The sequence below is a fragment of the Eleginops maclovinus genome, chromosome 20, assembly GCF_036324505.1.
Source record: "Eleginops maclovinus isolate JMC-PN-2008 ecotype Puerto Natales chromosome 20, JC_Emac_rtc_rv5, whole genome shotgun sequence".
In the NCBI taxonomy this organism is placed as follows: Eukaryota; Metazoa; Chordata; class Actinopteri; order Perciformes; family Eleginopidae; genus Eleginops; species Eleginops maclovinus.
The window spans coordinates 30,489,239-30,559,238 of record NC_086368.1 but is presented as its reverse complement, the minus strand read 5'-3'; the positions used below and the strand labels follow the sequence as shown (position 1 = coordinate 30,559,238).

At 44.6% G+C, this 70,000-nt stretch overlaps 4 protein-coding genes across 7 annotated transcripts; 2 read left to right on the top strand and 2 right to left on the bottom strand.

Annotated features, from left to right (window-relative positions):
- Positions 1 to 3,956: 3,956 nt before the first annotated feature.
- On the bottom strand, positions 3,957 to 21,483 carry sdc4 (syndecan 4). Of its 2 annotated transcripts, none has more exons than XM_063910150.1 (5): positions 21,244 to 21,483; positions 8,599 to 8,827; positions 7,864 to 7,907; positions 7,533 to 7,728; positions 3,957 to 6,891 (listed from the first exon to the last, which is right to left on the bottom strand). In XM_063910150.1, the coding sequence occupies exons 1-5, from the start codon at positions 21,295 to 21,297 to the stop codon at positions 6,740 to 6,742; spliced, it is 675 nt and encodes a 224-aa protein (XP_063766220.1). In that variant the 5' UTR covers positions 21,298 to 21,483; the 3' UTR covers positions 3,957 to 6,739. The 2 variants fall into 2 exon arrangements, with proteins under 2 accessions (XP_063766220.1, XP_063766219.1); XM_063910149.1 differs by having other exon boundaries at positions 8,599 to 8,830; positions 21,244 to 21,459.
- Positions 21,484 to 33,743: 12,260 nt separating this feature from the next.
- LOC134882176 (E3 ubiquitin-protein ligase TRIM39-like) lies at positions 33,744 to 35,876 on the top strand. Its single transcript, XM_063909767.1, is given in 6 exon segments — positions 33,744 to 33,892; positions 33,993 to 34,141; positions 34,144 to 34,233; positions 34,235 to 34,946; positions 34,949 to 35,146; positions 35,149 to 35,876. Coding segments are annotated over 5 exon segments (1,383 nt in total). The 5' UTR covers positions 33,744 to 33,892; positions 33,993 to 34,009; the 3' UTR covers positions 35,400 to 35,876.
- A 9,981-nt stretch (positions 35,877 to 45,857) lies between these two features.
- On the bottom strand, positions 45,858 to 57,078 carry LOC134883563 (E3 ubiquitin-protein ligase TRIM39-like). Of its 3 annotated transcripts, XM_063911980.1 has the most exons (3): positions 56,954 to 57,059; positions 54,979 to 55,148; positions 45,858 to 47,793 (listed from the first exon to the last, which is right to left on the bottom strand). In XM_063911980.1, the coding sequence occupies exons 2-3, from the start codon at positions 55,082 to 55,084 to the stop codon at positions 46,394 to 46,396; spliced, it is 1,506 nt and encodes a 501-aa protein (XP_063768050.1). In that variant the 5' UTR covers positions 55,085 to 55,148; positions 56,954 to 57,059; the 3' UTR covers positions 45,858 to 46,393. The 3 variants fall into 3 exon arrangements, with proteins under 3 accessions (XP_063768050.1, XP_063768052.1, XP_063768053.1); XM_063911982.1 differs by lacking the exon at positions 54,979 to 55,148 and having other exon boundaries at positions 56,954 to 57,078; XM_063911983.1 differs by lacking the exons at positions 54,979 to 55,148; positions 56,954 to 57,059 and adding an exon at positions 49,011 to 49,153.
- A 3,739-nt stretch (positions 57,079 to 60,817) lies between these two features.
- gdf5 (growth differentiation factor 5) lies at positions 60,818 to 67,910 on the top strand. Its single transcript, XM_063911441.1, has 2 exons — positions 60,818 to 61,766; positions 66,380 to 67,910. The coding sequence occupies exons 1-2, from the start codon at positions 61,154 to 61,156 to the stop codon at positions 67,357 to 67,359; spliced, it is 1,593 nt and encodes a 530-aa protein (XP_063767511.1). The 5' UTR covers positions 60,818 to 61,153; the 3' UTR covers positions 67,360 to 67,910.
- The last annotated feature ends 2,090 nt before the right edge of the window (positions 67,911 to 70,000 follow it).

Here is a 70,000-nt window from a genome sequence, read left to right as displayed (position 1 = left end):
CACACACACACACACACACACACACACACACACACACACACACACACACACACACACACACACACACACACACACACACACACACACACACACATACACACACACACACTTCCTGTCAACCCCATCACCTCTGACCTCTGTGACAGATTTAAGACCCCTGACTTCCTCCACGTCTGCTGGAGCTTTGTGAAGAGGTGCCTCCTCTGAGTGGAGACTACCAAACCAGTGAATCCATTCACAGATATTAAAGATAATATTTGAATGAAGTTTGTTAGGGAACTGTTGGTCATGGAAACACCACTCAGTGGAAAACAGACACAGATTCAAATGCGGACCCAGATATGACTCCGTGACGACCGCAGCAGCTTCCTCTTCACCTGTATTTCTGCTGAAGCACCTGCTTCCTGAATGTGAGTAGACAGCCTGTTCACATTCAAATAATCAGGAGATTTAAATAAAACTCAGACGCAGATATACAGTTAGGTCCATAAATATTTGGACAGAGTTCTGGTTCTGTACATTACCACAATGCATTTGAAATGACTCAGTTCAGAGTTGAAGTGCAGACTTTCAGCTTCAATTCAGAGGGTTGAACAAAAAGATCAAAGACCAAAGCATCCCTTAAACACAACCCCTTCACTTCAGGGCTCAAAAGCAATTGGACAAATGAAATAACTGAAGATAAAATGTTCATTTCTAATACTTGGTTGAAAGGCCTGTTGAACATCAGCAGACGCTGGGTTTCCTCCTCCTTAACGCTCTGCCAGGCCTTCACTGCAGCGGTTTCAGTTGCGTGTGTTTGTGGGCCTTTCTGTCTGAAGCTCAGTCTTTATGTGAGCTCTAACGGGTTGATATCAGGTGACTGACTTGGCCCTTCAAGAATATTCCACTTCTCAGCTTTCATAAAGTCCTGGGTTGCTTTGGCTGTATGTGTTGGGTCATTGTCCATCTGTATTATGAAACGCCGCCCAATCAATTTGGCTGGATTTGAGCAGACAGTATGTCTCTGAACACCTGCTTCTGTCCTGTGTCACATCATCGATAGACACTAGTGACCCGGTGCCACTGCATGCCCAAGCCATCACACTGCCTGTGGTATGCTTTGGATCATGAGCTGTACCACGCCTTCTCCATACTTCTTTCTTGCCATCATTCTGGTAGAGGTGGATCTTGGTTTCATCTGTCCAAAGAATGTTCTTCCAGAGCTGTGCTCGTTTTTGAGAGGTTTTTAGCAAAGTCCAATCTAGCCTTTCTATTCTTGAGGCTTATGAGTGGCTTGCACCGTGCAGTGAACCCCCGGTTTACTTTCATGCAGTCCTCTCTTTCTGGAAGACTTGGACATTGATACGCCTTCCTCCTGGAGAGTGTTCTTCACCTGGTTGGCTGTGAAGGTGTTTCTCTTCACCATGGAAATGATTCTGCCATCATTTCAGTAAAAAAAGACAAACAAAGCTTATGTCAGTGTCCAAATACATATGGACCTAACTGTACACACCTGAACATCAGTGAGAGAGGACTCTTTAAAGTAGAGACTCTACATACTGATATACACCTGAACATCAGCAGGAGAGGACTCTTTAAAGTAGAGACACTACATACTGATATACACCTGAACATCAGTGAGAGAGGACTCTTTAAAGTAGAGACACTACATACTGATACACACCTGAACATCAGCAGGAGAGGACTCTTTAAAGTAGAGACTCTACATACTGATATACACCTGAACATCAGCAGGAGAGGACTCTTTAAAGTAGAGACTCTACATACTGATATACACCTGAACATCAGTGAGAGAGGACTCTTTAAAGTAGAGACACTACATACTGATATACACCTGAACATCAGCAGGAGAGGACTCTTTAAAGTAGAGACACTACATACTGATATACACCTGAACATCAGCAGGAGAGGACTCTTTAAAGTAGAGACACTACATACTGATATACACCTGAACATCAGTGAGAGAGGACTCTTTAAAGTAGAGACACTACATACTGATACACACCTGAACATCAGCAGGAGAGGACTCTTTAAAGTAGAGACTCTACATACTGATATACACCTGAACATCAGCAGGAGAGGACTCTTTAAAGTAGAGACTCTACATACTGATATACACCTGAACATCAGCAGGAGAGGACTCTTTAAAGTAGAGACACTACATACTGATATACACCTGAACATCAGCAGGAGAGGACTCTTTAAAGTAGAGACTCTACATACTGATATACACCTGAACATCAGCAGGAGAGGACTCTTTAAAGTAGAGACTCTATGTTGGTATTTCCTTAATATGTTTGTATAATATAATTTGTTTGTTTTTCTCCTCTCCATGTGGTTGTTGTTGTTGTTGTTGTTGTTGTTGTTGTTGTTGTGTTTGCTTCAGCTCCGGGGAGGTGGAGTCTCGGCAGCAGCAGAGATGGAGACAGATAAGCTGAGATGTAGTGATGGAGGATCCTGCCTGGTGAAACACGTCGGGGGAAAGTCCCGTAAAAGCTCCAAGACAAACACTGGACAGAGTGTGAAGGTGTGTGTATGTGTGTGTGTGTGTGTGTGTGTGTGTGTGTGTGTGTGTGTGTGTTTGTGTGTGTGTGTGTGTGTGTGTTAGCGCCTGTGTTTCCTGTCAGGTAGTGTGTTGACTGTATGTGCTGTAACACACACAATACCAACACACACAGGACCAGGCTGGGGCTGCTGGGAGAGGGGGGGTCACAAGACACACACACACACACACACACACACACACACACACACACACACACACACACACACACACACACACACACACACACACACACACACACACACACACACACACACACACACACACACACACACACTATAAAAGCATAACAGTACCCACTCAGCATCCGGCAGTAAATATTGTGAAGGAGAATCATGAAATAAGTAACCAAAGTTTGAAATGTCTCTGTTGCACTTCAACCCTCGTCTGTTTGCTCCACAGAGCCTGTGTGTGTGTGTGTGTGTGTGTGTGTGTGTGTGTGGGGGGTGAGGTATGAATATGTTTGCGCTGGAATGTGTGTGCTGTATTCGTCAGGTTTTTACCGTCACCTGTGAGTGTTATTCCCCGCAGTACAGAGTCCGACATGCTACAGCACGTCTGATTGCTCATTGTGAATATCAACACACACACACACACACACACACACACACACACACACACACACACACACACACACACACACACACACACACACGTTGGTGCTTCTGTGTAATTGCTCTTAGCGTCTCCAGCTGTATGATCCTCTGCTTCCCAAACAAACTGCTTGAGTTTATCAGGAAGAAACTAACTATTGAGATTTCCAGTCTGTGATTCTTCATCCGGTAAATGTGTGTTTGAAGCGTCACGTTAATGCTTGGAGCTGCTGCTGTATTGAGGGTCCACTTATTGCTAGTTTCTCGTGCTGTTTCATCTCTAAATGTATTTATCAAAATCAGAGCATTTTAAGATAGAAATTCACAGGAAAATGAATTATAATTATTCCATTTTCATTAACAGAGGTAACCATTACATGCATAATGAACCCTTATGATATTTTGTATTTGTTATTGACAGAATCTGACATGTGCTTATTAAAAAAACATCAATACAGCGTTTAAAATGTTAACGTGCCTTAGTTTCCAATAATAAATGAGAACCTGCTTTACCCAAAGATTCATAAACATTACGTACAATACAAATACAATAACACTAAGAGTCAATTATTTCTAATTATTTGATTTGATGTATAATATAAAACACAAATGATAAAAATCCAGTCATTTATTTGTATTTTTCGAAGAGGTAATAATCCTGTATAATTAATGACCAACTCATTTTCTCCAATAACCACACCATGCATTTCATTATTGATTACATTTCCCGTTCTCTCTGGTCGTGGGGGAAGACTCTCACTCCGGACACGCAGGAAACAATGAACACAGAGACAGGATTTTGTTAATGTGCATAAAAATAGCTTTATTTCCAATAATAAATCAGAACCTGCAGAAGCCAATGATTCATTAGCTTCTGCACTCCACGGTGATTCACATGTGGTGTTTGTGACATTAAGCAGCAGAACAAACGCTCCCAGGAAACAGACCGGGGCACCGTTACCAACAAAGGTTATTTATTGACTGCGATCACAGACACAGGGAGGCTGACTCTTTCTGTGACCAAGCGTAATAAAGTTCCTCCACAAGAAGCAGTGTTGATTAATCTTGTTTCTCGGGAGGCGAAAGCCTTGAAAACGAGTCGAAATGTTTCTCATACTGCGTGGAAACAACCTTGATTTGCAACTACATGTTTCAGCAGGCTCCGTTATGGCTGCAACACATCTCCCAAACAAAAAGCTAGTAACGGCGCCGGGTCTGACGGGCACAACGAGATGAACACCATCCACACATCCTTCTACAAACAAAACATAAATACAACAAAAGTCTAAAAAGATCAAAGATAGAAACTCTTACAAAATAAAAAGTCTCAAAACTATTTGCCTCTGAAAATCTCAAACTAGTGTAAATATAAACCTTTTCAAATCACATACACATCAGCATAAAAAAGGGGGAAACTCCCCGACCTGAAGGAAGGCAATAAAATAATTTGACAGTTAAATTAATACAAAAAAGGAACACGTTGATCTACTGGAGGTCAATGAGAGGAGTTAGTATTGAAAACATTTTCAGTAAATCACATGGCGGGAAACAAAACAGGAAAACAATTTGGCATTTAAATATTTGGTAGATATTCTTGTTGCCAGGAACTTTTTTTTTTGTGATTTTTATCTGTTTTTCATCTATATACAAGTCCGTGGTAGATCAGGCTGTGTGCTGCTGTCTTCAGCTAAAGAAATGTGAGCGTATGAACCGGTTCACGGCTTCAGTGAACGCTCGTAGAACCCGATAATTAAAATATAGAAAACTAACAAACTGTCAGCGTAGCTTATTGAGATAGCATCAAAACCCATGGTGTAAAAACAAAGTACCAAAACTACCAGTTTCTCCGAGCATAACACGTCTTTTCACTGGACAACAGCTAACGGTATATTACCGTTTTTAAAAGTTATGTATAAACGGCATGTAGCTAGAGGAATGTTTGCCATTTTGGCCGATTAGTGTAGCTTAGCACAAAGGCTAGAAACGGAGGGAAACCGCTGAACAAAACAGTAACAAAAATCCATCCAATAGCTATCTTTAAAAGGTCCCTGAATAACATGATTTATCAGAAACAGAGGGTTAAAGGATACTCTGCATTTTAAGCAGCTCGTATCTTAGCTGGAAGCTTCCAGATACAGTTTAGAACTTTAACCTTTTGTATAAACGCTGATTTGTGTTTTACGCATTTAACAAGATAGTGTTTAAGAATGATTACAGCCAGGTCACTACATTTGTAAACCTGCCATGTGAAGTCTATTTCTGCTTCATAATAAACTGATTATCCAGGTGATATAATTCGCCCTAAGGGGATTGGATTTAACGGTGTATTGTCAGCGTGCCGTAACTTTAACTCTGAGATATTTGAACGCAACCATGCTAGCAGTTTCCCTCCGTTTAAGCAACTCATACAGCGACGGCCCGTAATGAAACGTTTACTTTGAACTTCACTGTGAACGAAGGTCAGCAGCTTCAGTCGACACATGACTGAGCTGTGTGTGTGTGTGTGTGTGTGTGTGTGGAATGTAGGTGTGTCACCCTGTAGGAGCATGTCCAGTCGAGTTCACCATAATGACAGAAAAACAAACCCGGCGGTTATTATTTTAAATGGTAAAAAGGCTTTTAAAAAGTACAGAGTTTGTTTTGCTTACTCATGAGGACCAAGGGTTGGGCAACAAGTTGTGGTCCTCTCAAACACTGCAAAACATTTATAAGTGTGATTGTTTTTTGCTCATTCCTTCTCCCGGATTAGTCTAGCTTTTCTTATCAGGCGCGACGTACCAGACTGAGGAAATACTCAACATGCCTGAAGGTTGAAATCATTTTAAAAGTCTATCTTTAGGTTGTTTTAATGAGCTAAAAGCGTACACAACAGGAAGTTGGTTAGTAAGTTGTGCAAAAATATTTTGTGACCCTGGTTTGACTGTCTCTCCTCTCGCTGTAATCGGAGGTTAAAAATAACAAACTGCGCAGTGATGCATGTCTTCTAAAAAACAAACGAGTTTGAACGTCAGCTCAGTTCTTTCCCATCATGACGGGATCTTTAATAGAAAAAAAAGACATTTCTGAAATCTCTCTGCATTACAAGGAGGTCTTTAAAAAACTCAACAAGGTTCAAATAAAAATCCTTTGCTACAGTAACATGTGAGAAGCTGCAGTCCAGGGAGAGTCACCCAGAGAGGGGGGGAAATAAATAACCGGCTGTTAGTTTGTACCATACGGAGAATCATTGCACAGTGTTAGTGTTTTAACGGGAGGGGGGGGGGGACCTTTATCCTCCTGAGTTCTGTGGTCTGATTTCTCCTCTGACAAATCATGAAATGATCACCGTGTGCCGCGGCTGAAATCGTCCACTCCTGTCGCTCCTTTCCTCCGGGACGAAAGGGCCAACAAAGCCTCTGATTGGTTAAGAGAGCAGCACCAATATTAGCAAACATCAGGGAGGAGGAGTCAGTCAATCGATTGAGTTGTCGGGGCTTCCCTCCTGAGTCGAGCAGATGAGGAGGAAGTGGGGGGGGTATGATGATGAGGCACAGTGTGTGTGTGTGTGTGTGTGTGTGTGTGTGTGTGTGGAGGTCAGAGTTTATGCGTAGATCTCTGTGGTCGGGGCTTTCTTGTAGATGGGCTTCTTCCCCAATTCATAGCTGCCCTCGTCCTTCTTCTTCATGCGGTAGATGAGGAGGAGGATGAAGAGGACGGCGAGCATCAGGCCCACGGCGCCGCCCGCGATCAGAGCTGCAGGAGAAGAAGAGCGACATTAGAGGACGAGGAAGAGGAAGAGGAAGAACAAGGATGCGACCTCATAAGTCAAAATCGGAAGTAGGATTGGAGTCAAAAATCACTGATTTGATTCATTTAAATGTTTAACCCGAGAATACCAATCATTGCATCCTACGATCTCTTTCTATTTAACTATTCCCTTTCTGATTATAGCCTCCCTTTAGTGCACACTGGACTCCAAATATGTATAAATATAAAAAAGGTCACCTGGAATCAGCATTACACAAATAATACATACATTATTTTAGAAGTGCGTCAGTTAATGTAGTGGATCAGCTTTGGGTTTAAGTCTGGGGTTTTGAGCGGTCCCCCTTTATTATTATTATAGCTGTTTGAATCCTACCAGCTGAGGGAACGTCTCATGTTTTGGTTTGAGTTCTGGATTCCCGTCTTCTAAATATAGAACAGGAAATCGGCGACAGACAAACACATTTCTCAAGGTGAAGATTTCTGCTTCTCTTAGCCTCAACAACAGAAATACAAGACATTCACTGCAGAGCTCCAGCTGTTAGTGGGACCGCTTCCATGCTGTGGGTCTTTCACCACGGCTCCTTCCTTCTTAAAAACATCCCCATAAAGACCCGTGAGGGACTGACCTGCGAGGACCTCCGTCTTGTTGAAGATGCTGTCGTCGCTGGCGTGGGCCATCAGGACGTTGGACGGGAAATCAACGGCGGGCTCGGACTTGAGCTCGTTACCCGGCCGCGGGATCTCGTTGCTGTTCCGCACGATGTCCACCTCGTTAACGGTGGGCCGCACCACCTCTGGGATCTTGTTGTCGTTCACATCAGGCTGAAAGACGGGAGAGAAAGGATTTTAGAAACCCTCTCAGGAGCAATGATGTCATAAGGAAGCTGCATAAGACAGAATAACTATTGTACTCTTTCACATTCTCAGCCTGAATACAAATCTGCAGATATGTCTCACCTTTTCTGAAGGCTTGGAATCTCCTGCAGGTGTTGCTGTTGTTGCTGAGGAAAGAAGATTCATACCTTTAATTAATATGAATGAATTAAAGTCACACTTAACTAGAGACCCGGCGTTTCAGTTGTAATTATAATTGACTTTTATTTCGTCTTCAGTCGTTTGTTTTTTGAGCTCTGTTGGAGTCGAGTACTTTTACTAATCACAAAGCGATGAGCTGCTCTGGGTTTCGATTTAGTTAAAGAAAATAGCACAAGTATTAATTAGAGAGATTATTTTGTTGTTACAGAAGCGGCCGAGTGTTCAGACATCACAAACATTATATCAAATATAAAATAACCTGGATGAATGAAAGAGCTGAGGTACTGCCGTTAGCAGCAGGGATACATGCCAACACGACAGGAGCACACTGAAGAACACGCTAACGGTACTTCATTTATTTTATCTGAGTTCTTGTTTCCAGTGAGTGAAAAGTGATCTTCATTAAGGTTTGATTTAATCTATAAACCCAAAGAGACCCGTTTAAAACATCAGTCGTACCTTTTGTATTTATACACGTAAGAACAGCAACATGTTCAAGTGACACGTCCCAGTGGAGAGAGAGTCTCTGCAGGGGGTTTTCACATCTAGTCGTTACCCTCCCCCGCCTATGTGTTTCTCTGTGTGACCCTCAGTGTGTGAAAGTCCTCGATAGCCAAAGTTTGATGGATATGAAAGAAGAAGAAAGGCTGGACTGACCTCCATCACCAGAGCCGGAGAACTCGTCCTCGTCGTCATCGTAGTAATCATCATCATCATCATCATCATCGCCCTCGCCGCCGTTCAGGTTGTGCCGATCGTCTTCGCTGTCGTCGCCCGTGAAGTCGAAGTCGGAGCCGTTGGGCGAGTCTCCCGACGACTCCACGTGCGTGGACATGGCGGCCGTCTGTGTCGTCTTCATGGGCATCCAGGTCTCCGTCTCCCTCACCTGCTGGGACACCAGAGACAGAGGCTCAGAGGACAGTCACAGCACAATAACCAGTGGCTCTAAACCCAGTCCAAACGGTCCTCTAAATCTGTGTTGACACGCTTACAGACAACAGGGACGCATGTTGGGGTGAATACACTTTAGTAGCTGCATAAACCCACGCACCATCGTTAGAAACACTATTATCCACCACAAAAACAGCTTCCTCTTTATTACAGATATTTCCTTTAATCTTCCACCTGGACAGAGCTTTAGCTGTTATTCACCCCACACACACCCACACACACCCACACACACCCTCTTTAATTAGTTGACCTTCTTCAAAATGTTTCTATGTTTCCCCGGCGACTTCAGGAGTTCCCCCCGCTGTTCAGGTCTGCACGGTTAGTGATCACTGCTCCATTATGTCCTCATTTAAACCCCATACACTGTGTGTGTGTGTGTGTGTGTTAATCCTAAGCCTTAAAATGGCTCTTCATTTCCTCGCTGCATTCATCCCGCAGCAGCGTGCTGCAGCAGGCCTGCTGAGTCACTTTATATTCTGGTGGTAATATGGATCTGTGCGAGTCAGATTCAATCCGTCTGCCAGCGTGAGTCACTTCCACTCCACACGTATGTGTCACTGAGGAAGGCTTTACTACTCCTGAAGCTCACGCAGCTCCAAGACAGACTTTCTATTTCCTTAAGGGCTAAACACACATTCTGCTTATAAATCCTTCTCTCTCACATGTTTGGAGTGCGTTAGACTCACTCAGAAAAAGGCTGTTCTTGCACCAATAAGGATCCAGCACACAGTAACTAACATTCCCTTTAAGGTTGATGTGAAAAAACTACAACTAAGCTGAGGTTTTTACTCCACATATTAAACCCAAATAAATAAGAATCCTCAGCTTTGATTGTTGGAGTACACTTCACATGTCTGCAGTCTGTTATGTCTTTGCTGTTTGCTTTCCAATGAAAGAAAATGTTCAGATCTGTTGATGAAATGTTTGCCTTAAAAACTAAAATAACTATTTGTGCTTTGACCTCCACACGGGGTTAGTCTGATAAGTGAAGAACAGCAGGTCTAATACAGAGAAAAGCCAATATGTTCGTCCCTGTCAGTGTCCTTGAGGGTCAATAAACCCCCCCCCCCCCACTGGCTGTCCTCAACCTTTAAACCCACCCACACATTCATTCATGCCCAAACTCCATGTGTCCCAGTGAGCTCTGAAACCACAGGCCGACCTGTCCCAACACGCCGGGGTTTAATCAGCGCAGGAAGAAGAGGATCAGAAAGCTGACGTTCCTCTCCGGTCTGGGGAGGATATTCTGCTGTATGACATTCTCCCAGGAAGCAGAGCCAGGAGGACGGGATTCAGGCCAAGTCTCCGTCTGCCCGGACAAAAATAAGCTCACTGTGTTCCCAGATCCAGGAATGTGTTCGGGAACAACACGGAGGAACAGGAAGAAACTGCGTCATGAAACTCGGGGGCCAGAGCAGCCTGAAGACTGACGAGAGACGGAGGCTGTTATTTTACTATCTACGGTGCTTCATGCGTGCCCCCCCCCCCCTCTGTGTTCAGAGTGTCAGGAACAAACACCCCCGTCTCTTTCAGTCCTGATCCATCTCTATAAAAATCTGTAAATCAGCTGATCAGATTTTGGCCTCTTTGTGATGTCACTATGTTTGGGTTGTGCAATCGTTAGCCAATCACCAATCACCTGGATCTCCACCTAGAGCACCGTTGTGGTTTTTTAAAAACAAGATCAGCTGTCAGGGGGGCGTGGCCAGCAGCAGCTTATTAGCATTTGAAGCTACAGACACAGAATCAGCTCTTTAGGAGCAGGGCTGAAACAGAGGGGGTTAAGGGACAATGATCTGTGTTTCAGCCAATCAGGGACCGGCTCTGGACACATCTGAGACCTGGAATATAGTGATGAAGAAGAGGATAATAGGAGACCTGCATATTTACATTAACCACGCTCACATATCTGTATATGTACATTCAACGGATGGAATTTAACTCGCGTCCTTTCATTTACCTTTTATTCTCACTATGCGTATATCCCGTGTGTACTGCCTGTGTTTCTCTTATTGCCATGACAAATTACTTTCCCTACGCTGATCAATAAAGCTGCCTCTTATCTTAATGACTAATGCTCCAATCTGAGTTTCTAGAATTGATCAACCAGATTACGGTACAGCAAAATCCCCGAGACGCTTAATTTAGATTGATAAGAATGTGGATCTCCTGAACGCTCATGGTTAGCATCTCTGCTAACCTCAAGTCCCTCAGGGTTTGAGAGTTGTGGTCATTACAGCAGCATATTATCCAGGAGGGAAGTCTCTTGCTCCACCGCATTATTCAACAGCCCCAACAAATCAACATGTTGTCCTCCAATCACACATCCTGCTAATGGGAAGCAGCTGATGTGGGTTACAGCCAGACCAAATGGATTTAAAATGGAGGATTGGGAGCTAATATTTCCGTTAGTGGTCGTGACGCACTCCATTAAAAATCCAGTATTGAGCCGCGGCAACGATGGACTTCACCTCGCTGTCCCTAAAAGCATGAAGGAACCAGTGGGTACAAGCGTTGGCATTTCACCAGAACTCCTTTCCCTTTGTTTTAAAAGAAGGAACGCCTCTTAATTACAGAGCACACACTAAGAGGACTGCAGCCCCACAAACAAGCCTCATTCAACAGTTTAACTCTCACAGGGCATGAAAGCAAGAGGGTGCGGTATATTTGCAGTCGCTCTATGTGCTAACGGAAATCACTACGCATTGTTGCCCGAGATCTTTCTTTCTTTCCGTGGGTCTTCTAACAAAAAGACCTTCATATTCAGGTCTGCAGCTCTTTGAATAATCTTCCATTCATCGCATTTCTGTTTGGTTTATACGGTAACATGGTAACAAGTGGTTGACCAATCACAACAGACCAATCAGAGCAGACTGGGCTCTGGTTCCAGACAGAGGGGGAATGAAAGCTTCCTAAAGTCCAATAAAACTCTTAGTTATAAAGAGCGTTGATTTACAGTATGGGAGATCTTGCATCATGTTGTTTTCATTGATCCGTACCAAACATATTATGGTATGTCGGTCTAACTCTGCAGCGTCACAAGAAATCAATTCAATCAAACATAGTATTCCTACACACTGAAACCTGCGGTTCCAAGTCCTTCAGGATTTTTGGATAATATGTGCAGCCCTGGTTTTATTTCCCCGTCTCGCGGCACACTTAACCCCCGAGTCTAGCCTCTTGTGCCACCCTGTGCTTGGTTTTCCACCATGGAGGTCCCAAACTCTCCAGAACACCCCCCCCCCCCCCCCCCATTCCGTGAAAGGAAGTCCGTCAAGACAGCCTCGGCCTCCATCCTTTCCCATTGACTCCAAACAATGCCGGTGGACTCCTCGAGAGCATATCAATGACCGAGGTAACCGGGGATAAGCCCCCCCTTCATTAAACCGGGGCAACAATCCCTCCATCTGCCGGCACACCGAGAGGCATCTGCTCCATTCACACGGCAGCGTGGAGGAGGTACGGGGGGGGGGACAGAAAAGAAACACCAGCTCGCAGGAATGTGCTTCCCTATTCTTTGTGGCGTCCGGCGTCTCTTGACCTTTTTTAAGAAAAGACAATTATTGTTGTTTTCAAGCCTCCCCCCCTCCCCCCCTCCCCCCATCTTCAACTGAGATATTTGCCCTGAAACTAGAAGAATAAAGTTTGGGAAACAACCTGAATCAAAAGTCTTTCCTTATCCAACTTCCAACCCCCCCTTAATTTCCCCATCCGGTTTTCCAGCTTCTCCCCCCCCCCCCGCTGATGGGGATACTTGAACCAGCAGGATTTGCACCATTTCTTGGTGTGTTTTAACCCCTGGAACACACACAGACAAACACACTTTATATGATATAGACCTCCCCCCCCCCCCCCCCCCCATTGGAGTCTTCATAGTTTCCAGAGGGCCTCGTAATAAGGAGCGATGCATTGTGGGCTCATTACATCCATGAGGTCTGAAAACGACCCGTTGACTTTTCCCCTCATTATAGGCTCTCTGACACACACACACACACACACACACAAGATTCCTTCTACCTACGCCCGGTCTATCTATAGCAGCATTTCCACCTGGCAACACCGTGTGAGACTCTACGCCGATGACACACGCCTTTAGCTCCACGACGTACAGATGAAGAAGTATTCATCTGGGGATTACTTTCCATAACAATCATTTATCCATGTGGTAGAAAAGACGCTTGTTGGTTGAACCTACATCATAAAGTACAGGATGAGAAACAGTGTCTCTGCAACACAGCTCGTAGTGGACGTACGCTGTCCCTTCACTTCCTGCATGAACAATCCAATCATCATCATCCATCACTTTCTGTCCAATGACTCGTCGCTCCGCTGATAATAAGCACACAACGTCTACGTGAGGAACTTGTCGAGTCAATCAGGGCCGTGTGATCTTTATCAGCAGGACAAACACGCCTCTGTGAGTAATTCTGTTGCATTCAGCTTTGACTATGACTTGCACCACTGGCTTTGTGTTTGGCTTTCGTTCCTGCCCGTTGGAGATAAGGACGGACACACACACACACACACACACACTTCCATTTTGATGAGCTCCTCCTTGGGGAGTGTCGCCGGGTCTTATCGTATCGCCCTTTAATGTTCACTTCCTCCCACCGATGAGGCCATGTCGATCGGACTGATGGACGAATAAGCCGAAACTCAACCTCTCACAGATGCCTCTTCCCTTTTCCAGTGTCTCTTTGATGTCGCTCCCTCAGGCAGGCATATCGCTCACATCTGAAGACATTACAGCCCAATATACTAAATGTGAGCTACTGAGGAGTTACTATCAGCCGGGAGATCGGCTGCAGGCTGTAGGAGGCAGGAAGTAATAAGAGAAAGGCAGGAAAACAGGAAATATCCCTCTGAGACAAATCAACTCAGTGTTTAATAAAAGTCTGGAAGGAAGAACGGATGCACGTCGAGCCAGTAATCTGTTCATTCATACTGGGACCAGTCACAAAGACTCCGATTCATCTTAAGGGGACGTGGTTAACTTACCCTCTGTAACTCTGGTTCATAATATGTTTAAATGTGGCTTAATTTAGATCATCAAAAAGGGCTTTTGTCATGAACCAGTCTCAGCTCAACAGAAATGAAATGTCCTCCACACGTTGACTCACAGGATGATGAAGAGATTTCGTGCCGGTGGTTAATCTTCAGCTTCCTTTAGCAAATATTAACGCCTGAGCTCCACAGCATCTCACACTATGAATCACAGACTACACTGAAACGAAAGGATTATTTCTGGTTCTGATTAACCTGCTGTGGATCGACACATGTATGCATTGGACATGTTTTTGTGTAGCCTAAATCCAAACTAAACAATCTAGAACCATAATTTCAGTCATTTTTCGAGCAAAAATTCAAAAGAAAAGCTAAGCCAGTGAGCGACCATCTACTGAAACCTGAAAAGCGCATGGCTGGTTTTATGCCATGTATTTGAACAGAGCCAGGGACGCATTTCCCCTTAGTCAAGTCTTTATGCTAAGCTAGGCTAACCACAGATGAGAGAGACACTCTTCATATCTTATGAAACCTTGCAACATGTCCTTTAAGTCTTAAAAAAGTGAGGACTTATACCTATAGAGGACTTCAGATTCTTTGGGACAGTACTTCAGAGTCGGTACCGGGGAATGTGTTTCTCTGAAACCATGTCTACACATTCCTCCGCTCTCCACAGTGGAGCCACAGCAGTCAGAGCCAAACCACCAACCACTGCAGAGACGCTGCGTGGTGGGTCCCCCCCGCTCTCTTAACTATGGTGGGTTTAATGGAGGGATCGGGGTGCATCAAGAGCCTCGTTTGGTAAATCCACACATCAGCAACTTTCTCTACCTCGTTAAAAGTGGGTTTAGTCCAGTGGTTCTCAAAGTGGGGTCTGCACAATAACGAGTGAAAACAATGCTGCTGTATCGTTCAACTACACCTTCACCAATGAAAGAGGCACCATCTGCCCATTGCTTCCACCCAGAGACTTTGAGTCCCGCTTCATGCTTAAGAAAATCCTGATTAAAACAGAACTGATACTTCCCCCTGGTTCCCCCCCCACACACACACACACACACACACACACACACACCAGAAAGGATGTGTGAATAAGGGGAAGCCCTCACACCACCCAAAAAGTACTGTGTGATGTGGTGTGTGTGGCCGACAAACACCAAGTTAATGGGTTTGCGGTGAGAAAAATCCCCAGAGAACCGAAAGAGTTGAACACAATACGCATTTACCAGAGAAGACCTGCAAAACCCCCACAATCAGCGTCTTATTGACAATAAATGCTCCATTACCAGTAACAATTCCATGTAACTGTATACACATACGTACGGTTTTTAGACTTCACGGTGAAACAACAGAAAAGACACAACTCAAAATAAACATGTAGAAAATGCCAAACTGTATTTGGCCTAAATCACTGCAGCTCAAATACTGTATATCTAACAGCATGAAACTAAAAGCAGGCCATGGGGGGAATCAGCCTCCAGGTCCACAATACCTCCACTGTTTCCTTCCGTAAACATGTCCTGAAAGTGTTTGAAACCAGCCGTAAGCGAGTCACACGATACCCTTGGCGTGGCGAATAAACCTCACACAGTCGGAGATATTTAGTCAACATTATTGGCTGTTCAGATTTCCCCAGCCCGAGGGTGGAGCGATTTTTGATTATTAGATGTGATGCACCCTCCCTCCAATTTTCAAGTCAGATACATCTGTTGTGCTCGGGGGGGAATAAACTGCTAAGTGCATGAGCGCTGGGTGTTGGACAGTGCCGCTTCAGGCCTGGAACCACCACCTGTCAGAGGATGACGGGGTAACATGGGACGGCGACGGCAGCGCGACATCAAACAGCCTCCCTGCAGGCGCTCTGGTGCATTTCCCAGAGGAAACGCAGCCAGGCTCAGATTGCATGTTCTGCCGTGGCCTCTATATATTTTTACTCCTCCACCACCAAACCACAAAGGCTTTTCTTTTCAAGAATGGGGGAGGCGGCTGAGACAGAAACTGCCACGCTGAGATGCACGTTTCCCAGGCTGTGGATGTAGATAAGAAGGTGGTGTTCACCTGTAGATCTGAAACAACTAGTCAATCTATTGGACTGAACATATGTTGTAGTGATGAAGATTAAATGACTAATGTTGGGTTGTACTCAACAAAAAAACAGTGTGTGTAAATCAGAGTTAAATTACTTTGTTTAACTGATTTAATTAGAAACTAATCGATTGTTTAATTTCAAAATGGTTCCAGCTTCAAATGAGAACATTATTTTATAAATTATACCGGCTAACGTTGGGCTATAAAGGAACTACAGCACGGTCACATGACTTCACCACCGCTAAGCTAAAGGAGGCTAATGTTGGGCTATAGAGGAACTACAGCACGGTCACATGACTTCACGTCACCACCGCTAAGCTAAAGGAGGCTAATGTTGGGCTATAAAGGAAATACAGCACGGTCACATGACTTCACGTCACCACCGCTAAGCTAAAGGAGGCTAATGTTGGGCTATAAAGGAACTACAGCACGGTCACATGACTTCACGTCTCCACCGCTAAGCTAAAGGAGGCTAATGTTGGGCTATAAAGGAACTACAGCACGGTCACATGACTTCACGTCTCCACCGCTAAAGGCGGTTAATGTTGGGCTATAAAGGAACTACAGCACGGTCACATGACTTCACGTCTCCACCGATAAAGGCGGTTAATGTTGGGCGTCTCACTTTGACACTCGTTAGCTACCTCCGTTTTTAAAATTCACCCAAATCTCTTCAGCTTGTGGTAACCACAGACCTTGTTTCAGGCTAAAAACCCATTTAGAAAACCATTAGCTTCAATCCATAGATCCTCATCTTGATAAGACTGATAAAAAATGTGGGTTATTTGCAGTCATTTCAGGATATTTTAAACTACAAGGTGGATCCAGAACAAAAAGAGTGCAAAAAAACAAGTTGGATGAAAGTGAGGTGTGGGGGGGGGGGGTTTATGGTCGACGTCTGCCCTAAATGTATTCATAAAGTTCCCGTTACAAGTGCCAGAGTATGTAGTGGTTGAAAGGGGAGGGTGGAATCAGGTTCTCCATCGAAGGCAGCAAGGACTGAAAAGCCTCCCCTCTCCGGGCCAACATTCCTCCACCCAAAGAGATTTTATAGACCAGCAGACAGCAATGCAGGAACCATTATTACATCCTGGTGATACTATTTATCATGCTCCCTCCTTCCCTGCACTCTTTCACCCGGCAGGCTTTCAGTGCAGCCGATCATGCAAAGGAGACAAAAAAAAACGTCTCTCATTCTCGTGCAAATGATTCGAGGCCTAAATGCAAAGCCAGTGACATTCCAACAGGAAAACAAATGGACTCGGCCCCAAAGGCAACAAGCTGAGGTTTGGAGGAGCAACATGGATTAACTCGGGGGGGCAAAGAGGATTTTTCTTAACCCTGATTAATCACCAAAGATGCCACTACAAGCACATTTGGTAAATGAGGGGGATTTGGAGCCTGGTAATGTGCTTCAAAGCAAGGCCTTTGTGCCTCCTTTATTTCAGACACAACCTTCCCTTATCTTTAACCTTCACCCAAAACTTGCTTATGAAGGGCTTGTGTTATTCCCGTACATGGGCAGAAAATGCTGAGGTCATTGGAAAAAAGAATGCATGAAGAACAGGATTTGTTTGGCCCGGTTTATCCTGGACTAACTGATAAGGCCTCAGCGTGACCACAGCTCTGAACCTCATACATTGGTTCTACCTCGGGCTGCACCAGGCTTTGCTAAATGAAGCAATAACTTCCCAGGATTAGAAAAGACCCTCTTGATATACCTCCATTGGTATAAAAATTCCTATCATGCCTGTAGCTCTTAGAAGAACGTGCATTCAGAGCGTGTTCTTTTGTCAGGTAGCAGAACATTGTTATCGATTAGCTGGGAACGCCAAACCCACATACCAATAATGACCTCAGTGGGAAGGGGAGAAGAAAGGGCTGGGAGGAGGGAGGGAAGGATTGTCATAGCTCAGAGCCTAAGTATCCATCAAAGGAAAGCCGCCGACCCAGGAATGACAATAGATCAGAGAAGCAGAAAGTGGAAACAGACAGGACGACTAAAAAAGGCAAAATCTAGAAAGTAAAAAGCCGTCATAGAAACACATCTCGGTGGGAAAGCTGTAGGTGTATACGCACTAGTGTCCCCGATGAAAAGGCCCCGGGGCCCTATTGAGAACCCTCCAAGTGTGCAAAATCCCCAAGAAGGCCGGTCAAGGTCACCAAAGGTCACATTCCAGAGAGGAAATCAAAAAACAAGAAGAAGTGGGGGGTGGCGACGAGACGAGGCAGAGTGAGGCAGCAGAAGCTCCAAGGCTCTGAGGAATGTGGCAGCTTGTGAAAGACGAGGAGGATCCGACCAACTGTGAGCGATCCGCTGGGAAGGGCCTGAAGTTCCTCAATCCGGGAGTATTGTGCCCAAAGATTGTGGCTCAACATGTGGGACACTTCAAGGTGTTGCAGTACGTCACAGTCCTGATGGATGAAGAACTGAAGCACATGACTTCACCTCACCACCGCTAAGCTAAAGGAGGCTAATGTTGGGCTATAGAGGAACTACAGCACGGTCACATGACTTCACGCCACCACCGCTAAGCTAAAGGAGGCTAATTTTGGGTGTGATGGTGTTTAGTCAGTTTTTAAATTCACCAGTGGGGTATTTACTGACCTATTTTATGTCGTAGAATTAACATCTCTTCTTAGTTTACCACAGACCTCACATCAGGATAACATGTTCCTCAAAACAGTCAAACCAGAAGAGCTAGATCTAATGCTTATCAATTTCCAGACTTTCAACTCATTCCTGCAGCCCTCTATTTCAGGCATGTACTCCAGTCTGGAAGGACTGGTAAAGTCAGTGTTTTGTTGGCCTTTCACACCATTTGTACTGACCAACTGGGCTAACATGGGGGGGCAGGGTGCATGAGTTTGTGTGTGGGTGGCATCCAGAGAGCCTGCCTTCGTTAGCACTCCAATAGAGACAAGCAAAATCACAAGTATCCAAAGTGGCATCTACTGTTATACAGAAATATGCTGAATGCCCAAAATAAGAACAGAATCACAGTGTTTTTTACTTTCCTGCAAACCCCATTAACAGTTTACTTTTTCAATGATCAAAACAAAATACATAATGCTGAAAAAGGCTAAATAAATCTCCAAGGGGTCGATTATTTTAATTATTAAGGCATTTCGGAGACGCCCTTCACTGAATTAATGCACTTTAATTCAGGCCTAAATATAACATGATCCCAGGTGTCTGCTTAACATATTGACCACTTCCTGTTTCCATCCACCCTGCATGAACACACAACCATCCGCCACACGGTCACGGTGTTGCATGCATTGGGGAAGATCAACCTGACTAATCCATACAATAACCATCCCATCAACACAACTCCAGACACACTACCATCACATCTCCGTCCAAACGACTCAGTGATAAAACCGGGCTGACGTGTGAATAATACAAAGGACAACAAAGGGAAAACAGAAGTGACGTCGTACCAAACATCCAACACAAATGAATCGAAAACGGGGAATTACAGAGCAGTAATTACAGGACTCTGGGAAATAACGCGTGTAATGTCAGCCACCGCCAGTTCAGCGACGCTCCTCCGCTCACATTCCTTCAGGATTAAGTCAGCCTTTAGTTTTCCACACCACAGCAAGACACTGTTTACCTTATCTGCAGAATCTGAGGAGGGGTCGTTTGCACCAGAGAAACGTGTCATAGCAACAGCATGCAGAAACATCTTCCAGATAGGGATCACTGGACGGAACCTTTAGGCTTCATACTGGGAACGTTGGTACATTTAACATGAAAAACACCTAAACCAGTCAGATATTTACCAGTGTTGGTACATACGATACGGTATTGTGTCATACTTTGGTCTGACGTCGAGCAAGCCACACACACACACACACACAGAAATGTATGCAAACCTTCTTTGACTAATTAATCAAAGAGTCATTTATGTCAGATATCAGCGCTGATCATCAGAGGCAGGAAGAGTGACTCTCCAGCTACCCCCCATCTGGGCCCCATACTGGATAATAGCAGTGTGTGTGTGTGTGTGTGTGTGTGTGTGTGTGTGTGTGTGTGTGTGTGTGTGTGTGCATCCCACACACTCACTGGACTCTAACCTCAACCAGTGAAGCTAACTGGCTAACAACATTGAACATAATCCAACAAACCATCCCAGTACGACTCTGGAAACCAGTTTAAACCGTTAAGAAGAGAAGTTTAAATACTTTACTGAAGTACCACTCAACGCAGTACTTCTACTGTCACTGTGTGGTTTGAGTACTTTCACTCAAGTAAAGAATCTGAATACTTTTTCAGGAGAAAAGTAAAAGTAGAAGTACTCAGATCTTGTACTTGAGTAAAGTAGAAGTACTCAGATCTTGTACTTGAGTAAAGTAGAAGTACTCAGATCTTGTACTTGAGTAAAGTAGAAGTACTCAGATCTTGTACTTGAGTAAAGTAGAAGTACTCAGATCTTGTACTTGAGTAAATTAGAAGTACTCAGCTCTTGTACTTGAGTAAAGTAGAAGTACTCAGGTCTTGTTCTTGAGTAAAGTAGAAGTACTCAGATCTTTTACTTGAGTAAAGTAGAAGTACTCAGGTCTTGTTCTTGAGTAAAGTAGAAGTACTCAGATCTTGTACTTGAGTAAAGTAGAAGTACTCAGGTCTTGTACTTGAGTAAAGTAGAAGTACTCAGGTCTTGTACTGAGTAAAGTAGAAGTACTCAGGTCTTGTACTTGAGTAAAGTAGAAGTACCAGAGTGTAGGAATACTCTGTCACAGTGAAAGTATTCTAAATGTTCCTCCAGTGAAAGTAGAAAGTACTCTCCTCTAAATGTACTTAAAGTAGCGACAGTAAAAGTAGTCATTGTCTGATTGGTCCATTTCAGAATAATATCTCTGATCTGTTTTATAATGATTGATCATTAAAGTGTTCTCAGAGCTGGTAAAGGTGCAGCTAGTTTGAATGCTTTGTATACTGCAGGGTAGCTGCTGGATTTACTGCAGGTGAACTACAGTCTGATTTAAGGGATTATATTTACCATCATTAATCCTAATCTGTAAAGTAACTAAAGGTAATACATAAATCAAATAGATGTAGGGGAGTAGAAGTAACCACTCACCTCTGAATTGTAATGGAGTAGAAGTACACAGTAGAAAACATTGTAAAACTCAACTAAAGTAGCAGCACCTCTTATTACAGTACTTGAGTAAAAGCACTTCACACCTGTACTCGTTAATCCTCACACGGTAACCTAGTCACGTCTTCAGAAAGCTTTCAGTGAAACTACTTACCGACTCTGAGAACACGGAGGCGGATAAAAGCAGCACGAGGCAGAGGTTCAGCATGGCTCTCCGGAGTTCAGGTAGCTTTAAAGTTGTAGAAGTTGTGTTAATCAGCAGCAGTGTTTCCCTCGGGTTCTCAGAATATAGTCCAGCGGAAGCTCCTTTATAATCTCCTTCTTCACGCGGTGTTTCTGAGCCTTCACCGTGTGCTCGCGCTTATATGTTTGGGAGAAGCGAACCCGTCTCAGGCCCCGCCCTCTGCGCGCGTCACGAGGCCCGGATGTGGCCAAGAAAATAACAACAACCCGGTGGGCTTTTCAGAATAAAAGCCTGTCGTTTTATTTTGTATTTATGTGCTGTTTCAGCCCCACTTCCCCCTTCCTATCTTCCTTTCAGAGTTTGTTAATCATGAAGTTTGTATTTAGAGTTCTTATATCCATCATACAACGGGGAACATGTTCCCTACCACACAGCAGGAGAATAGTGGAGACTAAGTAAAGAGAGTAATCTCACTTATAAAATAACAAAGTATGCACATGTTATTAAAAGCAAAACACACAACTCATTAAAAAAAACAGAAAAGTACACCATATATATATACAGGATATATATATATATATATATATATCCTGTATATATATATATATATATATACAGGATATATATATATATATATATATATATATAATGTATTGTATATATATAATACATTATATATATACAATACATTATATATATATATAATGTATTATATATATATATATATATATATATATATATATAATACATTATATATATATATATATATAATGTATTATATATATATAATGTATAATACATGATATATATATATAATACATGATATATATATATATATATATATATATATATATCATGTATTATACATTATATATATATAATACATTATATATATCATGTATTATACATTATATCGCAGTAGTCTTTGAGGTTTTGTAAACCTTTGAATTACAACACTTGAGTAAAGCTGGACCTTTTAGATTTTGCACATGAATGTTATGAACTAAAGACTGTATTATATAATACTGTAGTTTAATTGTATGTACTTGTTAATATTGATGTGTATTTATGTGCCTGCTGTCCTCATGGATCACTCTCAGCTGTGGGTGGTTTTATAAGGTGCCAGTTTATCTCTTAAATTAAAGAGGGTAGTTTTCACACCAGAGGATCAGCTTAATGCAGTCAACGTGTTTAACGTTTCCACTGTTGTCCAGATATAATGAATCCTCCTCAGAAGTTATCAGAGATGAAACCGTCAGGACTGTGGAGATGTGAGATGAGACGCAGTTCTGTAGAAGGGGAACTGCATGCCTGCGCGAGGTTCTTAGAAATTCTACTTCTTGACGTCATCTTCCGGTAAAAGTTCCTCTCTCACTCTCTCTCGCCCTTTCGCTCTCTCTCTCGCCCTTTCACTCTCTCTCTCTCTCTCTCCCTCTCTCCTCTCTCCTCTCTCTCTCTCCTCTCTCTCCTCTCTCTCCCTCTCTCCCTCTCTCTCTCTCTCTCTCTCTCTCTCCCTCTCTCTCTCTCCCTCTCTCCTCTCTCCTCTCTCTCTCTCTCTCCCTCTCTCTCGCCCTTTCGCTCTCTCTCTCTCCCTCTCTCTCTCGCTCTCCGGTTCTTCCTCTCTTTTTACTCCCCCCCCTCATTTTCTCTCTATCAGGTTTACCAAGTTCCCGTTTCCATTTGGTTTCACTCTCCACAGATTGAGAGAAACATGAGTCACCGCGTTCCTGTTTTCGTTTCCCTCCCCAGGTCACTTCAACACGTTGCATCAGGGCTGGGTTCACTCCTCTGGAACATCTGGACTGAATGAACGTAGTAATACTCATTCTGTGGAACGGGGTACTTCTACTCAAGTACAAGACCTGAGTACTTCTACTTTACTCAAGTACAAGACCTGAGTACTTCTACTTTACTCAAGTACAATACCTGAGTACTTCTACTTTTACTCAAATACAAGATCAGAGTACTTCTACTTTACTCAAGTACAATACCTGAGTACTTCTACTTTACTCAAGTACAAGACCTGAGTACTTCTACTTTACTCAAGTACAAGACCTGAGTACTTCTACTTTACTCAAGTACAATACCTGAGTACTTCTACTTTACTCAAGTACAAGACCTGAGTACTTCTACTTTACTCAAGTACAATACCTGAGTACTTCTACTTTACTCAAGTACAAGACCTGAGTACTTCTACTTTACTCAAGTACAAGACCTGAGTACTTCTACTTTACTCAAGTACAATACCTGAGTACTTCTACTTTACTCAAGTACAAGACCTGAGTACTTCTACTTTACTCAAGTACAATACCTGAGTACTTCTACTTTACTCAAGTACAAGACCTGAGTACTTCTACTTTACTCAAGTACAAGACCTGAGTACTTCTACTTTACTCAAGTACAATACCTGAGTACTTCTACTTTACTCAAGTACAAGACCTGAGTACTTCTACTTTACTCAAGTACAAGACCTGAGTACTTCTACTTTACTCAAGTACAAGACCTGAGTACTTCTACTTTACTCAAGTACAAGACCTGAGTACTTCTACTTTACTCAAGTACAAGACCTGAGTACTTCTACTTTACTCAAGTACAAGACCTGAGTACTTCTACTTTACTCAAGTACAAGACCTGAGTACTTCTACTTTACTCAAGTACAATACCTGAGTACTTCTACTTTACTCAAGTACAAGACCTGAGTACTTCTACTTTACTCAAGTACAATACCTGAGTACTTCTACTTTACTCAAGTACAAGACCTGAGTACTTCTACTTTACTCAAGTACAAGACCTGAGTACTTCTACTTTACTCAAGTACAATACCTGAGTACTTCTACTTTACTCAAGTACAAGACCTGAGTACTTCTACTTTACTCAAGTACAATACCTGAGTACTTCTACTTTACTCAAGTACAAGACCTGAGTACTTCTACTTACTCAAGTACAAGACCTGAGTACTTCTACTTTACTCAAGTACAATACCTGAGTACTTCTACTTTACTCAAGTACAAGACCTGAGTACTTCTACTTTACTCAAGTACAAGACCTGAGTACTTCTACTTTACTCAAGTACAAGACCTGAGTACTTCTACTTTACTCAAGTACAAGACCTGAGTACTTCTACTTTACTCAAGTACAAGACCTGAGTACTTCTACTTTACTCAAGTACAAGACCTGAGTACTTCTACTTTACTCAAGTACAAGACCTGAGTACTTCTACTTTACTCAAGTACAAGACCTGAGTACTTCTACTTTACTCAAGTACATATCTGAGTACTTCTCCCCACCGTGCTATTGTGTAATACTTTATTTAAAACGTTTGTTTGTTTTTCCAGGAAAAGGGAATTTTAGGGTTAATAATAATTGCATTATTGGAAGCAGAAGAAGGTTCCCTTCGACCGTTCTGGTTTTCCTTTTTGAAATGCTTTATTATTTTACAGTTGTATTTAAAACAGTACCGATATCAAATCACCTCACTTTATACGGAAAGAGGAATGAAAAAATTCAAATAATTTACAGTAATTATTAATAAACCAATTCCAAAAAGCGTCAACAGGTTTTTATTTATATTATAATAAATGTTTTGTATTTGAAAGTCGTTTTTTAATAAGAGGCTGGGAAAGTAACATGTTCCTCTCCCATCACAGGCTACGAGAATAAACTGCGTTGAGTGAACTAAGAAACTCATAAAGAACCAGCTATCTCTATATAGTACTGAAGAGGATTAGAGCCCGCTGAGATCTGATCAAAGTTCTGAGATTAGGGTCAGAATTATGAGGAGGGAACACCGGGATTTTAGCCTCTGCAGACCGTTCACATGCACTGAAACCAGCAGACCTACAGGAGAGGGAAAACCCCAGGAAGCAGAACAGAGCCTCTTCCTACGTATGACATTTACATTAAGCTGCCACTGACCCACACACACACACACACACACACACACACACACACACACACACACACACACACACACACACACACACACACACACACTCATATAGATAAAACACAAGGCAAATACGGAAAACCCCAGATAAAGCCGTTGCGTGTTTGGTCTAAAATCTGAGAATGCATGAAAGGAATTTGAGTGTGTGATGAAACAAACACTCAGAGGTTGTACTTCATATCACGATGTAAATACAAATACAATAAAAATCCAAGCATAGTGCCAGAAGTACTTATTGAGGACTAATGTCAGAAGCTGTGTTTTATTATAGGATTATAATTATTGATGCATTTAAAGTGGAGCACCTTTAAGAACCACTTTATAACACACCCACATTTTAGGATTATATCACACGTTAATAATCTAAATGATTATTAGAGATGAATAATTAGTAACTGAAGCTCTAAAGTAAGTCTATAGAGTGAAAAATACAATATATTCCTCTTTAAGGAGAAGTAAACAGTTAAATATGAAGGAAAACAAACGTGTACAAGTACAGTAAGTTGTACTTTCCAGTGCTGGTATTGTTTGAAATGTGTGTGTGTGTGTGTGTGTGTGTGTGTGTGTGTGTGTGTGTGTGTGTGTGTGTGTGTGTGTGTGTGTGTGTGTGTGTGTGTGTGTGTGTGTGTGTTTATTTGTGAAATCAACAAGGACATGTAGCGCACCTTGTAGAGCACGTTGGATGAGGTCATTTCATAACGTGTTTTTATTGAAAGAGGAAGCAGGAGTTTCCACCCTCTCTTTGATCTCCTCACCTGATTGGTCTCTTTCACACAAACAGCAGCACAGGACTTCCCCAGTCACACAGTTTGATGAAAACATGAACAGAGGATAGCACGGTGTGGGTGTCTGTTGGTTCCTGTTACAGGGAAAAGAAGCAGGTCGTTGCAAAGGTTGTGTGTGGGCGATGTCTCAAAGCTTTATGCATGCACACACGTGGCCTGCTGATGTGTTTGCATACATCATACACCATATCCGCTGGCGTTCCTGGGATGCACATTTTCAATCCCAAACCGCTGTCCACATGGTTTCAGCCTCTCCCCAATCAACTCTTGGGTGACACTTCCAGCAGCTTCACACCTCCGATAATCACCACTGGACAGGTCAGGGATCAGCTCTCGAAGATCAATGTGAGAAGGCCAGGGGGCCAGACAACACCAACCCCGGGTGCTCAAGGTGTGCCCCGGACAGTCAGCAGGAGCTTTCAGCACCTCTTCAGTCTCTCTCTGAAGCTGATGAAGGGGCCTGAGATCTGGTAGACTTCCTGCATTGCCCCGGTGCCCAAGAAAACACGCCCCAGCACTCCAGGAGACTACAGTCCTGTAGCTCTGACCTCTCATGCCATGAAGGTCTTTGAGAGACTGATCCTGCAGCATCTCAAACCCCTTGTGTGTGACTCCCTGGACCCTCTACAACTTGCCTACAAGGCCAACATCGGTGTAGAGGAGGGCCTCTCTACATGCGGCACAGAGCCAACTCACACCTGGAGAAGCCGCACAGCTCACTAAGAACCCTGTTCTTCCACTTCTCCAGCGCCTTCAACACCATCCAGCCACACCTGCCCTCTGAGAAGCTGTCCCTGATGCAGGTGGATCACAGCCTGGTGGGCTGGATCACTGACTACCTCACCAGCAGACCTCAGTATGTCAGACTGCAGGGCAGCGTGTCTGATGTGAGCAACACTGGAGCTCCCCAAGGAACTGTGCTGTCACCCTTCCTGTTCACCCTCTACACCTCTGATCTGTTCTCCGATGACTTCTCCATCGTCAGCTGCATCACAGATGACAGTGAGGAGGAGTACAGGGCCCTGGTGGAGAACTCAGTAGGCTGGTGTGACAACAACCACCTCCAGCTCACCATCAGCAGGACTAAGGAGCTGGAGGTGGACTTCAGGCGGAGCACGAAGAGGTCTCTAACCCCCATCACCCTCAGGGGGGAGGAGGTGGAGGTGGTGAACACCTACAAGTTCCTGGGAGTGCACCTGAACAATAAACTGGACTGGAGAGACAACACTGATGCTCTCTGCAGGAAGACCCAGAGCAAGCTGGTCTTCCTGAGGGGGCTCAGGTCCTTCAACATGTGCACGAGGCTGCTGTAGACGCTCTACCGGTCTGTGGGGGCCAGTGTGCTCTTCTCTGTACTGGGGGGGGAACACCAACCAAAGGGATGCTGACAGGCTGAACATGCTGGTGAGGAAGGCTAGCTCTGTAGTTGGAGTTAAACTGGACAATCTGGAGGAGGTGGCTGAGGGGAGGACGAGGAGGACACTGCACAGTATCCTGGATAACCCCCCCCCTCCATGCAGAGCTAGTGAAGATGAGGAGTACGTTCAGCCACAGACTCATCCCACCTTGGCACAGCACTAACAGCTGGGGAACTCCTTTGAGCCTGTAGCCCTCAGACTGCACTCCAAGGGGTTCACCATGAGACCCCCTGACAGTAACCGGACTGCACACCAAGGGGTTCACCATGAGACCCCCTGACAGTAACCGGACTGCACACCAAGGGGTTCACCATGAGACCCCCTGACAGTAACCGGACTGCACACCAAGGGGTTCACCATGAGACCCACTGACAGTAACCGGACTGCACACCAAGGGGTTCACCATGAGACCCCCTGACAGTAACCGGGCTGCACACCAAGGGGTTCACCATGAGACCCCCTGACAGTAACCAGACTGCACACCAAGGGGTTCACCATGAGACCCCCTGACAGTAACCGGGCTGCACACCAAGGGGTTCACCATGAGACCCCCTGACAGTAACCGGACTGCACACCAAGGGGTTCACCATGAGACCCCCTGACAGTAACCGGGCTGCACACCAAGGGGTTCACCATGAGACCCCCTGACAGTAACCGGACTGCACACCAAGGGGTTCACCATGAGACCCCCTGACAGTAACCAGACTGCACACCAAGGGGTTCACCATGAGACCCCCTGACAGTAACCGGGCTGCACACCAAGGGGTTCACCATGAGACCCCCTGACAGTAACCGGACTGCACACCAAGGGGTTCACCATGAGACCCCCTGACAGTAACCGGACTGCACACCAAGCTGCTCTCTCTTTCTGCACACACACATTTGGATATATTTTATTTTTTATCATTTTTAATTTGAATGTGTGTTTCATATCCTGTGGGAACCTGTCCTGTTCTTCCTCTTCTCTGTTGCTGCTTAAACACTTCAATTTCCCCACAGGGATTAATAAAGGTACATCTGATCTTATCTTATCTTGTTTCATTGTTTGCCAGAAGTTTGAAGTGGTGGGTTTTGAGGGCTTGTCTGATGTGACTGCAGGGCGATCCAGAGCAGAGTCCGGAGCTTTAGTCCTGGTGGTCTTAAAGGTGTTCACATCTCCGGACCTGAGGCAAAGGGTGTGGATGTGATGGTGGAGGAGGTCAGAGAGATAGGGGGGCCAGGTTGTTTAGGACTGTGAAGAGGGTGAGTAGTATTTAGAAACCTATTCTGTATTGGACTGGAATATTGTGTGTGGTTTCCTTGGGATTGTTGGGTTGCTATTGTATGTTTTGATTCACTAATCATCATAGTCAAAGCTAAAGGGGAACAAATAGTGATCTAATAATACCAGTTACAATAAAGGGAATTACCACTCAACCATGACAGGGAAAGACCCTTTTCTATGTGTGTTTGGGCAGGTATGTACACACACTGATATCTGAAGTGACATTTGGAAAGGACTTATGATACCAGAAGAGATTAGATAAGAGAAGTGACATTCAGCAACTTCACCCCATGTGAGGAAGTCCCAAAGGCCAAGAGCCAAAAACCCCAAGGTGTGTGTGTGTGTGTGTGTGTGTGTGTGTGTGTGTGTGTGTGTGTGTGTGTGTGTGTGTGTGTGTGTGTGTGTGTGTGTGTATAGTCAAAATAATATTGTCATCTAGTGGTGACCTCTGGAGTCCATATAAATAGTAGAACAACATCTCCCATAGAGCCACAGCCAATAAGGACACCTTGAGGTCAAAGACACTCAGCTCTCGGGGTTCTACATTTTACCCTCCATCGACAACCTGTAGACAGACAAACACATCCCTCAGAACTTATACAGTATTTACTGGTACCTGCCTCTTTTACAGTGTTACCCGTTACCCTTTAAACAATACTCCATGGTACACTTCCATTCAATATAGCTGGTACCCTTTAATACGATATTACTCTGTACCCTCTTATATACGATATTACCCTGTACCCTTTTATACGATATTACTCTGTACCCTTTAATACAATATTACCCTGTACCCTTTAATACGATATTACCCTGTACCCTCTTATATACGATATTACCCTGTACCCTTTTATACGATATTACCCTGTACCCTTTATACGATATTACCCTGTACCCTCTTATATACGATATTACCCTGTACCCTTTATACGATATTACCCTGTACCCTTTATACGATATTACCCTGTACCCTTTATACGATATTACCCTGTACCCTTTATACGATATTACCCTGTACCCTTTATACGATATTACCCTGTACCCTTTATACGATATTACCCTGTACCCTTTATACGATATTACCTCTGTACCCTCTTTATACGATATTACCCTGTACCCTTTTATACGATATTACCCTGTACCCTTTTATACGATATTACCCTGTACCCTTTATACGATATTACCCTGTACCCTTTATACGATATTACCCTGTACCCTTTATACGATATTACCCTGTACCCTTTATACGATATTACCCTGTACCCTTTATACGATATTACCCTGTACCCTTTATACGATATTACCCTGTACCCTTTATACGATATTACCCTGTACCCTTTATACGATATTACCCTGTACCCTCTTTATACGATATTACCCTGTACCCTTTTATACGATATTACTCTGTACCCTTTATATACGATATTACCTGTACCCTTTAATACGATATTACCCTGTACCCTCTTTATACGATATTACCCTGTACCCTTTATACGATATTACCCTGTACCCTTTATACGATATTACCCTGTACCCTTTATACGATATTACCCTGTACCCTTTTATACGATATTACCCTGTACCCTTTATACGATATTACCCTGTACCCTTTATACGATATTACCCTGTACCCTTTTATACGATATTACCCTGTACCCTTTTATACGATATTACCCTGTACCCTCTTATATACGATATTACCCTGTACCCTTTATACGATATTACCCTGTACCCTTTATACGATATTACCCTGTACCCTTTTATACGATATTACCCTGTACCCTTTATACGATATTACCCTGTACCCTTTATATACGATATTACCCTGTACCCTTTATACGATATTACCCTGTACCCTTTATACGATATTACCCTGTACCCTTTTATACGATATTACCCTGTACCCTTTATACGATATTACCCTGTACCCTTTATACGATATTACCCTGTACCCTTTATACGATATTACCCTGTACCCTTTTATACGATATTACCCTGTACCTTTATACGATATTACCCTGTACCCTTTTATACGATATTACTCCTGTACCCTTTATACGATATTACCCTGTACCCTTTATACGATATTACCCTGTACCCTTTATACGATATTACCCTGTACCCTTTATACGATATTACCCTGTACCCTTTAATACGATATTACCCTGTACCCTTTAATACGATATTACCCTGTACCCTTTATACGATATTACCCTGTACCCTTTTATACGATATTACCCTGTACCCTTTATACGATATTACCCTGTACCCTTTATACGATATTACCCTGTACCCTTTTATACGATATTACCCTGTACCCTTTATACGATATTACCCTGTACCCTTTATACGATATTACCCTGTACCCTTTATACGATATTACCCTGTACCCTTTATACGATATTACCCTGTACCCTTTATTACGATATTACCCTGTACCCTTTATACGATATTACCCTGTACCCTTTTATACGATATTACCCTGTACCCTTGTAATACGATATTACTCTGTACCCTTTATACGATATTACCCTGTTACCCCTCTTATACGATATTACCCTGTACCCTTTTATACGATATTACCTGTACCCTTTAATACGATATTACCCTGTACCCTTTATACGATATTACCCTGTACCCTTTATACGTTATTACCTGTACCCTTTATACGATATTACCTGTACCTCTTATATACGATATTACTCTGTACCCTTTATACGATATTACCCTGTACCCTTTATACGATATTTACCCTGTACCCTTTATATACGATATTACTCTGTACCCTCTTATACGATATTACCTCTGTACCCTTTATATACGATATTTACCTGTACCCTTTAATACGATATTACCCTGTACCCTCTTATATACGATATTACCTGTACCCTCTTTATACGATATTACCTGTACCCTCTTATATCGATATTACCCTGTACCCTTTTATAACGATATTACTCTGTACCCTTTTATATACGATATTACCCTGTACCCTTTATACGATATTACTCTGTACCCTCTTTATATACGATATTACTCTGTACCTTTATACGATATTACCCTGTACCCTTTTATATACGATATTACCCTGTACCCTTTTAATACGATATTACCCTGTACCCTCTTATATACGATATTACCCTGTACCCTTTTATATACGATATTACTCTGTACCTTTTATATACGATATTACCCTGTACCCTCTTATATACGTATTACCCTGTACCCTCTTATATACGATAATACCTGTACCCTTTATACGATATTACTCTGTACCCTTTAATACGATATTACCCTGTACCCTCTTATATACGATATTACCCTGTACCCTCTTATATACGATATTCCCTGTACCCTTTTATACGATATTACTCTGTACCCTTTAATACTGATATTACCCTGTACCCTTATATACGATATTACTCTGTACCCTTTTATATGATATTACCCTGTACCCTCTTTTATACGATTTACCCTGTACCCTCTTGTATACGATTATTACCCTGTACCCTTTAATACGATATTACCCTGTACCCTTTTATATACGATATTACTCTGTACCCTTTATACGATATTACTCTGTACCCTCTATATACGATATTACTCTGTACCCTTTAATACGATATTACCCTGTACCCTTTTATATACGATATTACCCTGTACCCTCTTTATACGATATTACCCTGTACCCTTTAATACGATATTACCCTGTACCCTTTATATACGATATTACCTCTACCCTTTTATATACGATATTACCCTGTCCCTCTTATATACGATATTACCCTGTACCCTTTAATACGATATTACTCTGTTCCCTTTAATACGATATTACCCTGTACCCTCTTATATACGATATTACCCTGTACCCTCTTATATACGATATTACCCTGTACCCTTTAATACGATATTACTCTGTACCCTTTAATACGATATTACCCTGTACCCTTATATACGATACTACCCTGTACCCTCTTATATACGATATTACTCTGTACCCTTTTATATGATATTACCCTGTACCCTCTTTTATACGATATTACCCTGTACCCTCTTTTATACGATATTACCCTGTACCCTTTATACGATATTACCCTGTACCCTTTAATACGATACTACCCTGTACCCTCTTATATACGATATTACTCTGTACCCTTTTATATGATATTACCCTGTACCCTCTTTTATACGATATTACCCTGTACCCTCTTTATACGATATTACCCTGTACCCTTTAATACGATATTACCCTGTACCCTTTATACGATATTACTCTGTACCCTTTTATATACGATATTACTCTGTACCCTTTATACGATATTACCCTGTACCCTTTAATACGATATTACCCTGTACCCTTTTATACGATATTACCCTGTACCCTTTATACGATATTACCCTGTACCCTCTTTATACGATATTACCCTGTACCCTTTATACGATATTACCCTGTACCCTTTATACGATATTACCCTGTACCCTCTTTTATACGATATTACCCTGTACCCTTTATACGATATTACCCTGTACCCTCTTTTATACGATATTACCCTGTACCCTTTAATACGATATTACCCTGTACCCTTTTATACGATATTACCCTGTACCCTTTATACGATATTACCCTGTACCCTCTTTTATACGATATTACCCTGTACCCTTTAATACGATATTACCCTGTACCCTTTTATACGATATTACCCTGTACCCTTTATACGATATTACCCTGTACCCTTTTATATGATATTACTCTACTACTAAGTCCATAGGTCAAAGATAGGGTATCCTTTCAGATAATATTTACATCACGCTCTACCCACAATATTAAATTGTACCTCTTACACACATTAATCCGTGTGATGCTGCACAGTTTATACTCCTCTGCAACGATATTGCAGGTTTCCTTAAGTCTTTAAATCAGCACTTTGGAATGAGACTACCTGGGAGAGGAAGCAGCGTTCAGCAGAGGAGGTCTGACAGAGCTCCTGCCTCACCTGACTCACCTGACTCACCTGACTCAAAGTGAAAGTGAAACCAGGAACAGTTAGGTGTTGTTCCTCCCTGTAGAGAGACAGACGGACTGAAAGACAGACGATCAGATTCACCTTCAGACCAAACTAACACCTTCCTCTGAGTTCAGCTACAGGAGAGAAAAGAGGGAGCTACAACACTGCTGCTTCAACCTGCTGACCCCCCCACCCTGAAGGTGAGTCTGACTCTAAACACCACTCCAAGTGAATTTCAGTGAAGTCAGGAGAGGAGGGGGGAGCCATGACTGACTGTACTTCCTGTCTGCTGTGTTTCAGCTCCACTCAGAGACAACATGGCTTCCAGGTTAGAGGAAGACCTCTGCTGTCCGGTCTGTCAGGAAGTCTTTAGAGATCCTGTCATCCTGTCCTGCTGCCACAGCTTCTGTAGAGCCTGTCTGCAGAACTGGTGGAGAGAGAAACGAAGTAACGAGAGTGTCCAGTTTGTATGACAGAATCTTCAAGAGGAGAACCCCCCTGTAACCTGGTGCTGAAGAACCTGTGTGAGGCCTTTCTTACTGGAGAAAGGTCAGAGGTCTTCAGAGTCTCTCTGCAGTCTGCACTCTGAGAGACTCAGACTCTTCTGTCTGGACCATCAGCAGCCAGTGTGTCTCGTCTGCAGAGATTCAAGAACACACACCAACCACAGAATCAGACCCGTGGATGAAGCTGCTCAGGATCTCAAAGAGGAGCTCCAGAAGTCTCTGCAGCCCTTACAGGAGAAACTGAAGCTCTTTGAAGAAGTTAAAGTGAAGTTTGATCAGCCAGCAGGACACATGGAGGCCCAGGCCCGACGCACAGAGCTGCAGATTAAGGAGCAGTTTAAGAAGCTTCACCAGTTTCTGGAAGAGGAAGAGGAGGCCAGGATGGCTGCACTGAGGGAGGAAGAGGAGCAGAAGAGGAGGATGATGGAGGAGAAGACGGAGGCTGTGAGCAGAGAGATAGCAGCTCTTTCACACACAGTCAGAGCCACAGAGGAGGAGCTGAGAGCTGAAGACTTCTCCTTCCTGCACAACTACAAGGCTGCAGTGGAGAGGCTGCAGCGCCCCCTGCTGGAGGATCCACAGCTGCCCTCAGGGTCTCTGATAGACCAGACCAAACACCTGGGCAACCTCAGCTTCAACATCTGGAGCAAGATGAAGGACAGGGTGTCCTACTCTCCTGTCATCCTGGACCCAAATACTGCTCATCCAAACCTCATCCTGTCTGAAGATCTGACCAGAGTGAGAGCAGGAGGAGAGAGACAGAACTTCCTGATAATCCAGAGAGGTTTGATCATTACCGCTCTGTCCTGGGCTCTGAGGGCTTTACCTCAGGGACTCACAGCTGGGATGTCCAGGTTACAGACAGTACAGTCTGGGTACTGGGTGTGTTAGCAGAGTCTGGTCAGAGGAAGGGAGTTATACCGTCTGGATTATGGAGAATAGGTTTCTATAAGGTAAATACTCAGCAGGTTCTCCATCAGATCCGCGCACTCCTCTCCTCCTGCAGAAGAAGCTCCAGAGGGTCAGAGTGAATCTGGACTGGAACAGAGGAAAGCTGTCGTTCTCTGATCCTGACACTAACACACACATACACACCTTCACACACACTTTCACTGAGAGGATGTTTCCATACATTATCAGTCTGGAGGAAGTGAAGGTATCACCAGTGGAGGTGTGTGTGACAGTGGGTCAGAGCAGCTAGAGATGATTTTAGCTTTTGAGGTTGTTTACTTATTGTTTTTCTTATGTTCTTGTTGTTTAGTTTGCATTTTGGTGTTTAGTTTGCAATGTTCCTTGTCTGGAGTTTCTTTTGAATGTAATGTGTTATGAACCTACAGCAGGATTTCTTTTCTGAAGCTTCATCGCCCTCTGCTGATCAGACTGTGTTTTACTGAGCAGGATTAAACTGTTGTAAACATTGAGGGACGATTTGATCTAATCATATTTTAGTTTAATTACCTCATGACATAATTCACTCAATCACATTATTGTTCTTGTCATGAATATAGTTTTATGAATAATTACATTTACGGCATTTATAACATACTAACGTGTAAATATGTTTTGACCTTTCAACTAATTGTTAAACCAAGAGGATGAATTTCAATGTCACCATAATTTCTGTAAAAGAACCAAATAAAGATGTTGGATAATTTATTAAAACAGTTTCACACAATCATGCTAACTGGGATTCCTGTGGATTAACAGGAGGTTCAGCAACCGCTTCCTATCATCCCTCTGCACTTGAAGTTAATTGAAACCTCATTCACTTTATGCTTCAGTTCTGGGGCGCTTCGGTTATAGAGTAATTGCTATTGTTTTGCATGCTGTTGTCAGCGTTATCTCGCCAAAGAAACTGCTTTTAGGATTTTATAGGCGGGAAACTAACTATTTAGATTACGATACATGACATCCAAAAACTTGTGTTTGAGGTATTACGTTGATGGTACTACGGTGGAGAGAGTCAGCAGCTTCAGGTTCCACATCGCTGAGGACCGGACATGGACTCTTCACACAAAAACCATCACCAAAACAGCTGCTCCTCTTCCTCTGCAGGCTGCAGGAGGTTCAACATGGTCTCCAGGATACCCTTCAACTTCTACAGGTGCACCATAGAGAGCATCCTGACCCCCTACAGGTGCACCATAGAGAGCACCCTGACCCCCTACAGGTGCACCATAGAGAGCACCCTGACCCCCTAAAGGTGCACCATAGAGAGCATCCTGACCTTCACTCACACTGTCCTACCATAGGAGATTAAATAAAAGTCATATTTAAATTACAAGAGCTTCCAATTAGGCAATAGCTAGCTAATTAGCTTACATTCACTAGCTAGCTTGTTAGATGGGTAGCTAATGTAGGCTAGCTAACCAGGTAGATAGACAGAGCGAAAACGATTGCTGGTGATATAGCTAAAGTTCGCTAGTTAAAAAGCAAACCACCTCTAGCTATATAGCTAACGTTGGCTAGCTTAAAAGGCTCACTGACCAGTTAATAGGGAATGGGAATGTGATGTCATCAACAGCAAGTCAGCCATCTTTGGAGGACACCAGCTCCTGTGACCTTCACCTGTACAGCGGGGTATAGCGTAACTGTTTCACTTTAAGCGTTTTAAACATGGTGGGTCACCTCTGTGGTGTCACTGGCTTCAGCAGACACACGAAAAAGGGACCATGGGATTAGATTCGTTCTTTAAACTGGGAGACGTAGAAAAACAAAGAGACGCGGAATGTGTTGGATGTCAGCCATGCCTTCAGTCCATCTTCAGGGGATTGTCAGGAGAGGACAGAGGACCTCATCCCAGCAGGAGAGCCAAGTTGTAATGACCCGTTGCTGCATGTAGAGGGCGCTCTGCCCTTACTGCATGTGGATCTGACAGAATATACAAGTCCTGCCCTCAGAGGAGAAGCTGCTCAGTCTGTTAGATACAGTCCTCCCAGCAGTGAGTCAAAGTGAGAGTGATGGAATGAAGAAGCAGACATGATCTCCTGGCCTTTAGTGAGCCTGTGTTGATGTATGAAAACTATGTGGTTTATAAATGGTTCTTAATGATTAACCAAGTGTTTACAACCTAATTAATAACCCAATTTTAAAGCCTTTATGAATCCTTTATAAGGGCGGTCTCATTGTAAAGTGGTACCCTTGCACTGCTCGGTACTGTCCGCACTGCGGCTGTTTGATGATGAACTCATGTCCTCTTCTGTTTGCTTTAATGCTTCGTAGTTTTGCAGCGCCCCCATCGTCAGTAAATGGAAGTACTACACGTTTCTGATATGCCAAAATCCAAATCCAAATCTGCCTGCAGTTATTTCACAACATGTGTCATGTACACCTCGAAGAGATGACTGAGGTGTGGACCTCCATGGTGGGTACGGCCATGCCTACGTCCTTTCATCTCTCCCTTATCCCTACACCCTCCACCTGTCTCCATTTGTATTTAAGTCGTTCATATTTTTCGTCAGACTGAACAGGATCATGCCGGAGAGCGATCCCGCAGCCCAGCACGTCCTCCCAGACCTGCAGAGGTCCCCCCTGCATATCGTTCATTTCAGTAAACACCAGGCTGTCCTGGTCCTTGCTACTGAATATGATGTTGGTATTATTCAGGTACCATTGATTCATCTCAGTTATAAAAGGATCCTATAAGTTTTTACGGTCGGAATAATTGAGTTCATGAGGTTATTTTCTGTAGATGATCTGGTTTCATATTTTATTGTACAGGCATTTCCCTCTTTATCAGAGAGGGAAGAAGTCCTCAGATCTTTCACTAAGGGAACCTATTCTGCTCAAGTTCAGGTTGATTATTAATTCAGATATTGTTTGATTTAGAATATTTAGAGGTTTCTAAAACCAGAAACTGAAAATTAGTGTCTTTGCCGTATGACAAGTCAAATCAAATCAAAGCTTGTTAATACAGCCCAATATCACAAAACAGTCTCAGTGGGCTGTACAGAATATCTAACATACGTGACATCATAAAAACCATGATACAGCGTGGAGTAATACAATCTAACCATAAAACAAAGGTGTTCTGGAGCCAGCTCTAACTCTTCAACACACTGCCTCCATATAGAAACAGGAAGTTGGTTCCAGAGACCAGACCATAAGTTAAGCTAATGCAGGAGCACTTTATGTGGTGGCTTCACAGACAGGAAGTGTACCTGCAGGAGTTTGCTTCTTCCTGGTTGAATGCACTTTGGATAAAAGGGTCAGCTAAATGTGATGTAATAACATGTAATAAAGAAATACATATCTGAGTGCTTTCCCCACCGAGCAACAGGTCTGCAGCTGCGCCCTGAATGTAAAGACACATGCGACCAGATGTAACTCTACCCTGATGTCAGCCAGAACAGATCCATCATCATTTGCTTCCCGCTGAGCGCTGGCTGTCCCGCCGGCTAAAGGTCAGAGCTGAGAGCCTGTTTAGTGGCTCCGAGCTGCGAATGAAAGCCGGCCTTCACACGGCTGGGAGGAAATGAGCGTGAAATGAACGTCACATTGAAATCAAAGGCCAGGAAGATAAATGAGAGAGGGGGTTGGAAATTACCTGGTGGCGGAGGAGGGGGGGAGTAATTATTAGTGATTGAGCAGCTTCCCCCTCGTGTTTCATTAGGCGTCCACACAGTCTGCTCTCTGTGGCAGCCGGTTTATTTGACCATCTGAAATCTTAACAGTTAATACCTGTATATTTCCAGCATAATATTGGCTCTGGCAGAGATTGCCAGAAAATGAAACCCCGGGAAAATAAACGGCAGCGCTCGCATGCCAGGTAACACAAGGGGGGGTTAGGGAGGAGGTAGAGGTCACACAGGTGAAGGGTGGAAAACACAGCAAGGGAACAGGGAGAGGTGAAAGGTGAGGATTAAAGACGCAATATTACATTTAATTCTGCTATAAATGTGAAGGGTATCAACACTTATAACACTGATTGAACTACAGCAGTGGCTCAGTCAGTAGGGGCTTGGACTGGGAATCGTAGGGTTGCCGGTTCAAGTCCCCAAACAGACATGAAATATGGAAAGTGGACTGCTACTTGGAGAGGTCCCAGTTCACCTCCTAGGCCTTGCTGTGGTGGCCTTGAGCAAGGCACCGGACACCTCCAATCCCCCCTCCCCATTGCTCCCCGGGCGCTGCACAATAGCTGCCCACTGCTCCCAGTACTAGGATGGGTTAAATGCAGAGGACCAATTTCACTGTGTGTGCTCTGCTGTGTGCATGTGTGTAACACTAAAGAGGGTTTCATCCTCCCATTCTATCTATCATGGTCACACCGCTAAGCTAAAGGCGGCTAATATTGGGCTATAAAGGAACTACAGCACAGTCACATGACTTCACGTCACCACCGCTAAGCTAAAGGAGGCTAATATTGGGCTATAAAGGAACTACAGCACCGTCACATGACTTCACATCACCACCGCTAAGCTAAAGGAGGCTAATGTTGGGCTATAGAGGAACTACAGCACGGTCACATGACTTCACATCACCACCGCTAAGCTAAAGGAGGCTAATGTTGGGCTATAGAGGAACTACAGCACGGTCACATGACTTCACATCACCACCGCTAAGCTAAAGGAGGCTAATGTTGGGCTATAAAGGAACTACAGCACGGTCACATGACTTCACGTCTCCACCGCTAAGCTAAAGGAGGCTAATGTTGGGCTATAAAGAAACTACAGCACGGTCACATGACTTCACGTCTCCACCGCTAAGCTAAAGGCGGCTAATGTTGGGCTATAAAGGAACTACAGCACGGTCACATGACTTCACGTCTCCACCGCTAAGCTAAAGGCGGCTAATGTTGGGCTATAAAGAAACTACAGCACGGTCACATGACTTCACGTCTCCACCGCTAAGCTAAAGGCGGCTAATGTTGGGCTATAAAGAAACTACAGCACGGTCACATGACTTCACGTCTCCACCGCTAAGCTAAAGGCGGCTAATGTTGGGCTATAAAGGAACTACAGCACGGTCACATGACTTCACGTCTCCACCGCTAAGCTAAAGGAGGCTAATGTTGGGCTATAAAGAAACTACAGCTCGGTCACATGACTTCACGTCTCCACCGCTAAGCTAAAGGAGGCTAATGTTGGGCTATAAAGAAACTACAGCACGGTCACATGACTTCACGTCTCCACCGCTAAGCTAAAGGCGGCTAATGTTGGGCTATAAAGGAACTACAGCACGGTCACATGACTTCACGTCTCCACCGCTAACTTAATAGATTCTGCTTTTTTTTTAATACTTGTTGGATTTGGTTTTCCTCTTATTTCCATGCTAAGCTAAACTAAGCTAATATAGGTAGCTTTCATATTTACTGTACAATCAGAATGCTATTTATCTCCTCCTCCAACTCCCTGCATGAAAGCAAATGTGTATATTCCGAAACTCCGAACTGTTCCTTTAAACGACAACCTGAGCGCTGTTTACTCAGGCAGTCTTCGTGTGCTCCACCAGAGTCTCTCTCCGCTGTGAAAACACAGAAACACCTGCACACGCGCTGCCATTTTTCATCATCATGTTACCGAGCTCCGCCCGCCTGCAGCCGCTTCCACATCCACACGTTTCCACCGTGCGTCAAAGGAAAGGTGATAGGCTACAATCACCACCACCACCATAATCATCATAACACACACACACACACACACACACACACACACACACACACACACACACACACACACACACACACACACACACACACACACACACACACACACACACACAGTTTATCAGGAGCCAGAGTGGGTTTTTCTTTTCCCTCGGGCTGGCAGGGAGGAGGAGAGCAAAAAGTCAACATTTCCAGGGTGAAGCTAAATGACGGAGCAGCAGCCGCTCCGACCACAGGCACGTTAAGCAAACACCTGTGGCTCAGGTGGAAAAGAGAGGCCTCTCGGGCGCAGAGAAGGAGCTCTTTCTCTCACGATCAAGCCTCTCAGCACATGGCCACTTGACACAGCTTGAGAGGGAAAGCTGTAATTTGCTGCAGAGAGTCGGGACAGAGTTGAACCCTCTGATGTCGAATCATGAAGAAAAACCAAGAGCAACAATCAACAGAAACACAACGAGCTGTGGCAGGACCAGCATAGTATTGCTGTATTCAAACACTTCGCAAAATACGACATTTTAAACACACATTTCACTTAAACCTAACCAATAAAAACAAATGAATAAAAAGACAACATTTCATTCTGAAAAAACAAACAAAACAATATATATAAATAAGTATTTCAAAAAAACCCATTAATTAAATTTCACAGATTAAAAAAAAAGAAACACAGATAACAAACACAACATTACACATGCAATGTTTGCCCCACAAAAACATATCAAAAAGGAAATTTCACAAAAAATGTCTAAACTGTGTTTTGTGAAAAAACACCACATTTTTAAACATTTTCCCAAAACATTTATTAAAAAAAGTAAACATTACAAAATCTCACAAAACTAAATCAATCAGAATCAAAATGACAAAATAACGACCCTCACAACAAAATGAAAAGGATTTATTTTATATCTTATTTATTCTGTATTTGCATCATTTAATGTGAATGACTGTTGAGCCTCAAAGGTTTGTAAATCAGTCACAACAACCAGAGGATGTGAGAAACCTCCACAGGAATTTATACATCCCTGATTCTGTTTGCTAATAAAAACGGTGGTTTTCTAAAGCAACAGCTTTAATGTGATCACATCTATAAAGGCCCGTAGCTCTGGATATTTCTTCTGGAGTTCCAATCACATCCAACAACCAACGTTCCCTTTGCTTCTGAACTTAGAAACGTCTTTTAAGATCTCTGGGAACACGGAGTCAGTTGAATGTTTTGGTCAAATAAACTCTGTCTGACACACCGGATCACAGACAGGAAACAACGTAAACACAATAACCTTCATCACAACAACAAAGGGATGACGTGAGTGCGGTCGTTCTGACTGCACGTTTGTTTCTCCCTCGGTGTTTTTACCCCAGACCCTTTATATTTTTTTCCAGCGCTGCCTGAGAAAAGCCACCCTTGTTCCACGCTGGCTGCGAGGGTCACCATGAAGGCTTTACAGTTCATGTAGTGTGTCCAAACTGTCACAGTTTCCATGTTCAGGCCACAGTCTCAGCAGCGAAGGCCTCCTCCTCCTCCTGCTCCTCCTCCTCCTCCACTCTACGGAGTGTTTTGTGCGAGCGATGGAGAAACTAATAAACAGACTCTCGCAGTGATCCGTGTCACATTGTTGGGCCCACCTGCAACCTGTAAACTCCTCAACGTGGACTGCATGTTCCCAATTGGTTCCACGAGGAGGCCCTGGTTTGGATTATCCTAAAGGGGGCACTGGAAGAGCATCTGGTGGGACGGGTTGAAAACAGCCGCGCGCCTGCGGTTCAGTTTCAAGACCGTTTCTTTACTCTTTATGAAATACTTTCGTTTAAAATTGTTCTATTTTCGATCTTCTCTTACGTCTTATGGCCTAAAGTTCTTGATGTTTGCAGCAACACACACCAAAACAAATTCCTTGTGTGAGTAAACATCCCTGACGATAAACTCCCTTCTGATTATGATTACCGAGGCCCGTGAAAAAACCACAAGCTGCGGAGCAAAACTCGGGTCAGAGAGCCGGGCAGAGCAGGGCTCATGAAGGATTGAAGAGCTCAAACCCCACCAGTGCTGCAGCGAAGAGCAAAAAGTCCTTTCCAGAAAGTGGGGGGGCTCAGTTCATGTTGAATACCTGCAGAATAGAGAGGAATCACGCAACATGGAAGAAGCCATGATGGGAGAAGTATTCAGGTCCTTTACAGAAGTAAAAGGACTCAATTAGTCATGTGACCGTGCTGTAGTTCCTTTATAGCCCAACATTAGCCTCCTTTAGCTTAGCGGTGGAGACGTGAAGTCATGTGACCGTGCTGTAGTTCCTTTATAGCCCAACATTAGCCTCCTTTAGCTTAGCGGTGGAGACGTGAAGTCATGTGACCGTGCTGTAGTTCCTTTATAGCCCAACATTAGCCTCCTTTAGCTTAGCGGTGGAGACGTGAAGTCATGTGACCGTGCTGTAGTTCCTTTATAGCCCAACATTAGCCTCCTTTAGCTTAGCGGTGGTGACGTGAAGTCATGTGACCGTGCTGTAGTTCCTTTATAGCCCAACATTAGCCGCCTTTAGCTTAGCGGTGGTGATGTGAAGTCATGTGATCGTGCTGTAGTTCCTTTATAGCCCAACATTAGCCGCCTTTAGCTTAGCGGTGGAGACGTGAAGTCATGTGACCGTGCTGTAGTTCCTTTATAGCCCAACATTAGCCTCCTTTAGCTTAGCGGTGGAGACGTGAAGTCATGTGACCGTGCTGTAGTTCCTTTATAGCCCAACATTAGCCGCCTTTAGCTTAGCGGTGGAGACGTGAAGTCATGTGACCGTGCTGTAGTTCCTTTATAGCCCAACATTAGCCGCCTTTAGCTTAGCGGTGGAGACGTGAAGTCATGTGACCGTGCTGTAGTTCCTTTATAGCCCAACATTAGCCGCCTTTAGCTTAGCGGTGGTGACGTGAAGTCATGTGACCGTGCTGTAGTTCCTTTATAGCCCAACATTAGCCGCCTTTAGCTTAGCGGTGGAGACGTGAAGTCATGTGACCGTGCTGTAGTTCCTTTATAGCGATTCTTTTGTACAATAATCCAAAATCACATGGAGGAATCCCATTGGACCAGGGAGATGCTGCCATCAGGGTCAGCCTACAAAAATACGACCAATCAATCAACGAACCTGCCAGTGGAGGATGTCTGTACACAAGCAAATATCAGAAACATATAAATGTATTTAAACAACTCATTATATGAACTCTCATTATAGTGGAGCCATTATATTAGCGGACAATGTGAATAATATTTCCAATTATAGAATACAGGACCAGAATCGGCCCACCAACACATCTGTCCAGCCTGACCGTGAATATTCTATATTTCCTTCCTGCCGTCCAAACACGCTCTCTTTCCCTTCACTGAGATGTTTTCATAAACACAGCAGCAGATTTCCACAGCGACAACAGGACGCGTCTCCAAGCACCGGCTCACCGTTATGGAAGCAGGGTGACTGGGAACAAATTGACTCTTTATTTTATTGGTCTAACCTCACGGCAGACGCTGTCTCGCTGTGCGGTTTTAGCAGCATCACTCACCCCTGTCCGTCTAAATACCAGCAGCCTCCACACACACCTCCCTCCTAGTTATTACTGTCAATGCACACAGAGAGAGTTAACCCTGTAATGCAAGAACTGGAGAAGACTTTCTACTTTAAAGAGTCCTCTCCTGCTGATGTTCAGGTGTATATCAGTATGTAGTGTCTCTACTTTAAAGAGTCCTCTCCTGCTGATGTTCAGGTGTATATCAGTATGTAGAGTCTCTACTTTAAAGAGTCCTCTCCTGCTGATGTTCAGGTGTATATCAGTATGTAGAGTCTCTACTTTAAAGAGTCCTCTGCTGCTGATGTTCAGGTGTATATCAGTATGTAGAGTCTCTACTTTAAAGAGTCCTCTCCTGCTGATGTTCAGGTGTATATCAGTATGTAGCGTCTCTACTTTAAAGAGTCCTCTCCTGCTGATGTTCAGGTGTATATCAGTATGTAGAGTCTCTACTTTAAAGAGTCCTCTCCTGCTGATGTTCAGGTGTATATCAGTATGTAGTGTCTCTACTTTAAAGAGTCCTCTCCTGCTGATGTTCAGGTGTATATCAGTATGTAGAGTCTCTACTTTAAAGAGTCCCCTCTCTGCTGATGTTCAGGTGTATATCAGTATGTAGAGTCTCTACTTAAAGAGTCCTCTCCTGCTGATGTTCAGCTGTATATCAGTATGTAGAGTCTCTACTTTAAAGAGTCCTCTCCTGCTGATGTTCAGGTGTATATCAGTATGTAGAGTCTCTACTTTAAAGAGTCCTCTCCTGCTGATGTTCAGGTGTATATCAGTATGTAGAGTCTCTACTTTAAAGAGTCCTCTCCTGCTGATGTTCAGGTGTATATCAGTATGTAGTGTCTCTACTTTAAAGAGTCCTCTCCTGCTGATGTTCAGGTGTATATCAGTATGTAGTGTCTCTACTTTAAAGAGTCCTCTCCTGCTGATGTTCAGGTGTATATCAGTATGTAGAGTCTCTACTTTAAAGAGTCCTCTCCTGCTGATGTTCAGGTGTATATCAGTATGTAGCGTCTCTACTTTAAAGAGTCCTCTCCTGCTGATGTTCAGGTGTGTATCAGTATGTAGAGTCTCTACTTTAAAGAGTCCTCTCCTGCTGATGTTCAGGTGTGTATCAGTATGTGCCCCTCAGATACTTTTACCTCCAGCAGCATCTCCATGCCTCTTCTCCCTTCTGGAAGGATTCCTGGAAATACCACAACCAGCGCTCCCAGGATCCCCCCAATCTCTCACCTCAGTCCCTGAAAACCCTGAGTTGACTCTGCTCTGCTTCCTGTGTCTGTTAAAGCCCAGAACGACTTCCATTTTTCTTTCTGTGGTTGCATATTTGGATTCAGTTGAGTCAGGAGCCGTAAGGCAGGCTATCACCTGGATAGGTAGGTAGAAAGAGCAGAGAAAGATTTGGTTGCTAAATCAACAATATTATATAAAGTCTGAACCCAAACACACACGGCCACCCTTCATAGGAAAGGACAACATTAAGAGCAGAATCATCTTTACTATACACACTATACACACTATACACACACTATACACACACTATACACACACTATACACACACTATACACACATTACACATTATACACACACTATACACACATTATACACACACTATACACACATTACACATTATACACACACTATACACACTATACACACATTACACATTATACACACACTATACACACTATACACACATTACACATTATACACACACTATACACACTATACACACATTACACATTATACACACACTATCCATATCATGTAGTTTTAGATTGAAGGAATTGTCTACATTAATGTGAAACATTGATTTAATGTACTAGAACTTTAACTAACCCTAAACCTGGTTAGGCTCTGAAGGAGCAGCAGGATTGAACCCACAATGCATCAGTGACAATAGAGACGAGAGCGGAGGGAATAAAAGGCTTTACTGCAAAAACCAGGACTTGAAGTTGGAGTTGTGGTCGTGATAAACGGAAAGGGGCAGAACGAACTGCACTCTGAGAGATAAAGCTCATAGATATAATGATCCTGTTCATCTCTAGCTGCTCTGACCCACTGTCACACACACCTCCACTGGTGATACCTTCACTTCACCCGCAGTGTTAATGTATGGAAACATCCTCTCAGTGAAAGTGTGTGTGAAGGTGTGTATGTGTGTGTTAGTGTCAGGATCAGAGAACGACAGCTTTCCTCTGTTCCAGTCCAGATTCACTCTGACCCTCTGGAGCTTCTTCTGCAGGAGAGGAGTGGGTGGATCTGATGGAGAACATGCTGAGTATTTACCTTCATAGAAACTTATTCCCCATAATCCAGAGAGTTTATCTCCCTTCCTCTGGACAGACTCTGCTAACACACCCAGTAACCAGCCTGTACTGTCTGTAACCTGGACATCCCAGCTGTGAGTCCCTGAGGTAAAGCCCTCAGAGCCCAGGACAGAGTAGTAATGATCAAACCTCTCTGGATTATCAGGAAGTTCCTGTCTCTCTCCTCCTCTCACTCTGGTCAGATCTTCAGAGAGGATGAGGTTTGGATGAGCAGTGTTTGGGTCCAGGATGAGAGGAGAGTAGGACACCATGTCCTTCATCTTGCTCCAGATGTTGAAGCTGAGGTTGCCCAGGTGTTTGGCCTGCTCTATCAGAGTCCCTGAGGGCAGCTGTGGAGCCTCCAGCAGGGGGCGCTGCAGCCTCTCCACTGCAGCCTTGTAGTTGTGCAGGAAGGAGACGTCTTCAGCTCTCAGCTCCTCCTCTGTGGCTCTGACTGTGAGTGAAAGAGCAGCTATCTCTCTGCTCACAGCCTCCATCTTCTCCTCCATCATACTCCTCTTCTGCTCCTCTTCCTCCCTCAGTGCAGCCAACCTGGCCTCCTCTTCCTCTTCCAGAAACTGGTGAAGCTTCTTAAACTGCTCCTTAATCTGCAGCTCTGTGCGTCGGGCCTGGGCCTCCATGTGTCCTGCTGTCTGATCAAACTTCACTTTAACTTCTTCAAAGAGCTTCAGTTTCTCCTGTAAGGGCTGCAGAGACTTCTGGAGCTCCTCTTTGAGATCCTGAGCAGCTTCATCCACGGGTCTGAATCTGTGGTTGGTGTGTGTTCTTGAATCTCTGCAGACGAGACACACTGGCTGCTGATGGTCCAGACAGAAGAGTCTGAATCTCTCAGAGTGCAGACTGCAGAGAGCCTCTGAAGACCTCTGACCTCTCTCCTGTAAGAAGGTCTCACACAGGTTCCTTAAAGCCAGGTTTGGAGGAAGTAATCCCTTTGAATGTCTTCTCCTACAAACTGGACACTCCTTTACTTCTTTCCCATCCCACCAGTTCTTCAGACAGGCTCTACAGAAGCTGTGGCAGCAGGACAGGATGACAGGATCTCTAAAGACTTCCTGACAGACCGGACAGCAGAGGTCTTGCTCTAACCTGGAAGCCATGTTGTCTCTGAGTGGAGCTGAAACACAGCAGACAGGAAGTACAGTCAGTCATGGCTCCCCCCTCCTCTCCTGACTTCACTGAAATTCTCTTTGAGTGGTGTTTTTTCTAACAAATATTTCACTGCATTTAATTTTTACCAGCAAAATACAAATTCAGATAAGAATGCATAAAACCCTTTTCCAAAATATGGACGTATAATGGAATTTATCAGCATTCTGGAAGTTTGGAGGAAACTATTTCTGATAATGTGCTCAGAACATCTTCCCAGAGTTCTTTGATACTCGGGCAGTGCATTAAAGAAGGAGTTATATCAGTATGCATATTCCATTAGTAGTGTAAGAGTCTAAATGTGGTGTTTGAACCCTGGCTTTGCTCCCGTTCATCTTCCCTTACCTCTGTATTCAAATCAATAGACCAAGTCTCTTATTCTCTGAGGATTTCATCTGAGTGATGCACTGTAATATTTTCCAGCATAGATAAAGGTGGCCATAGCAGAAAGAGTACTCATACTTTAGACCTGCCCTCTTTTATAACCCATGAACCATCCGTCGTAGACTCTAGTGGAAGTCTCGTAGCGCTCAGCAGAGACTTGTGGACTGGTGCTTAGGGAGTGCAAAGGGCCCGTTAAAGCGGTAAATTGACCCGCTGTGAGACGAATCAAGGTGTTCTGATCAATCTGATTCAACACTGCCTTCAGCCTTGATCTAAATCACATTCTTGTTCACACCATTGACAACTCCACAGTGCCCCCCTCCCCCCTACTTCCACCTCCGCAATATTAACCCTCTCCGCCCGCCACTCACACCCAACAGCACCACCATTCTCTCCCACGCCCTCGTTACATCCCGTATTGATTATTGCAACTCCCTCCTCTCTGGTCTTCCTCACAAATCTCTGCGTAAGCTCCAACTCGTCCAAAACTCAGCCTCCCGTATCATCACCAGAACTCCTTCCATGGATCATATCACTCCGGTTCTTCAACAACTCCATCGTTAAATACCGCTTTAACATGTTGCTCCTCATTATCTCTCTGAGCTCCTCCACACCTACACTCCCTCTCATGTTCTCTGATCCTCTTCTGCCTTCTAACTCACTGTACCTTCTGCCTGCTTGACCACCATGGGGTCAAGAGCCTTCAGCCACTCTGCCCCCCCCCCTCTCTGGAACTCTCTCCCACAAGACATCGGCAATATGGACTCACTCTCAACCTTCAAATCCTGCCTGAAAACCCACCTTTTTAAACTGGCCTGTTCTGTCCCATTATGCTCTGTAAGGTGTCCTTGAGAGCTTTGAAAGGAGCCATAAATAAAATCAATTATTAGGCCTACTTAATCAAGTACTCAAGTACAAGACCTGAGTACTTCTACTTTACTCAAGTACAAGACCTGAGTACTTCTACTTTACTCAAGTACAAGACCTGAGTACTTCTACTTTACTCAAGTACAAGACCTGAGTACTTCTACTTTACTCAAGTACAAGACCTGAGTACTTCTACTTTACTCAAGTACAAGACCTGAGTACTTCTACTTTACTCAAGTACAAGACCTGAGTACTTCTACTTTACTCAAGTACAAGACCTGAGTACTTCTACTTTACTCAAGTACAAGACCTGAGTACTTCTACTTTACTCAGGTACAAGACCTGAGTACTTCTACTTTACTCAAGTACAAGACCTGAGTACTTCTACTTTACTCAAGTACAAGACCTGAGTACTTCTACTTTACTCAAGTACAAGACCTGAGTACTTCTACTTTACTCAAGTACAAGACCTGAGTACTTCTACTTTACTCAAGTACAAGACCTGAGTACTTCTACTTTACTCAGGTACAAGACCTGAGTACTTCTACTTTACTCAAGTACAAGACCTGAGTACTTCTACTTTACTCAAGTACAAGACCTGAGTACTTCTACTTTACTCAAGTACAAGACCTGAGTACTTCTACTTTACTCAAGTACAAGACCTGAGTACTTCTACTTTACTCAGGTACAAGACCTGAGTACTTCTACTTTACTCAAGTACAAGACCTGAGTACTTCTACTTCACTCAAGTACAAGACCTGAGTACTTCTACTTTACTCAAGTACAAGACCTGAGTACTTCTACTTTACTCAAGTACAAGACCTGAGTACTTCTACTTTACTCAAGTACAAGACCTGAGTACTTCTACTTTACTCAGGTACAAGACCTGAGTACTTCTACTTTACTCAAGTACAAGATCTGAGTACTTCTACTTTACTCAAGTACAAGACCTGAGTACTTCTACTTTACTCAAGTACAAGACCTGAGTACTTCTACTTTACTCAAGTACAAGACCTGAGTACTTCTACTTTACTCAGGTACAAGACCTGAGTACTTCTACTTTACTCAAGTACAAGACCTGAGTACTTCTACTTTACTCAAGTACAAGACCTGAGTACTTCTACTTTACTCAAGTACAAGATCTGAGTACTTCTACTTTACTCAGGTACAAGACCTGAGTACTTCTACTTTACTCAAGTACAAGACCTGAGTACTTCTACTTTACTCAAGTACAAGACCTGAGTACTTCTACTTTACTCAGGTACAAGACCTGAGTACTTCTACTTTACTCAAGTACAAGATCTGAGTACTTCTACTTTACTCAGGTACAAGACCTGAGTACTTCTACTTTACTCAGGTACAAGATCTGAGTACTTCTACTTTACTCAAGTACAAGATCTGAGTACTTCTACTTTACTCAAGTACAAGACCTGAGTACTTCTACTTTACTCAAGTACAAGATCTGAGTACTTCTACTTTACTCAAGTACAAGATCTGAGTACTTCTACTTTACTCAAGTACAAGACCTGAGTACTTCTACTTTACTCAGGTACAAGACCTGAGTACTTCTACTTTACTCAAGTACAAGACCTGAGTACTTCTACTTTACTCAAGTACAAGATCTGAGTACTTCTACTTTACTCAAGTACAAGATCTGAGTACTTCTACTTTACTCAAGTACAAGATCTGAGTACTTCTACTTTACTCAAGTACAAGACCTGAGTACTTCTACTTTACTCAAGTACAAGATCTGAGTACTTCTACTTTACTCAAGTACAAGACCTGAGTACTTCTACTTTTACTCAAGTACAAGACCTGAGTACTTCTACTTTTACTCACGGGTCTGATGTCAAATCTCCAGCTTCATTTTGAAGTGTGTGTGTGTCTGTGTGTCTGTCTGTCTGTCTGTCTGTCTGTCTGTCTGTCTGTCTGTCTGTCTGTCTGTCTCTCTCTCTCTCTCTCTCTCTCTGGTTGGATCGGTGAGTATAGCGGAGAGTGGTGATAATCGGTTTCGTAACTTTTCAAACCCTTTTAAACATTTGTTTCTTTCACTGGGTGATTGTGTATAACTTTGTGCATCACGTCACCGAATTTTGGTGGGTTTGTTTGGTGGGTTGTTTGGTGGGTTTGTTTGGTGGCACTGGTGATTTGTTTGCCAGGCGGCTGCTACCGCAGCCTCTCGGCTCGGCATGGCGTCTCGTGGCAGCAGCTCCGGGTTGGAGAAGCTGACTCGCCAGCACGCCGTCAAGCTCTCTCCACCTGGCGGTGTTTCGGTAGAGGAGTGTAGTTTGGCTGTGGGTGCTGTGGTGGGATATGGCAGGGTGAAATCTGCCTCACGGATGAACAGTGCTGTGGTTATTTTCTTGGACAGCACTGAGAAAGCTAATCAGCTGGTGGAGAGCGGGATAGTGGTTAAAGGGACGCCGCTACCCGTGCTACCCCTTGCCACTCCCGCGAAAAAAGTGGTAATATCAAATGTACCCCCGTTTCTGCGGAACGAGTTGTTGGAGAGAGAGTTGGCTCGGCACGGGCAGCTTGTGTCTCCAATAAAAATGATCCCCCTCGGCTGCAAGTCTCCGCACCTTAAGCACGTGGTTTCTTTCAGGAGACAGGTGCTTATGATCCTAAAGGAGGATGAGGGGGAACTCAACTTGGTTCTTAGTTTTCGCGGTTGGGTCGGTGGCGGGTGCGCCTGTCGTTGGGGCGGTGGTGGTGCCGCCTGTCATTGGAGCGGTAGCGTTGCCGCCTGTCGTTGGGGCGGTGGCGGTGCTGCCTGTCGTTGGAGCGGTAGCAGTGCCGCCTGTCGTTGTGGCGGTGGCGGTGGCGCCTGTCGCTGCTCCCGTTGCTGTGGTGGGGGCTGGGAACGCTGCGGAGGGGAAGGGGCCGGCTGTCACTTCACTCAGTAACTCACTCGGGGACAGTGGGCACACCGCAGCCAGGGTGGCTGAATCTGTTTTGGAGGAAGTCATCATGGATGAGGAGTTGCTGAAATTACCAGTTAAAAGAAAAAGTGCAGAGGTGTGCAACAACAACGGGGCCCAAACAAAAAAGGTGTTGAAGACAGAGTCGCTGTGCTCCTCTCAGCCAGAGGGACTCTCAGAGGACTCGGAGGACAGTGACAGTGACAGGGAGGCTTTCAGTGAAAGTATGCAGGTAGACAGGGGTGAGGAGTATTCCTTCCAGAGGATCAGAGGCTTCCTGAAGGATACTAAAGGGAGGAAGGCGGTAAGGGTGCAGGATTTTTTTGTTGATCAGCTGATGTTTCATGACTCTGCTAGGGCTCTCATGCGGCGCACAGCAGGCCTTGGGCCTTTACTTTCAGCGAACAGGAGATCTACAGGCTGAGGAAAATACTGTTGAAGATACGAGAAGAAACTGCTGGAAGTCATGATTAAGTACATGTTGTTTGTCTTTTCTCTCCTTTCCTTTTTTTCAGTTATCGTTTTGACTTGGTTAGGATGCAGCTATACTCTCATTATGGGTGACATAAAGCTGGGCTCTCTGAATATTAACGGTGCTCGAGGGGATGCCAAGAGAGCATCTTTGTTTTCTTTAATGGAGAGTAAGAGTCTAAATGTGACGTTTCTCCAGGAGACTCACAGCACTGCTGACAATGAGAGTGACTGGAGGAGGGCATGGAGTGGGGAGGGCTTCTTCAGCCATAAATGCAGCAATAGTGGAGGGGTTGCTATTTTCTTTGCCAGAGGTTTCACACCCTTTTCCTGCACCGTTGAGGACGTCATTCCAGGTCACTTGCTGAAATTAAATGCTGTTTTCGAGAAGGTCAAAATATGTTTTATTAATATTTTTGCTCCCAGTGTGGGCTCTGAAAGGACTTTTATTTTTTGAGCAGTTGAAGCATGCCCTTAGCACCTGCAGTAGTGAGGAGTATCTGTTCCTGGGGGGTGACTTTAACTGCACAGAAGACCCTGTGCTGGACAGGAACCACTGGGAACCGCATGCTGCCTCTAGGAGTGCTTTAATGACGATCACAGAGTCTTTCGAGCTCTGTGACATTTGGAGGCATCTTTACCCGGGCCAGCGGCAGTACACCTGGGTGCACTGTAGGGACAATCTGTTGTCTCTAGCCAGACTGGACCGAGTGTACTGCTTTAACCACCACATGAACACAAGCAGGAGCTGCTCCATCAGTCCTGTTGGGTTCTCTGACCATTCCCTTGTTCAGGTTTCAGTTTTTATTAATTACGTGAAGTGCAATAGTGCGTATTGGCACTTCAATGTTTCTCTGTTGGCTGATAATCATTTTAAAACAGTCTTCACATTTTTTTGGCAAAACTACCGTAAGTGTAAGAGTGAGTACAGTAGTCTTCAGCAGTGGTGGGATGTGGGGAAAGTCCAAATCAGACAGCTTTGCCTGCAGTACACTCTCAATGTCACCAAGGACATGGCTAGATCTCTGAGGGCTCTGGAGAGGGAAGTGGTGGAGCTGCAGGGATTGGCAGACTCCACAGGAGAGCGAGAACATGTTGAGGTTTTCAAAAGTAGAAATGCAGCTCTGTCCGACCTGCTGGGGTTTTCTGCTCAGGGTGCTCTGGTCAGATCCCGGTTTCAGAACATCGTGAAAATGGATGCTCCCTCTCACTTTTTCTTCGGTCTCGAGCGCAGGAACGGTCAGAGGAGGCTGATGCACTCCCTGCGGTCAGACACTGGGCAGCTGCTTCAGGAGTCGGCCGACATTCAACAGTGTGCTGTCAGGTTCTATAGAGAGCTCTACAGGTCAGATTAGGCAGAACCAGAGGCAGTGCTGTCCTTCTTTGAAGGCCTTCCTAAGGTCCCTGAGGGGGACAGCGCAGACCTGGAAGCTGAGCTCTCTGCCCAGGAGCTGCAGGAGGCCCTGCAGAGCATGCAGAGTGGGAAGGCTCCTGGCATAGACGGCCTGCCTGCAGACTTCTATAAGGTTTTCTGGCCTGTCATGGGTGATGACCTGCTGGATGTCCTCAGGGACAGTCTCAGTAAGGGGAGGTTGCCTCTGAGCTGCATGAGGGCGGTGCTCACTCTCCTCCCCAAGAAAGGAGACCTGCAGGAGCTTCGGAACTGGCGTCCTGTATCCCTTCTCTGTACCGACTACAAACTGCTCTCCAAAGTGTTGGCGACGAGGCTGAGGAAAGTGATGGAGCATGTCATTCATGTAGACCAGACATACTGTGTACCCAGCAGGTTGATAACTGACAACGGTACTCTGATTCGAGATGTTTTGGACCTCTCCAGTTCATTGGGCTGTAAGCTTGGTCTGATTTCTCTGGACCAAGAAAAGGCTTTTGACCGAGTTGAGCACCAGTACTTGTTGCAGATGCTGAAGGCTTTTGGGTTCAGCTCTGGTCTGATAGCCAAGATCCAGGTCTTGTACAGGGACATTGAGAGTGTACTGAAGATTAACGGTAGTTTGGGTGCTCCTTTTAAAGCCGAGAGAGGAGTCAGACAGGGCTGCTCTTTGTCTGGGATGCTGTACTCCCTGGCCATAGAGCCTCTCCTACACAACCTTAGGTCCAAACTACATGGGTTTTCTTTTCCTGGCTGCGATCACGTTCTTAAATTGTCTGCGTATGCAGACGATGTAATGGTGATTGTAAAAACTCAACAGGATATCAATGCTCTAACAGAGACTGTAGGTGTGTTTAGCAAGCTGTCTTCTGCTAGGGTAAACTGGGGGAAGAGTGAGGCCTTAGCAGTAGGGGCAGGCCACTTTCATGGTCTAGTTTTACCTGGGGGCCTTGTTTGGAAGAGGGGAGGGTTGAAGTAGCTGGGTGTTTATCTCGGTGACGAGACCTTTTGTTTACAAAACTGGGACGGGCTCGTGGAAAAGGTGGAAGGCCGATTAAAGAAGTGGAAGTGGATCCTTCCAAAACTTTCTTTTAAGGGGCGTATTTTGATTTTGAATAACCTTGTGTCCTCCATGCTGGTTGGCACCGGTTGGCATGTTCAGACCCGCCTGTAAACCTGCTGTCCAGGGTGCAGGCGCTAATGGTGGATTTCTTCTGGGACCGCATGCACTGGGTCCCGCAGAGCGTCCTTTTCCTGCCAAAGGAAGAAGGGGGACATGGACTGGTTCACCTGGCAAGCAGAGGGGCTGCGTTCAGGCTAACGAAAATGACTCTTTTCCAGAGATACTTTGTGTTCCTGACGTCACATGTGATAGTTTTCTGTTAAGGTTTAATAATGTCACTGATTTTAAGTTTAGCACCATGTCCAACAAAAGGATGTATTATTTAATGACCAAAGTGTTAAACCAGAGCAGACTGCAGGGCCGAGTGGACACCCGGTGGAGAGCCCACCTGGCCCTGACTGAGACTCAGAGGCCTGAGTGGAGATCGCTGTACAAGCCCCCGCTGACAAAGAGGCTGGGGGATCTACAGTGGAGGATTCTGCACGGCGCTGTTGCTGTCAATGCCTTTGTTTCAGTGATCAACCCGGCTGTTTCTGACACCTGTCCGTTCTGTGACCAAAGGGAAACCATCTTCCACTGTTTCTCAGAATGTGATCGACTCCTTTGTCTCTTTCAGTTACTGACCCAGATGTTTGTTTTGTTTGGTGAGGTTTTTTCCCCCCAAGTGTTCATCCTTGGTTACAGGTACACCCAGAGACAAAAGGGTAAATGTCAGCTCCTGAATTTTTGTTGGGCCAGGCCAAAATGGCCATCTACCTCAGCAGGAGAAATAAAGTTGGGGACTCGATGGCCTGTAATGCTGTACTGATTTTCAAATGCATGGTGAGAGCGAGGGTCAAAACTGATTTCAGTTATTTTCAGCTGACAGAAAATGTGGGGGAGTTTCAGAATATGTGGAGCTTTAACAATGCTTTGGTTTCAGTGGAGAATGATGAGCTGGTTTTCAATCAATTCCTGAATTGAAGTTGTTTTGAATTGTTTTTTTGTTTTGAATTGTTTTTTGTTCTGATGTGGAGTGTTGAATTTATTTGTGAATAAAAGTGGTTTGAAAAATCAAATCTCTCTCTCTCTCTCTCTCTCTCTCTCTCTCTCTCTCTCTCTCTTCAGGATCATAATGTACCTGCTTCTTCATCCTGGTCATAAAATGACTGATTAACTCCATCAAGACTGTTTTATTAGAGAGGTCATGTAGTGGGCTGTTTGGGTAGTATTAAAGTACATTTACTCTTATTGTATTTAAGTACTGTTTCGTAGTACTTCTCTTCAGTAGTTCCATTGTGTGCTACTTAATACTTCTGCTCTACTACAGTTTGTCTGCTGGTATTGTACTTTTTACTCCACTACATGCATCTGACAGCTTTAATAGTGACTGTTCGGATTAAGATCATTGGCGAATACAAAATAAATACAGATCAAATAAACGTTGACATCTCATTATCGGTGAAGATGTTCATATGAGGTCATTCAAATCAGCTCTACATTCACCAGCTGTGATAGTAACCTGAATGCATCAACAACCACAGTACAATAATTCAAGATATAAGAGTCTGAAGTTGGCCATTACTTCTGGTACTAGTACTTCTTAATGCTGAACTTGTGTACTTCTACTTAAGTGAGATTTTGAAAGCAGTACATTTACTAAAGAGAAAGCTCTGAGCTCTTCTTCCATTACTGGTTCTTTGTGACGTCGGATTTAGTTGTTGATCAGGAATATCACGAAGGACTGTTTCCCCTTCTGTTTGTTCTTCTTCTAAATCAGACATCAGACAACGGACCAGGTTCAATTTAGAGCTCGTTTAGCTGATTAATCGACGTAGAATTTACGCCTTGAATGCCTCCGGTCTGTCAGAGGGAGAGGTTTGTACAGTCACATTAAAAGTACTTACACTCTACTACTAGTTATACTACCATAATACTAATGCTTTGTTAATGCTACCTCTAAGTGAAGAGTGAGAGGTGTTTTCAGACTCACCTTCAGGGTGGGGGGGTCAGCAGGTTGTAGTTTCCACTTCTCTCTCCTGTAGCTGAACTCAGAGGAAGGTGTTCTGATCATGAATCTGATCGTCCAATCCTTAGATGTAACTCAGGGAGTGTCTCCGTCCAAAGTGCTGATATATTGCTTGATATGAAGAGTAATACTGTGGATCAGGCTGTTGCACAAGTTATGATGAGGGGGGGGGGGGGTAAGTGGGTCAGAGACAGATAAGGGTTGGCAAGATAAGCACTTCAAAAATACGTTTAAAACTTTAAAACAAAACATGCGTGAGGTGTGTTAAAGTGTAGTTTTAGTATTTCTGCTGTATTCATATGATTTAATGTGACACACTGCTTTAACAAAAGATAGAACTGACAGCCTGTTCAACTGTCAAATGGGGGAATTACTTGTGGTGTTATACATTAAACACACAATGATTCATTCTCCTTGTTGACGCTGTAATACCCTAAGGAGGGAGATGACTCTATGCCACGTAGTCACTAAACTGACCGGAAGTACTGTTACGACTTACGACGAGGCGACCTCTGGACAAAGAGCAATGCAACTAAGGAATCCATCTCTTTTTGCTCGGACAGTAAACTCCTCGTGAACCCTATTCATGTTTTGGGCCTGTTCAAGTGTGTTCTGAGCTACTGACCCACAGCTGTGAGACTTTTGTAAAACCTACCGCTGCATCCATTTATTAAACACTCCTTTTAAAACTAATGAGAGGAGCTTCACTTGGTTTCTTTTGAATCGACTCCTGGGCTTCGAATAAGTACCTGGTAGTGGGTAGTATTCAAGTCGAGTGCACTTGAATATTTGAGTTGTTGCTGGGTACCATCTGTACTGGTTAAATGGGGAGGTTTTATATGTGAGATATTATGGAAGGGGCAACACTGCAATCGCGGTAAACGGTACAGAGGAATTGGGTTGCTGACATTTATAAAAACAAGTTCAGCAGAGACGATTTAACCTGTCAGTGTGCTGTTAAGCTAGCTAGCTAACATTGGCTATCTATAGCTCAAACTAGCTTCCATAAGCTAGCTAGTTTGTTAAGTAGCTATCTACTCTAAAAGCTAGCTAATGTTTGCTAACTCAAACTGGTTGAATAGCTTACGTTAGCTACCACTCAAAAAGCTAGCTAACCTTAGCACCACCTCCAGGCACTTCGTCAAACTTTCTGTGAGTTGGAGTTTCTGATGTGTGAAGAGCTTTAAAGTTGATCCTCAGACTTGGTCCTTAATGTGTTTTGGCCTCAATGATCTGCACATAAAGTCAGTCTGTCGTGGTTGAAGATAAATGACATCTCCGCATCGAAAGGGCTGAGGGAGAACAACAGTGTGCTGTGTGAAAGCAGCAGGGTGTGTTACCCTGCGCCGTGATGTACATTAAATCAAACATGAAGCTGTTACTGAGCCCCGCTGCCCTGCCGCTCGCTGTAGCTCACATCCGTTAGCTGTTGAGCTGGATTGACTGCATCAGGCTGATTTTAGATGTGATCCGTGACAGCCTCGTATTATCCAATCACTCCTGCTCGTCCATCATGCCCTCATACGGAGCTGAGCGGCTCCCGTTACAAACCACCAGAGACCCTCCTCCACGGCCGAAATCAAACCCAAACTTCTCGGCTGCTAATTATTCGTAGCGTGGTCTACGGTCAATTTATGACACTAAGCTGAAGCTTCAGGAACGAAACTGACAAAGAGTTTAAGAATCAAACCAAGTCCTCCAGGGAAAGGTGGGGAGCTTTAAAACGTGGAGAACGCAAATGTGGATGTTCCCAGGACAGACGTCCAAGCAGTGACTTCATTTATGGACTTTCTGAGTCCAACCAACTCTATGACCCTGAAGGTCACCCAGCACTCCGGTCCCACCTGTGTGCGTCTCTCTTTAGTGTCCCCTGGTCTCCAGCTGTGTGCGTCTCTCTTTAGTGTCCCCTGGTCTCCAGCTGTGTGCGTCTCTCTTTAGTGTCCCCTGGTCTCCAGCTGTGTGCGTCTCTCTTTAGTGTCCCCTGGTCTCCAGCTGTGTGCATCTCTCTTTAGTGTCCCCTGGTCTCCAGCTGTGTGCGTCTCTCTTTAGTGTCCTCTGGTCTCCAGCTGTGCGCATCTCTCTTTAGTGTCCCCTGGTCTCTAGCTGTGTGCATCTCTCTTTAGTGTCCCCTGGTCTCCAGCTGCGTGCGTCTCTCTTTAGTGTCCCCTGGTCTCCAGCTGTGTGCGTCTCTCTTTAGTGTCCCCTGGTCTCCAGCTGTGTGTGCGTCTCTCTGTAGTGTCCCCTGGTCTCCAGCTGTGTGCGTCTCTCTTTAGTGTCCCCTGGTCTCCAGCTGTGTGCGTCTCTCTTTAGTGTCCCCTGGTCTCCAGCTGTGTGCGTCTCTCTGTAGTGTCCCCTGGTCTCCAGCTGGGTGCGTCTCTCTTTAGTGTCCCCTGGTCTCCAGCTGTGTGCGTCTCTCTTTAGTGTCCCCTGGTCTCCAGCTGTGTGTGTCTCTCTTTAGTGTCCCCTGGTCTCCAGCTGTGTGCGTCTGTCTTTAGTGTCCCCTGGTCTCCAGCTGTGTGCGTCTATCTTTAGTGTCCCCTGGTCTCCAGCTGTGTGCGTCTCTCTTTAGTGTCCCCTGGTCTCCAGCTGTGTGCGTCTCTCTTTAGTGTCCCCTGGTCTCCGTTGTGTTGGAGCTTCTTGCAGCGTTTGGTTTCTGCAGCTTTTAGTAAACTGCTCATGTTTCCTCTGCTGAATGCTCTCTAGATGCTGCATGTGTTGAAGAGCTGCTGCAGATGTTTCTGTGTGAGTTCTGATTTGAGTTTCTATCTCTGCATCCTTCTGAAGCTGCAGAGTGTTTCTAATGATGGAAGAGGTCTGGGCCGTTGTAGATCGTTTGCTCCTGCAGGCCTCCGTACATTTGTTTCCTGATGTTGAGCAAATTAAAACCTCAGGGTGGAGACGTTTAGAAAAACCACACATATTTAAGACATTTAGATTCAAAGGATCTATAGTAGAATAAGGATCCCTTAATGGTCCCACAGAGGGGAAATACATCCTGCATGAGACCCACCCTAGTGTTAGGAGCAGTGGGCTGCCATATGGATGGCGCCCAGGTAGCAGTGTAGGGAACGGTGCCTTCAGGGACACCTCGTGTACCTTGTTCTTAAATGCAACTGTAAAATTTATAAAACAATACAAAAGCTAATCGGCTCGAATGTCTTGGATTCATCACGGAATATCGATTTTTTTTTCTTCAGTAGTTCAGTTCAAATATACTAACAGTTTGTATGTGTGTGTGTGTGTGTGTGTGTGTGTGTGTGTGTGTGTGTGTGTGTGTGTGTGTGTGTGTGTGTGTGTGTGTGTGTGTTCATATGACATAATGCAAGTTTTTTCCCTGTGTTTTCGTTTGGGGGGGGGGGTTGTTTTGGGGTGTTTTGTGCCATTTAGTGTAACAGCTTGGGTGAGTCACTGGTGGAAAGAGGGGAGGAAGAAATATTGCTGTTAAATGACTCCGGACAGCATGACGTCACGGGGTAATTAAAACTGCTCGCTGGAATTCCGTTTCCAATTCCTGCGCTCAGGTTTGTTGGGAGGATTTTTTTTGGAGCACCTGCAGGTTGGTGTGTGTGTGTGTGTGTGTGTGTGTGTGTGTGTGTGTGTGTGTGTGTGTGTGTGTGTGTGTGTGTGTGTGTGTGTGTGTGTGTGTGAGAGAGAGAGAGAGAGAGAGAGAGTGAAATATTTTCACTGGACGGAGTTCAAACTTTTTAGGGAAGGAGAAAAAAAACGGAGGCAGCGGCATTACGCCATTCTTGGAAAAAAAAAGTGGGGTTTAAAGAGGTCTCTCTCCGGATCTGCAGCAGAGTCGCGCCGCGGAGGCTTTAATGCGGGTCCACATGTCCTCAGCTGTATCCCGGGTTTCTGCTCTTCTATCACAGCCTGGAGCAGCACCATGGTTCCTACTCAGGACGGCTGGCAGAATAAAGCTCTGCAGGATTTGCTTCCAATAACACCGAGTCCACATCTTTGCTTTTACTACACATGTCCACAGCCCGCCGCCGGGAGAAGCTGTTCACTTCACCCCTGAGAGGAGACTCAGAGGATGAGAGAGTCGGGCGGAACAGGACTGCTCCCTCTTCTGACTTTTCACCAAACTACCTTTTTATTTCTGAACATTTCTGCGCTTTATTACCATGACGGCCTGGCAGAGGGCATCAGGGCTTTAGGATGAACGTGGTGAAGCGAGTCTGTCTTCTGCTCAGCTGCTGGACTCTGGTTTTTCTGCATCCCGTCCTCGGTTCCCTCAGCAGACCGACAGGAGGGAGAACCGGCAGAGCACCAGCCGCAGGAAGGCAACCGGTGCTCGGGACGTGGAAACCGTCCCCGGTGAGTCCCGCGAGGATTACGCGGATCCGTGCAGGTCCTCCGCTAATAAAAGGAGAGACGACTGGTATAAAAAGCAAACTTCCTCCTGCATCCTCGCCTCCCCGCAGTGCAGTGGTGACGGTGAACCGCGCGGGCAGCCCGGTGCGTAAAGAGCCCGTGCGTAAAGCTCCTGCAGCTCTGAGCGCACGTGCAGCAGGGAAAGGAGTCGGGACTGTTGTCGGGGCTGCTGGTGGCTCACCGGGGAAAAAGGTGGGGAAGGTTTCTGCTCCTCCGGTTCGCACCGGGGCTCCACAGAGAGCCGTCCAGAGCCCGGTGCACAGACAGCCGCTGGTCACCCCGCACGACTACATGCTGTCTCTGTACTGGTCCCTCTCCACCGGGGATCTGAACAGCAGCGCGCTGCATGAGGCCGGTCTGGCCAACACCATCACCAGTTTCGTGGACAGAGGACAAGGTAACTCCGCTGTCTCTCCTCCAGGTCCCTCTTCCACCGAGACCTGTCCCTCTGCATGTTTCCTGCTGCTGCTTGATGGTTTTACTGGTCCATTTACGGCTCTAAAATCCTAATTATTGCCACAAACCTTTCTTCCAAATCAACACAAATGGTACCTTGGTATAAGTGAAGGTGAACCAATATAATACTGGTTTATTTTCTGTGTTTAAAAAACGGAAACACCAACAAGGACGTTTAGCAGCGTCACACCCACCTGACATGCTGCTTATCGGTCTTTGGGTTTGAAATATGTTGGGGCATCGATCCTATGAGAGGGGGTGATGAATGGAGTTATTAATCAGGAACAGACAGAGGAGGGACACAACAGGAGGACCGGAGATGGGCCTCAGTGATCCCAAGTTGGTAAATATTTCGTTACAGTAGCATGAGTTCTACAAACATGAATACATGAAATGCACTTTAGCAGAATAACCGGCTGCTGGAGGCGAGTCAGTGAGGGAAGGAGAGGGGGTTCTGTGAGTGAAGAGGAGGTGATGAAGGTCAAACTCCCGTCTGCAGGTCACCAGAGGAGGCACAGGAAGCAGGCAGTAAATCCTCCCTGTGGAGAGAGCATGAGGTAACAACCAGAGGGGATGATGGGAAAACAAATATGTACTTAGTAGAAAGTATTTTCATCAAAATGTACTTAAAGTAAATCAGCTGTGTGCGTCTGTCTTTAGTGTCCCCTGGTCTCCAGCTGTGTGCGTCTCTCTTTAGTGTCCCCTGGTCTCCAGCTGTGTGCGTCACTCTTTAGTGTCCCCTGGTCTCCAGCTGTGTGCGTCTCTCTTTAGTGTCCCCTGGTCTCCAGCTGTGTGCGTCTGTCTTTAGTGTCCCCTGGTCTCCAGCTGTGTGCGTCTCTCTTTAGTGTCCCCTGGTCTCCAGCTGTGTGCGTCTCTCTTTAGTGTCCCCTGGTCTCCAGCTGTGTGCGTCTCTCTTTAGTGTCCCCTGGTCTCCAGCTGTGTGCGTCTCTCTTTAGTGTCCCCTGGTCTCCAGCTGTGTGCGTCTCTCTTTAGTGTCCCCTGGTCTCCAGCTGTGTGCGTCTCTCTTTAGTGTCCCCTGGTCTCCAGCTGTGTGCGTCTCTCTTTAGTGTCCCCTGGTCTCTAGCTGTGTGCGTCTCTCTTTAGTGTCCCCTGGTCTCCAGCTGTGTGCGTCTCTCTTTAGTGTCCCCTGGTCTCCAGCTGTGTGCGTCTCTCTTTAGTGTCCCCTGGTCTCCAGCTGTGTGCGTCTCTCTTTAGTGTCCCCTGGTCTCCAGCTGTGTGCGTCTCTCTTTAGTGTCCCCTGGTCTCCAGTTGTGTGCGTCTCTCTTTAGTGTCCCCTGGTCTGCATCCTTTCTGATCCTGCAGTCTCTCCTGATGGAGGATTGAAATAATCACGTCTGAGTTTATTTTTGTACCTGTACTTGAGTCTTTCCTTCCTTTTTTCTGCTTTATTTCCTTCTTCAACTGGTCTGAAAGCATGGAAATCATCCATGCAACATGTGGCAAAATAAAGGAATAGTAGAAACGGAGGAAAGAGAACTGATGTGTCAGCCGTCAGCCTCCCCCCCTCGCCCTCCACATGCGGAGGAGGTCACCAGCGATTTGCTGAGGACACACTAAACAAATAAAGCCCAAATTAAAAGTACATTAAGTGCTTGAAATGTAAACCTTTAGCGGGGCTAGAAATATTAAACCCTGGTCATTTAAACATTGTTTTAAACAGTTTTACACCGTAAAGACAACATGACACCGGGGGGCCAGCCTACTTGTGGCTGCAGGAGTGTTTATTTACACTCCTGAGGCCGTAGATCACTGGAGCAGCAGCGACTCACCAGATGGCCAGAAACACACAGACCCTGAACGCCTCAGCACAAACATATACATACACGAGTATAAATATACACCGCTACAGGCATGAGCTCTGGCCCCTGGAAACCTGCTTTAAGTCGTAAATATTTCACTCGAATATTAAAGAAAGCCAAAAAGTTTAACGAGAAATAATCCTGGCTATACATTTAACAGTTTAACAGTCAAAAATAGTTTTTGGAAGGAGGCGTCAATTCAACGTGGAACCTTATGTTATGTTCGCTTTTTGCACCCTTTGGTACTGTTCGGGACAAAGTGACCCAGGACTCTTTAAAGTAGAGACACTACATACTGATATACACCTGAACATCAGCAGGAGAGGACTCTTTAAAGTAGAGACTCTACATACTGATATACACCTGAACATCAGCAGGAGAGGACTCTTTAAAGTAGAGACTCTACATACTGATATACACCTGAACATCAGCAGGAGAGGACTCTTTAAAGTAGAGACGCTACATACTGATATACACCTGAACATCAGCAGGAGAGGACTCTTTAAAGTAGAGACACTACATACTGATATACACCTGAACATCAGCAGGAGAGGACTCTTTAAAGTAGAGACACTACATACTGATATACACCTGAACATCAGCAGGAGAGGACTCTTTAAAGTAGAGACTCTACATACTGATATACACCTGAACATCAGCAAGAGAGGACTCTTTAAAGTAGAGACTCTACATACTGATATACACCTGAACATCAGCAGGAGAGGACTCTTTAAAGTAGAGACACTACATACTGATATACACCTGAACATCAGCAGGAGAGGACTCTTTAAAGTAGAGACTCTACATACTGATATACACCTGAACATCAGCAGGAGAGGACTCTTTAAAGTAGAGACTCTACATACTGATATACACCTGAACATCAGCAGGAGAGGACTCTTTAAAGTAGAGACACTACATACTGATATACACCTGAACATCAGCAGGAGAGGACTCTTTAAAGTAGAGACTCTACATACTGATATACACCTGAACATCAGCAGGAGAGGACTCTTTAAAGTAGAGACACTACATACTGATATACACCTGAACATCAGCAGGAGAGGACTCTTTAAAGTAGAGACACTACATACTGATATACACCTGAACATCAGCAGGAGAGGACTCTTTAAAGTAGAGACACTACATACTGATATACACCTGAACATCAGCAGGAGAGGACTCTTTAAAGTAGAGACTCTACATACTGATATACACCTGAACATCAGCAGGAGAGGACTCTTTAAAGTAGAGACACTACATACTGATATACACCTGAACATCAGCAGGAGAGGACTCTTTAAAGTAGAGACTCTACATACTGATATACACCTGAACATCAGCAGGAGAGGACTCTTTAAAGTAGAGACACTACATACTGATATACACCTGAACATCAGCAGGAGAGGACTCTTTAATACATATAATAAACTCAAGTCTTACATTTGTTTTAAAAGTACAAATTCCTCTTAGTTTGAGCTTTAATCAGATGTATTTTGTGTGTGTGTGTGTGTGTGTGTGTGTGTGTGTGTGTGTGTGTGTGTGTGTTTGCAGCAGATGCTGGTTAGCAGTCTATGGTGGGTTAAATAGCTGCAGGTTTATAATACGAGGCCTGTTTACAGTCCGCTGTGGTCTCTGTCTGGTTCTGATGTACTTTTCAATGCAAGCTTAAGTTCTTGATAGAATGACGTGAGAAGAAGTGAGCTGTGTGTGTGTGTGTGTGTGTGTGTGTGTGTGTGTGTGTGTGTGTGTGTGTGTGTGTGTGTGTGTGTGTTTGTCGGTAACTAGATTTCATTTGGACACGGATGTTCACTGGTATCCGTCACTGACAACCAAAGAAAACATTACAAGCCACACCATTCAGGTCATTCCTTCTTTATGTGTGTGTGTGTGTGTGTGTGTGTGTGTGTGTGTGTGTGTGTGTGTGTGTGTGTGTGTGTGTGTGTGTGTGTGTGTGTGTGTGTGCATTGGGGTTGCAACTACCCACCACATTTACCACAGACCGAAGTTATGTTTTCAAAACCAAGAGATATTCAGTTTCCTGCGTTGTGGTCATCAGATGTTTTTCCTTCGGAACATTAAAACAAAATCAGTTTTTTTACTGGTTTTATTTATTTATTTACTTGGCTTTAAATCCCTGTTGTGTTTCTGTTGCACCATATCTTATGCTTTTAATTTGGCTTTTGAAATGACCTTGTGGTGGAACGTTCTTTATAAATACAGAATCATTCCTTCTTTATATTTGCAACAGTATTTTCTTATTGGTCCAGTGGCTTTATTGTCATATGCACAGTAGCTACGCTGCATAGAGCAGGCTCCTCCAGCAATGCAACATAAATATATATAAGACGTGAAGCAGAAGAAATAGTGCGAAAAGAAAGAGAGTAGAAAGAGTGCAAGAGAGTGAACGGGTTAGAGGTCAACTTTAAAGATGTGAAAGGAAATGCTTTACGTGAACTAAACTGTGTAAACCCTTGTGATGTTTCCAAGGCAGTCCTAACATATAGTACAAACAGCAAAGTAAACAACAACAAACAAAGTAAACAAAGTAATACTTTTTGAGAGCACGAAAATAAACACTAACTGGTGTTTGTTCGTGTGACTTCATAAAGAAGTTGTTGAGTGAACAGAGCTTATTGTACTAACAAGAAACATGTGAAATGCAGACAGATGAACGCCCCCCCCCCCCCCGTGTGAGCTGTAACTCTGTTTGTGTCCCTGCCCCCCCCCACAGATGAGCGAGGGCCCCAGCTGAGGCGGCAGAGGTATCACTTCAACGTCAGCTCTCTGGATCGAGACGGGCTCCTGGGGGCCGAACTACGCGTCCTGAGGAAGCGCCCGTCTGACCCCCGCAGGGCCTCCCCGGGATCCCCGGCCGCCGACGGAGGGGGCGGGGGATCGTCGTCCCCGTGCCTGAAGCTGTACACCTGTGCCTCAGGTAAACAAGCAGCCGTCCTGCTGCAGACCAAGACCTCGGAGGACCTGCTCGGCGGAGGCGGGTTCGGCAACAAGTGGGAAGTGTTCGACGCCTGGAAGGTCTTCAAGGGCTTCAAAACCCAGCAGAACCAGCACTTCCAGCAGCTGTGCTTTGAACTGGAGGCGCTGGAGCACAGAGGCGGTCGCCCCCTCGACCTGCGCTCGCTCGGGTTCGCCCGACCCGGCCGGACCAACAAGGAAAAGGCCTTCTTCCTGGCGTTCGGCAAAAGCAAGAAGCGAGATCTTTTCTACAACGAGATCAAGGCGCGGTCGGGCCACGACAACAAGACCGTCTACGAGTACCTGGTCACGCAGCGGAGAATGCGCCGGGCTCCAGTCGTAAGGGGGGCTAAAAAAAACCTGCAGCAGCACCCGCCTCCGCAGACCCTCCCCCAGAACCAGCTGGTGAAGCCGCAGACGAGGCCGCGCTGCCACCGGAGACGACTCCACGTGAACTTTAAAGAGATGGGCTGGGACGACTGGATCATCGCGCCGCTGGAGTACGAGGCCTTCCACTGCGGCGGCGTCTGCGACTTCCCCATCCGCTCGCACCTGGAGCCCACCAACCACGCCATCATTCAGACCCTCATGAACTCCATGGACCCGGAGTCCACGCCGCCGACCTGCTGCGTCCCGACGCGACTCAGCCCGATCAGCATACTGTACATTGACTCGGCCAATAACGTCGTCTACAAACAGTATGAGGACATGGTGGTGGAGTCGTGTGGCTGCAGGTAGCAGAGACAAAGACTCTGGAGGAAAGTCTGATCGAACTGGGACCGTAACTCTCTGCTCTGCAACAGACTTTCCTCTTCAGACTCAAGTGGACTTGGTCTGCATACCACAGACGGCTCTCACTGCTCAAGACTAAACAGAGAGAGACACACTGATGGAGGTGATGCTCTTTAACACCCACCCGATGAAACTTGTGTACGCCAGAAACAACCCTTTGGATTTGCTCTCACGTTGGGCTCTTTTGTTTTTCAGATGTATGTCTTGGTTCTGATTGGTGTACAAAGTCTGCGTGTAACAGAAATGCTATTGAAATATTATACTCAGAAATGCCCTTTCTTCCAGCACTTATTTGCCAGTGTGACTTTTCCCGTTCACATGAACAATGAGGAGTATTTTTGTGCGTCTTATCCGAGAGTTTTTCTACGAAGCATGTAAAGAATTTCTGATGTATAAATACAGGCCAGTGATGAAGTGCTGATCTGACCTGCTCCAAATGTGGGAAAGTTGCATAAACTACTCTTCAATAAAAAATGTCTAATTGACTGAGTTCCAAACTCCTATCAGTTTGAACCTCTGCCCCCCCCAAAGACTCTGTAGACTAAACTATCAAAGGAATTCGTAAGATTTCCAGATGCCAAATTAACCCGAGGATGGCTGGGTTTGGTTTTAGGTTGGTTGTCATGTTTGGGTGAATAAGTTAGGTGATGAAAAAGCGTTAGGAGAACAAGTTTTAAAAACACCATCCTTCCCAATCACTGTCAGTTCATCTAATCCAGGAACATTTGATCTACCATGTTTTCTACAGAGATTAGCATCTCCCTGGTTCCCTCCACAAAAATAATCCAATGGTATTTTTCCATTGGACACAGCTTCCTCAGGATGCGTAGGTCACATGACTTCAGGTCACCACCGCTAAGCTAAAGGCGGCTAATGTTGGGCTATAAAGGAACTACAGCACGGTCACATGACTTCACGTCTCCACCGCTAAGCTAAAGGCGACTAATGTTGGGCAAGATTTGGCGTATTCGTCTCAATTACACAATTGTTAGCAACCTCCATTTTTAAATTCACCAGTGGGGTATTTAGTGACATATTTATTGATGAGCTATTGATTCAGCTTGTGTGAAACACAGACCTTATTTCTTATTTGTTGTAAAAAAAGAAGAGTTTTACAGCCCAGAATCCAAAGGTACAGAAGAACCTTTTTCAGTTTGAACACCGTCTTAAAACGTTGACCCGTAAGACTCAGACTTGCAGATTTGTTTCTGAAAGGCAGCAGCGAGTGCACCTGTCCGTCTTGTTTCTCTTGGACGGAGTGATGTGAGCATTTCCTTTAATTAAAGCTGAGGCATGCAAGCGGTGTTGCCCCCCCTCCCCCTCTCTGAAAACTTGAACTCACAAAGCCAAAGTTTAGAGAGGCAGTGCAGCACTGAGTGTGTAACACCACATCTAAACCTGTGAGGGGGGGGGGGGGGTGGGTAGGGTTTGGATAGCTGTTTTAAGACAGACTTGGAAGACGTTATCAGCGCTGATCAGGTTTTGGAAGAATGCAAGAAGACAACAGCGTCCTTTAGAAACGTGGCGGCTGCAACAGGAAGTGATGACGAAAACAACAAAGTCTCTATTTGTTTGGTGCCCAGCCGTAACCCTGACCCTAGGGTCTATGATGTCTAACCCTGACCCTAGGGTCTATGATCTTTGTTGTCTAACCCTAACCCTAGGGTCTATGATGTCTAACCCTGACCCTAGGGTCTATGATCTTTGTTGTCTAACCCTGACCCTAGGGTCTATGATCTTTGTTGTCTAACCCTGACCCTAGGGTCTATGATGTCTAACCCTGACCCTAGGGTCTATGATGTCTAACCCTGACCCTAGGGTCTTTGTTGTCTAACCCTGACGCTAGGGTCTATGATGTCTAACCCTGACCCTAGGGTCTTTGTTGTCTAACCCTGACCCTAGGGTCTATGATGTCTAACCCTGACCCTAGGGTCTATGATGTCTAACCCTGACCCTAGGGTCTATGATGTCTAACCCTAGGGTCAGGGTTAGACATCATAGACCCTAGGGTCCCTAGGGTCTATGATGTCTAACCCTGACCCTAGGGTCCCTAGGGTCTTTGTTGTCTAACCCTGACCCTAGGTCCCATGTGAAACCAGCAATGTTTTGTATTTATTTGCGTTCCTTCCTTACTCACGTTATAAATGTATTTATTGACTTGAACCCAAACCACCATCGGTCCATCCACCTCACCAGGTAGTTTTGTTTCCAAATTCTGAAACCTTAAGGAGTTGTTTTTGTTTTTGTGCAAAGCGTAACGTCTCTTTCAGTTTCAGAACACGTTGTTTTTACGTATACCATAAAACCTGTATGTCGCTGTGGAGCCGGCCCCATCTTACCCACATCTAACCTCTCCAGACACAGATCTACTCTCGTTCGTCTCTTTTGTCCTCTGATAAATAGTACTGCGCTGGACCCGTGCTCAGATCCGTCTCACTGTGATGTGAGGAAGAACCTTTGTAACGTTTCAGTGAAAGATTCAAAAGGTTGTTTCAGAAAAATGGAAGTTTGCAGCTGTTATATTTTCAGCATTATTCAGATTGTGTGACTTTTAACCTCAAAACAAACTGTTGATCATCTCAAATGA

Coding starts and splice junctions, on each gene's coding strand:
- sdc4 (XM_063910149.1), bottom strand. CDS start 21,297: ATGCTGAACCTCTGCCTCGTGCTGCTTTTATCCGCCTCCGTGTTCTCA. Junction 7,908..8,598: donor CTCCGGCTCTGGTGATGGAG/GTCAGTCCAGCC, acceptor TTCTTTCCTCAG/CAACAACAGCAACACCTGCA. Junction 6,892..7,532: donor CAAGACGGAGGTCCTCGCAG/GTCAGTCCCTCA, acceptor CTTCTCCTGCAG/CTCTGATCGCGGGCGGCGCC.
- LOC134883563 (XM_063911980.1), bottom strand. CDS start 55,084: ATGCGGTCCCAGAAGAAATCCACCATTAGCGCCTGCACCCTGGACAGC. Junction 47,794..54,978: donor ACCAGCATGGAGGACACAAG/GTTATTCAAAAT, acceptor GCTGTGTTTCAG/CTCCACTCAGAGACAACATG.
- gdf5 (XM_063911441.1), top strand. CDS start 61,154: ATGAACGTGGTGAAGCGAGTCTGTCTTCTGCTCAGCTGCTGGACTCTG. Junction 61,767..66,379: donor TTTCGTGGACAGAGGACAAG/GTAACTCCGCTG, acceptor CCCCCCCCACAG/ATGAGCGAGGGCCCCAGCTG.